Here is a 72089-nt window from a genome sequence, read left to right as displayed (position 1 = left end):
CAGTTATGATATTTAACCGTTCTGAGGCCCAGCTTCCCAGTCTGCAGAAAGGCCTCATTAAAACACTACCCCAACAGGGCACCATGCAAATTAAGTCAGGGAACACAAGCCAAGCCCTGGGAACACACACAGCCTGGAGAGTGCCCAGAACTCCACATATATTAGCCATTGTTCCTGAAGTGAGTGCAGGAGTCCGTTTTTCTGTCATTTCAGTGTGCTCATCTGAGCAGCCTATATTCCAAGACAGCAATTGCCCTGGGGAAAGGCTGGCTGAGGGCGGGGGTAGGGGTGGGGAGAAGCTCTCTAAACCCAGGTCAGTGTCAGGTCAGCGAAGACAGACCGCGTGGCGGGAAGTTCTGACTGGCTGGCAGAGAAACAAGTGGCGACTAGACTCTGGGGTCTCCCGGAGCAGAGGAGGGAGTTGAAGAACAGGATGGGGCAGGTCTGGGTAGGGAAGAAGGGGGCAGAGGACAAACGTGGGTGGGCCTTTGTCCCCTGAGGGGCCTGGTGGATGGTGAGAGGACAGAGCTCCATCAGAGAGGAAAGCAGGACTGAAGATGCTGGGAGAGGACCAGTCGGCCAGTGGGACAGAGACAGCCAGACAGAGGAATGCTCCAGAAGGGCAAAGGGGCTAGCAGGAGGGGACAGCAGGCTGGCCTCTGAAAGGGCACTTTCAGGGAGCAATGCAGGCAGGCAGCTGGCCTCCTCACCCAGCATGTGGAGCAGGTGAGGCAGGCATCAGGGGTAAGACGGCAAATGGAGGGCAAGCAGGGTCCACTGCTGTGGGGTCTCAGCGGCCGAGTTCACTGCTGCAAGAGGTTTACTGCCAGGAGAGCCCACAAGCCTATAGGAGAAAGAAAGGAGAAGGCAAGTTTCAGAACTTCCTGCATGTACGGCAACTCCCCAGTATCACCCGCCATCCTTCCTGGGCTAGAGGTGGGGGCCCCTGGGGGCAGGGTCCTCCCCCACCTACCCCCTCCTGACCATCCCAGGCTCCCTCTGACTCCCAGTCCTCACAGTTTTATTTCCCACCTGCAAGCTGATGATTTTCCTATCCCTATTTCCAGCATCTCAGCCCAGAAACCCAGGCTCATCCATTCAGCCGCCTTGCCCACTGGTCCCCAGTCTGCACAGCCGGGCACCTTGGTCCCAGCAACTTTCAGCTGCTTCTTTGCAAGTGGTAGTGAGGGGGCTGGTAGTGGGAGGGTTGGGGGGAGGTGGGCACTGGGCATTTCAAGGTTGCAGGCTCATCGGGCAGGTGATGGCCCCAGGGACAGGATACCAGAGAGGATGAGCTGAGAAGAGGAGAGGTGGGGTCAGAGAGGACACTTGAAGCAAGATTTTGCAAGTGATGGAGCTGTTGCTTAGTTGTGTCCGACTCCTTGAGACCCCATGGACTGTAGCCTGCCAGACACCTCTGTCACTGGGGATTCTCCAGGCAAGAATACTGGAGTGGGTTGCCATGCCCTCCTCCAGGGGATCTTCCCAATCCAGGGATCGAAACCAGGTCTCTCCCACTACAGGCAGATTCTTTACCAGCTAAGCTACCAGAGTAGCTACCAGGGAGGAAGGTGTAGGAGGGTGGTAATCTGCTCTAATGTGGGATGCCCTGAAGTGGGGAAGGCAGAGAAACTTTGGATGCTAAGTCATCAACCCTGTGTCCAAAATATGTCCCAAACCTCAGTGTTATCCTCCTGTCTTCACCACCATAGCGCAAGCTGCCACAACCTCTGACCTCCTACCTGGCCCCCTGCTTTCTCTTCTGCCCTTGCCCATATTGTATTCTTTGTACATTAGGCAGATTTATCTTTTAAACTATAAGCTAGATCCTATCGCCGCCCTGTTAAGAGCCCTCTGGGGCTCCATCACCTATAAAACAAGATCTCAACCTCTTACCCTTGTGACAACACTCTGTATTCTCAAGCCCATTTTGAGAATACTCCTATCACTGAAACGTTGCCTAAAGACCCCAAATTCCTCCACCCTGGGAAGCCCACCCCTACAAGTGTGATTGTGCTGCTCTCCCATGTGGCAGTGGAAACTGAAATCTGGCCAGGTCCCATGACAGTTAAGCTAAACGGGAGTGACAGGGGTCCTGGGGAAGAGCGTGCTAGCAGAGGGGCTGCAGATCTCCCTGACCTAAGGTGGGAACCGGAAGGCCTGTGTAAGTACAGGAAGCAATGGGAGAGGATGTTGGGATGGTGCTTCAGCCAGCTTCGCTGTGTAACAAATTGGCCTCCAGTCTTGTTGCTTAAAACCACAAAGGTCTAACTTTTCCTCCTGCTCCCGTGGGTTGGCTGGGCCATTCCTCTGCTGGTGTCACCTGCTAATGTCCCCATGGTCACCTTCTGCTGAAGAACTGGCTTGGCCAGACTCCAGAGGGGGTCACTCAGGCAGTCAGCACTGTGTCCACCAGGGCCTCATTTCTTTCTGCAAGGCTGAACCTCAGCACCAACAAACCTTGATTCACCTGCCACCTTCCCTTCACCTTCTCCTCGACCTGAAGTTGGTTCCAGGGGAGGCCTGAAGGAAACATATCATTGTTAGGGAATTTCAGGAATGCGGAGACAGCTGTACAAATGCAATCCCTCTGACCACTTGGTCCCTTTGGCTCACATCTGTGCCCCCCAGAACACAGCTCCACAAGTGTGACACCACAGCTAGGCTGTCACTGAGTCTTGACCCCAGAGGGCAGGAGGAGCTGAGAACTTCCTTTTCTGGAGCAGGATTGCTGACCAAAGGAAGAAGGTTCCGGAGGGCACCATGCATGGCAGCCCTCAGCCATCGTGGCCTTGAGCCTGGTGCTACTCACGGCAGTTTAGATGCCAGGAGACGGGCCCACAGTAAGCTATGGAGTAGCGTGGAAGTCGTGAAGGGGTGTGGGGTAACATGCACAACAGCACAAAAGTTTCCACTTAGCATCCGTCACGGGACCTCTCTGACCCTCAGGCTTCTCTTCTATGAAATGAGAGGATGAAGGAGGTGAGCACATTTGTACAGTGTTAAGCATCCTTCATGCTGGGCCTGGGAAGAGACGATTGTCCACAATACTTTGCTGATTGGGAAATCTTATGTCTATGGATACAGACACCACAGTCAGACCCATGTCACTCTGTGACATGAATACTTAAGTCAGAGCCACACGAGAAAGAAAAGTCACGAGTCTGAGAAACGAGAGTCCATAGCATCCCGTTCTGGACACTCAGGTGCTTGTGTTTTTAAGAAAAGAAACGGGAATCTCTCTTCTGCTCCTCCTTAGAGAAGCCCGCAGGGAAACCTCCCCAAGCCACCAGCTCTGGAATTTCATTGAGGCATTCAGCGGAACACTTGAGTTGCAAACTAACAACTTCCGTTGTTCCGAGTTGCCACGATTCCTCTTTTATGGATGTCATAAAGCAGGTATTTATGAGATGACGCTATTAAGATCAATAGAATAAATGGAACGCCTAATTCTGTCTTTTTCAGAAGGGCACAAAGCGATCTCCTGGCGCCATCCCAACGAATAAAGGGACCGGCGCGCTGTCACTGAGGCCTAATCCCAAAGCAAAGAGCTCACCCTTATTAATGGTGACTCACTTTTTAACATGCTTCTTCGAGTCAAAAATTCTCTTGGCTGTAAGTAGCCTTTATTGAAGAAGAAGAAGCGGGGGGTGGGGAATGAACAGTACAGATTGGAATCATTGTGTAACTGGATTTACCACATTTATGACCCGATTGGCCACACTGGTTTTCATTTCAATGGGAGCAGAAAAAAAAAAAAGTAACAGAGAAAGGAAAGAGCCTTCTGTTTTTAAAGTCATTTAGAGGCATGGAAATGGTTTACCTAATACCACGTTCAAGGAAAAATGGTCTAACGCAGGAAGAGTTTGATCCTATCTTGAACACTAGGGCTCAGGGAAACCATGCTCTCTGCTGAGACCCTCGGCCACTAAGAAGCTAAGGTTGACACACACCCCAGCTAAGGCCCTCTCCTTTCCCCCAGGGAAGGAAGAACCCAGTGCATTGTTGATATGTTTCTGCACCAGAATGAATGCTTCCGAGGGAAATTATCAAGTGTTTATATACAGATGAGCCCAGCCCATCCTGAGATAATGGCACAGACTCGTATTTACCAAGCATGTTTACCGAGGAAGAAAGCAATCCAGCAACGCATGCCTGGAATATTTGTTCAGATTAAAGCAACCAGGTCAATAGGAAGCAGAGTGACCGTGCTTCCTCTAGAGACTTCTGGAACTCAATCTGGTTCTGACCCACAGAGTGGTGACTCTGGTCAGGTACAGCCTGGAAGAACCAGGAACACAGCCCCAAGCCACCACCAGTGTATGCATTCCACAGCCGTGGTGGGAGCCCCTCTGGGGAGACCTGTCTTTGTTAGCTCCCGTGGCCTGCAAGACTATCCATGGTCAGGCTTACCTTTCCAGGCTTTTCTCCTGCTCTTGCTCCCCGAGTTTCTTACCAGAAGGTCAAAGTAATCAGCCCAGGATTTTCTTTTCATACTCGAAGTTTCCACCTTTTGGCCTTAACCATTTCCTTCCCCTTTCCTCCCCTACACACACACACACACACACACACACACACACACGTGCTGGTATACTGTCCCGGATTCACCGCACCAGTGAAGGGGTCAGCACAGAACATGACGCCAAGCTCTGCATGGGTTCTCCCAGGGCTCTGGGATCATAGCGGGGTGAAGGAATCTCCCCATGAGGCTCATGGACGGCCAAGGCCACTCAGATCCCAAGGTCTCCCTGAACACAAGAGGAGGACAGATGCAGGCAGATGGAGAGGACAGACAGCAGGAAATCACCAGGTGCGTGGGATTTCAGGACAAGAAGAGGACGTGTCCAGCTACCCAACCCTGCTGGGATTTCTACATCTGTGACCTCAGCAGCTTCCTCCACCAGGAAGGGAGGCAGAGGACACCAGTGCTCATCCTGCCTTGGAACTGAGGAAACTGAGGCTCAGTGACTGTCAATAAACCAAGAAAGTAGAAGAGGGTTTTGGGTTCTTGTTTTTCTGATCCTTGGTCCAGTACTCTTTTTACCACACCCTGGGAAGCCTATGGTGCACTTCGATGGACCAGTTTGGGAATCCATCTTGTTGTTGCTATTGTCTAGTCACTCAGTCAAGTCCACCTCTTTTGTGACCCCATGCACTGTAGCCCACCAGGCTCTTCTATCCATGGGACTTCCCAGGCAAGAATACTGGAGTGGGTTGCCATTTCCTTCTCCAGGGGATCTTCTGGACCCAGGGATCGAAGTTGCATCTCCTGCATTGGCAGAGCAGCCATCAGGAAAGTCCAGGGAATTCATCTACCAGGGTGCAAATCCCGAGTCATGAGACCTGGGGCAAGCATCTCATTCATCTCTCTATGCCTCCGTTTGCTCATCTGGCAAAGATGATAATAATGATCAAAAGGATTGTCTGAAGGCTAATATGAGATAATGCAGGGAAGCACTTAGCATGGGACTTAGACATATGGAACATCCAGTAAATGATAATTTACATTATTAGACTTCATTTTTCAAGTAAAAATTTTTTATCAATGAGAAAATGTGGCCCAGTGGGGTTTGGTGACTCAGCCAAGATCACACAGCAAGAGACAGTCAGGGTGGTGATCACAGACACTGATATGGGCAAAGACCTTTGAGAGTGACTGCTCCTGTCCTAATGTGATAAAGAAACTGATATCCAGGGCCCTGTACAGGAAGTTCATGAATGGTGGTCTGGGGTGAGCCTCTGGTCTGTCAATTGCTAGCACTTTGCTCTTTCTTCCCTCATCCATCAGTCCTAACTCCAAGGAGGGCAGGGCTCTCCTGAGTCATCAGGTGCGGTGGACCAGGCAGGGGAGCCCACATGGTGAAGTGTGGGCATCAGCCTCCCTGACAGCCCCTCTGGTTGGCCCAGGAATGGTGCCTGCTCATTTCCATCAAAAGGGCTCCCTGGCAGCACAACTGGGCCTTTAAAATCTTCCTTTCTAGGGAAGTATTAATTTTCAATGGGAGAGACCCCCTGCATCCTGACAGTAGGAGATTCGTCCTGTGCACAAGGCAGAAATGCCACTAGATCCCGTGTCCTAGAAGTGAGGCCCCCTTGGGAGTCAGAAACACAGGCTTTATACAGACATCAGGGATGTGAGCCCAGCAAGGGCATTTTAGGAGTAAAGGGCCCAACTGCCTGGAATGACGAGTTAGTTCCCATGGTGGGTGCTCTGAGTTCCTCTAGAAGCCAAGGATCAGAGGGCAAAGTTGTCCACAGCTGGGAGAAGCATGGGCAGCCACACCTTTGTACCTGCTTATTTTGCAAGTGGAAACACAGAGCCCAGAAGCGAAGCAACTCACTTCAACCTCAGGGCTAACTACCGCAGAGTTTGATTGTTCACCCAACTTTTATGGAGCACGTCCTTGCTGGATCCCCTTCCTAGACACTGAGGATTCACAGGTAAATAATAAGACTCAAGCCCAACCCCAAAGAACTCCCCATCCAGTGGATAAAAAATGGCCCCCAGGGGATGGGAATAATTGACCATCAAATACTGAAAGAGGTGGAAGAAGTGAGAGAAGCAGGCCTTTTGTATACCCTCTTGACATTGTATCAGTCAGGATAAGATAGGTTGTGCTGTGTAACAAACAGCCCAATGGCCGTATACTCTCACTACGTGCCTTCCTTATTTGCTCAGCTTTGGAGGGTGGCTCAGGCAGCCTCTGATGCCCCCACCTTGCAGCTGCACATTTTCAATCACTGTAGGTGGGGAAATGTGCTGGATCAGGGTGGGTCCAATGGATCCTATATAGAGCATACTTCACCTGCACTCACCGCCCTCACCAATTCATTAGCATCCCACCCACCAGCTCCTACTAAGAGTTTGGCCACACCTAACATAGCGGTTAGGCCACTGTAATCCTCCAGTGAGTCCAGAAGGAAAGGCAGAGAGTACAGATGAGCCCTAGAGCCCCCCACACACGGATCTACTTCACCCAGAAAATGCTCGGAGATATGTTTCCCTTCCCTCAAAAAAATGGGGTGGGGAGATTGTTCCTCTGTCTTTTTTAAAACACTGCTTTGTTAGCCTCTTATTTTCCCACTTTGGATAGAGACTTAAGCACAAGAAATCTTTATCCCCCTTAACTCTTCCATAAGTGGCAACCAGAATTCAGCCTCAGTGTGGCACTACAATAGGGATGAGTGGAGACTGGGGTCTAAAGGACACAGCTGCTTCCTCTCAGCCATATCAAAGCCAGGATGGACTGAATACAGCCCCAGTGGTGACAAGCCTTTGTATTTGGTTTCAGAGTAGACCCTCAAATCTGTTTTTGGTTTGTTTGTTTGTTTGTTTGTTTTTCCAGTAAAACCATCAATGTTTAAACAGCAATAATTCAACTTTCCTTTATAAACAGTGCTGACTACACAGGCCTACCTTGGAGATATGGCAGTTCAGTTATTTGTGGTTCAAAGCACCATAATAAAGGAAATCTTGCAATAAAGTGAGTCACACAAATTTTTCGGTTCCCTGCTGCATATCAAAGCTATGTTTACATTGTACTCTGGTCTACTGAGGGTGCAATAGCATTAAGTCTTTAAAATTGTACATTCTTTAAAAGTACTTTATTGCTAAAAAATGCTTACCATCATCTGTGCCTTCAGCAAATCATAATCTTATGGCTGGTAGGTTTGAAATATTGGGAGAATTACCCAAATATACACAGAGATACGAAGTGAACAGACACTGTTGGGGAAATGGCGCCGATGACTCGCTCCATGAAGGATTGTCACAAATCTACCTTTCATAAAAACACAATCTCTGTGAAGCACTTTGGTGGTGATGGTGGTTTGGTCTTTAAGTCATGCCTGGCTCTTGCAACCCCATGGACTGTAGCCCACCAGGCTCTTCTGTCCATGGGATTTCCCAGGCAAGAATACTGGAGTGGGTTGCCATTTCCTTCTCCAGGGGATCTCCCTGACTTAGAGATCAGACCTGCGTCTCCTGTGTCCCCCTGCATTGCTGGCAGATTCTTTACCACTGAGCCACCAAGGAAGCCGACACACAGCACAGTAAAGCCTGATAAAAGGAATCTGCCAGTACTGTGGACACAAGAAAAGAAGCTAGACCACTAGTTCAAGACCTCTGATCCCATCAACACTTCCCCTTCCCCTTCTTCTCAGAATGAAGAGCCAAGCTCCAAGAGAAGCAGGAACATGCCTGAGGTTGGCAGCACCAGGGGGACAGGGATGCACGCCATGAACGGGTCTTGCCTCCATCCAAGTCCCTGTGCGTGGCCTTCTTTGAGACCCTCCCATAAAAACCAGCCAAGACAGTTCAGCATGTTCCAGGCCTCTTTCTGGATCCAGTCTCTGCTCAGATTTGGGGATTTGGGGCTCAGCCAAATGACAATGCTAAGTGTCCAGCCCCACAAGCTGATCACATCTCCTCCAACAGTGCAGGCTGGCCCAGCATTCTGCAGAGGGCTGGCCAGCATCAGCTTCCCAAGGACCCTCACCCACCTCATCTGCAACAGACCGGTGGCAGAGCTGGGTCCTCCTAACCCTTAGCTAATGAATGGCCCTAGCTCTGGGAACCCTTATTAAGCGTGCGATGAACTTCCACCCACACTTGAACCCTCCATTCGAGTAACCTGTTCCCTTTCATGGAAGCATCTCCTGCAGCCTTGGGATTGAGAATAGTAACCTCTTAGCAACACAGTTCCAATACTTTGGGCACCCAATGTGAGGAGCTAACTCATTGGAAAAGACCCTGATGCTGGAAAAGATTGATGGCAAAAGGAGAAGAGGGTGGCAGGGGATGAGATGGTTAGATAGCATTGCTAAGTCAATTAACATGAATTTGAACAAACTCTGTGAACCGTGAACTTCCAGATGTTAAAGCTGGTTTTAGAAAAGGCAGAGGAACCAGAGATCAACTTGCTAACATCCGCTGGATCATTGAAAAAGCAAGAGAGTTCCAGAAAAACATCTATTTCTGCTTTATTGACTATGCCAAAGCCTTTGACTATGTGGATCACAGTAAACTGTGGAAAATTCTGAAAGAGATGGGAATACCAGACCATCTGATCTGCCTCTTGAGAAACCTATATGCAGGTCAGGAAGCAACAGTTAGAACTGGACATGGAACAACAGACTGGTTCCAAATAGGAAAAGGAGTACATCAAGGCTGTATATTGTCACCCTGCTTATTTAACTTCTATGCAGAGTACATCATGAGAAATGCTGGACTGGAATAAGCACAAGCTGGAATCAAAATTGCCGGGAGAAATATCAATAACCTCAGATATGCAGATGACACCACCCTTATGGCAGAAAGTGAAGAGGAACTAAAAAGCCTCTTGATGAAAGTGAAAGAGAAGAGTGAAAAAGTTGGCTTAAAGCCCAACATTCAGAAAACGAAGATCATGGCATCTGGTCCCATCACTTCATGGGAAATAGACGGGGGAAACAATGGAAACAGTGGCTGACTTTATTTTTATGGGCTCCCAAATCACTGCAGATGGTGATTGCAGCCATGAAATTAAAAGACGCTTACTCCTTGGAAGGAAAGTTATGACCAACCTAGATAGCACATTGAAAAACAGAGACATTACTTTGCCAACAAAGGTCTCTCTAGTCAAGGCTATGGTTTTTCCAGTGGTCATGCATGGATGTGAGAGTTGGACAGTGAAGAAAGCTGAGTGCCAAAGAATTGATGCTTTTGAACTGTGGTGTTGGAGAAGACTCTTGAGGGTACCTTGGACTGCAAGGAGATCCAACCAGTCCATTCTAAAGGAGATCAGTCCTTGGTGTTCTTTGGAAGGAATGATGCTAAAACTGAAACTCCAGTACTTTGGCCACCTCATGCGAAGAGTTGACTCATTGGAAAAGACTCTGATGCTGGGAGGGATTGGGGGCAGAAGGAGAAGGGGACGACAGAGGATGAGATTGCTAGATGGCATCACTGACTTGATGGACGTGAGTTTGAGTGAACTCCGGGAGTTGGTGATGGACAGGGAGGCCTGAAGTGCTGCAGTTCATGGGGTCGCAGAGAGTCGGACATGACTGAGTGACTGAACTGAACTGAGCAAACTCTGGGAGATAGTGAAGGACAAGGGAGCCTGGCGTGCTGCAGTCCATAGTGTCGCAAAGAGACACAACTTAACAAGTGAAAAGCAGCACAGGTGCTTCAGAGCTGGTCTCCACTGGACCTTGCAAAGTCCCAATATGTGAGGTCATCACCCAAGAGCCCTTGTTTGCCAGAAAGATCCAGATGGAAAAGACAGCATGACTGGTAAGCAGCAGAGCTTGCTGGGCATCCACTCTCTGACCTTGAATTCCAATATTCATCTGTTGTCCAAACTTCCAAAACAAAGTCATGAACAGAAAACGAGGATTCGTGTCAGCTGGAAAAGAAGAAGTGTGTAGTATCGTGACCCCTACCTTCATCTGTGCCCCTGAGAAAGAAAACTCCTGTGCTTAACACATGCCAGGCACTCTATATGTTTTACATGTAAACCAAAAAAAAAAAGCAAAGATTCTGAAGTGTTACAATTCCCAGTTTACAGAAGAGGAAGCAGAGGCTACAGGTGACTGTGTGTGGAAGCTGAGATCCACCCAGATGTCACACAGCACTTGATCCAGGCCCAGATCAACACTTGAAGTTTACCGACACCTCAAGTCCACAGGCAGGAAAAAGGAGTTGACAGCCGCTCTGCGGTCAGGTACACCAGGTACAATGCCAAGCGCTGATTCTTCTAAACAACTCCATTTAAATACCATAGAGTCCACACATGTAACATGTGCGATCCAACAATATTCAGTAAATTTTCATCGTGGCACAGCTGTCACCACCATCCAACTTTAGAACATGTGCATTACCCTGAAAAAATCCCTCAGGCCCATTTGTAATCACTGCTCCCTCCCCTTAGTGCCTGGTAACCATTAATCTACTTTCTCTCTAGATTTGCTGTTTCTGGATGTTTCATGAAAAGGGAATCCTACCATACGTGGTCTTCTGTGGTTGGCTTCTTTCAGTTAGCCTCATGTTTTTGAAGTCTGCTTTTCATGGCACATTTCAGTAATTCATTCTGTTTCGTTGCTAAATAATATTCCACTGGTGGGCACAACGTGTCTTGTTCATCAGTTTAACCAGTGGCTTAATCAGCTGGTGGACAGATTGTTCTCACTTTGGAGATACTATATATCACATTGCTATGAACATTTGTGCTTGCATCTTTGTGTAGATGTATGCTGTTTTATTTTTTTCTCCTGAATAGACATCAAGCAGTGAAATTGCTGGCTTATATGATACATTTATGTTTAAAAAAACACCAAGGTATTTTCCAAAATGCCTACATCATTTTATATTTCTACCAGTAATGGATGATGATTCAAGTTTCTCAGCACCTTTATGGATACTTAATGTTGCCCGTCATTTTTAATATAGCCACATGATTTGCTTTTATAAGTTAACTTGTGGAGTCTTGACAGATACCCCAGAGACAGGGGCTGGCATTATTCTTCCTTGACATTTGGGAAGAAAAAGTTGCTCAGGAAAAGTGAAGCAACTTGCCCAAGGTCACAAGGGTTGGGGAGCAGGGTTAGGGCTCGACTAAGATCTGCTTCTCACCAGGTCTGATCTGCCCCAGCCACTCCCCTGTCCTGCCTCCGAAGGTGCTGCACTGGCTTTTCCACACCATCCGTCCACTAACCCACACCTACAACGCTCAGCACAGACAGGGCATCTACAAGCTCACACCACTTCCACAACATCATGCTTTCACTCGCTTAAGCTCCAAGACTCTTTTTTTTTTTTTTTTTTTTTACTGAGAGAGCTGAGGTTCAGGAGAAGTGATCATATATTTGTCCAAAGGTCGGCAAATTGTTTCTGGAAAGGGTCAGATAGGAAATAGTTTAGGCTTTACAGGCCAGAGAGTCGCTGGCTCAAATGCTCAACTCTGCCATCATAGTGCATGCGGGCATGCTCAGTTGTGTCTGACTCTGACCCCATGGACTGCAGCCCACCAGGCTCCTCTGCCTATGGGATTTTCCAGCCAAAAATACTGGAGTGGGTTGCCATTTCCTTCTCCAGGGGATCTTCCCGGATCCAGAGATTGAACTCATGTCTCTTACACTACGGGCCGATTCTTCAGTGCAGAAACACCAAAGACGTGCAGAAGCCTGCCATCATAGTGCAGAAACACCAGAGATGATAGTTTCTGCACTCTCATGATAATGATAGTCACCTGGAATGGTCCAGATGATGATCCCACCTGTCAGGGCTTTGCAAGGGTCCAGTGGGGGGCTAACTCAAACCCCTGTGTGCTGGACAGACTCTGCACAAAAACAGCAGCTGGCCAGGGGTGGCCCACAGGCTGTAGATGGCCCTTCCCCAGTCTCGTCCATCGCGACGCAGCTAGTGGGCGACCGAGGACAAGCCAGAGGCCCGTCAGCCTGACATTCTGGAGGGAGTGCTCCCTCCCGCCTCCCACGCTCCTCACCGCCTGGTGCACATCTACCTCCCGTGTTGACTTCAGGACATACTTTCCATCAGGGCGTGTGACTCCCTGACTCCTTCTGCTCCGTCACTGCTCCTGATTCACCGAGGCCGTTCGGTCTTGTGTTTAGTATGCTCAACCACCAGCCAATTCTTCACGCCTCAGGCTCATACGTTACAAGCCCTGGGACCAAATATCGGCCTCCAGTTCCAGCTCTACCCTGACTGGCAGTGGACCTTCTCGCCTCGCTGTTCTCATCTGTAAAGTGGGGTGGTAGTCGTCCTGCATCCTAGGTGGGTATCGAGAACAGAGTTGATACAGGAATATCACTTTCAAATAGGGCCTAGTACAAAGCAGGCTCTCAGTTAATGACAGCTATTGCTAGGCAGCCCCCACTCACAAGGAAACGGAATCAGTTTCATTCCTATCTTCTGCACATGATTTAATATCTCACTGGAAAGAGTGTAGAATGCACAGCAGTTAAAAGTTCCTATATAATTATTGCTGGCTGCACAGGGTGGTGCCACATAGTTCTGCAGAAAGCAGAACAGCCCGGAGGACAAAACTGTAATGTGGTCATAGTAATAATAGTGATATAATAATAATAATAGTTCTCGTTTATTGGGCATTTAGGAAAGTAACACGCTAAGTGTCATCATAACAGTAGCATCTGGACAGTGCTCTTGAGCTGACGATGCATTTTCCCGAGTTGTATCTCACCTGTGCCTGCCATCGACCTGTGAGGGTGGCCCTCACATCCTCTCTAGTTTACGGATGTGGAAACCAAGGTGTCTTACCCACGTTGCCCTCTAGAAAGTGGCCAGGCTGGACTCTCACCCAGGACATCAAGTTCCAGCACTGGGTCCCTTCTTCCAACCACCGCCTGGCGCTCTGCCTGGCCCAGGACCGGGCTCCCTCCCAGTGTTTCCGTTAAGCCTCTGCCCTTGGCTGCACAGGCAGCACCTACTAGCATTGCTGCTATTAACCCTCGAGGCACTTATCTCTCCCAGAAATAGGTCTGCTTTAAAAGACCATAGGGAGAGTCTTCCCTGGAAGTCCAGTGGTTGACTAGATGCTCTCACTGCAGGGGACACGGGTTCAATCCCTGGAGGGGAACTAAGATCATTCATGCTTCATGGCGTAGCCAAAAAGAAAAAAAAGACCACCAGGATCATCAATGCTTAACCTGCAAGGATGCCCCCAGGATGTAGGTGCTCCTGTGTCTGGACCACAGTCAGGGAGCCCCTCTGGATGCTAGAGGACCCTCCCCGAGGCTCCAGTGTTCAGCCAGCCTGTGGCCATCAGCTCTGTAGGTCTCCGCATGGGGCAAGTGGAATCCAAGTGAGGAACTTTCAAGGGGGAGAAGCTGAGGAATCCCTCCAGGCAACCGCCCCACAGTGCTAGAATGTTCTCATCATGTTGCTGTCTGGGGAAACCCCATTAAGGACAGAAGACAATTTCTGACTCTCTGAGTAGCTCCTCCCTGGGTTGCAGACATCTGTCCTTGTATCGTCCCCTCAACTTGCCAAACCAGCCTGCTTTTCTCTGCCCCAGGAAGAGTAGTGGCCATCTCCACTGTCTCCCTCTCTGGGCATCTCTGCAGCCCCGAGTCCCCCAGCTGTCCCTGGTGTGTTTCCCGTGTCCTTCCCGAACTGTCTCAGTCTTCCCCACATATTGGTCTCTGGTTTTGAAGGATGAAGAGCATCTTCGGCCACTTGCAGTCTCTGAGGGATGACTCTCTCACTTATAAAATGGGATTAATGATACACTGTGGCTGTATCACTTAGAGGCAGTACATGCAAGTGGTGTCTAGACTGTGATGTGTCACTTGTCTAAGAGTGGAAGTTAAGGTTGGTTCAGTAGCAAAGCAGGGACCCATTAGACCAAGCACCATGGCCAGCGGCTGCGTTTTCCTCATCCTGCATCGGAGAGGCAAGCCTTGTCCATCGAATGACGCGGGTTTTGATTCAGTGAAATCACCGTGTTGGATTTAGAAGTGCAGCAAGCAATCTTCACGAGAAATACCATGACCTTCAGAATTGTGTTCAGTCTCCAGTTCCATCCTGGTCTCAGCTGTCAGGACTGGGCGGAAGTGGGTGTGTTCCCACAGGACAGAGGGCACGGGAGATGAACAAGGAGAACAGTACCCGAGGCCCACAGAGCCTCCTGTGACCTCCACCCAGGCCAATCATCCCCGACGAAACCCTCCTTTGGCCCCTGCCGCTCCCCCAGTCTGGAGGACTCTCTCCCATCTTTGTGTCCCAGAGCAGCAATTACGGCTTTTCTCTGCTGCTCTCCCTGGCTCTCCCAAGATCCCTCTGCACAGTGTTCCTACCCCTCCCGTGGTGCTTGCTGAACTGTGTCAGTCCGCATGCTTTCCCCTCCACTGGATTGTTATAATGCACACCAGACACTGTGCTGGATAATTTCTACACATCCTCTCTTGTCCTCCCTAAATCTTTGCAACCCGGCCTCTTGGTTTGATCTGCAAAGAAGGGAACAGTTTGGTGAGTAGGCACAGATCAGTCCAGTTGCTCAGTCGTGTCTGACTCTTTGCGACCCCATGGGCTGCAGCACGCCAGGTTTCCCTGTCCATCACCAACTCCCAGAGCTTGCTCAAACTCACATCCATAGAGTCAATGATGCCATCCAACCATCTCATCCTCTGTCGTCCCCTTTCTCTTCCTGCCTTCAATCTTTCCCAGAATCAGGGTCCTTTCAGTGAGTCAGTTCTTCACAGCAGGTGGCCAAAGTAGAGAAAAGCTGGGTCCCCAGGGACAGAGGGACTCCAGGAAGGCTTCTCAGAGGTGGTGTCCCTCCTCTTTGTCTTAATGGTCTGTAACTTTCTCAAAGTTACGCATAAGTTAGGGCACAGCTGGGCTTAACTCTGAGGCCCTCAGCTGCATCCATAGTCGGTCTCCCCTCCATCCCCAGCCCCTAGTGTGTCACCTGATACCCAGCCCAAGCCCAGCCTACCTTTGTGAATGAACAAGGGAGGGAGGAAGTGAATAAATGAATGAATGAAACTCTCCAAACCTGAGTTTATCCTATCTTGGTAGAGCATGGGCATGTGCTTCTAACCCAGAGAACCACAGCTATCTCAGGAGGATTGAGATTATCAGCTGTTGTTTCTTAATAATAGGGGCATCCCAGATACTCACTTATTAGCAGGTCAGATGGCAGCTGCAGCCAGCCACTCCTGGTTCACAGCACCAGAGACAGCGCCCTGCACCACCCCAGGGAAATGGTCTTACCTCCAATTGCATCATCTCACAGTCCATCAGGGGTGTCCTGGATCTCATGACCTCAGCAAAGAGAGAGACTTGGACCAACCCCAGCCTTTGGGCCTCCTCTCCCTCCTCCCTCCACCCATCTCTTGCTCCCATCTTTCCTTCGTTTCTTTCTTCCCCTTCCCTTTTTGCCTCCTCTCTCCCATTCTGGGACCCTTTCCTCCTCCTTCACTCATTAGCTCTCACCCACCCCCCAGGCAGCAGCTGCTCTGCTGTGGGCTTGGTCCAGGAGTCCATGGCCAGAATTGGAAATCCACCTCTACTCTCAGAGTACAAAAGAGCCAGGTGGGCAGGTGACAGCTACCATGTCACATGGGCTGAGAAAGGCTGCAGATGTGTGCACAGGGCTAGAGTAGGCACAAAGGGGAGAAGAACTGGGTCCCCTTGGGGACAGAGGGACTCCAGGAAGGCTTCTCAGAGGAGGTGTCCCTGCTTTTGGTCCTAAGGGCCTGCATTCAGAAGGGCTAACCAGACAAAAAAGACAGAAGCTTGTTCTCACAGCTCCTTGCCCAGAGGTCCTCACACCCCTCCCCACACCTGAATCTGTGTTGCTGCCACCAGGGTTCATCCTGGACGTCTTGACTCGGAAGGCCAAGGTCAGCATGGACCCAGCCCCCTGCTGTGCCCCAGTGACCTGTCAGGCATCTTCTCCATTGCATCTTGCTTGCTTAGGTCTGTCCCTTGGGCCTCGGCTCCTCTTCTTAGGGCCAGAACCCCATGATGCCCTGCCCAGCACCATCAAGGTGCCCGCCTCTGGCTTCCCATGCCCTCCTCATCAAGCCCACCCTCCAGGACACACAGTGGTGGTGTGTCTCCCCAGCGCTCCTGGGCTCTGGGCATCCCTAGACCCAGCCGAGGCAGACTCCCTCCCTTGGCCGAGCGGAGCTGCAACCCCAGACCCGGATGTGATCACACACCCAGATCATGTACACAGGCCTCCATCCCTGTCCCCCCACACAGAGCATCCTCCAAACGGTCCTGGGTGGCTGCACCTCTGCACCTTTCCTGACACCGCGCTTCCTCCCTGAAGGGCATGGCAGCCACAGTGGTAACAACAGCAGCAGAGAAGCAGCCAGGCACCTTGCATGGGTCCCTCCATCCGACCCCTAAAATCACCCATCTGGAAAGCCATCATTTGACCTTTGCTACAGGGAGGGAAACTGAGGCCCAGAGTCACTCACTGGTAAAAGGGAGGTTCACGGCACGAGTTCAGGGCTTTGTCTCCAAAGCCCAAGCTGAACCACCCACATACCCATTCTCAGCCCCGTGGCCATCTGCCTGACTATTTTCAATCCTTGAAGAATTAGTCACCTCCTCCTGGAAGCCTTCCCCGACTCCTAGGCTGGAATGTATGCTCTGCCTTGCACAGACAGAGGAACTAGCATTCCCAAGAGTCAGCCCTCACCAAGTCAGCCCCTCCACACCCTCCAAGACTACGCATCCCTGCACTCACCACCACCAGTATGTTGCAGTTGCAGGAAATCCCACGGACCAAAGAAAAGGATAGAAGTGCCGACGGGCCGAGCAGAAGGTGAAGTCTGATGCAAGAGACTCACGAGAGTTTTGTGGAAGCCCCCTTTGAGCAGGGCTTCCTAAGTTTAGAAAGATTCAAAGAGGACTTAAACAAGGACACCCAGCAGACAGACCTGCCTGATCAGTGGGGGTGCCTGCAGCGTGTCCCCTTTCAGCCTGGCTTAGTTCCCTCAATCCTAAACCCAGAGGTCAGAGACCAAAACCTCAGTTTTATTTGACTAGCACAGCACTTTCAGAAAAATTTTAATCCATTGCCAACATTTAGTCACTGTGAATTCTTTCGCAAAAAACTAAAATATTTGGCCACACTGGACTCCCTGCCTGGTCACAGTCAGCTGATGCTCTGGACTGTTCAGCTGCTGTCCCTGTGGGCGTGATTTCTCCACTTCGCACAGTCCATGGCCTCTTTAATGGTCACTCTCGCCAAGGGGACCCTCCTTCACCATGATGATTGCATTGGCAATGCCATCGTTGAATTGCCCAGCACCATCAGTGACACCTGTCAGGCTCTGAAAGCATTTGGATTCACCCAGCCCCAAACTCTACCTCTGATGGGAATCCTCTATTGGCCACAGTTGGACTTCCTGCTGCCATGGAGGGTTTAACCTCAAATATGTTATATCTTTGTACACTCTTACCTCCTTTCTCCCCAGACACAGCCGCACTCACCTTCTCTTGGAGGCAGACAGATCCACATTTGAACCCTAACATGTACAGGATGAGATGGCTAGATAGCATCACCAACTCAATGGACGTGAGTCTCAGCAAACTCCAGAAGATAGTGAAGGGCAGAGAAACCTGGCATGCTGCAGTCCATGGGGTTGCAAAGAGCTGGACAAGACTTAGCGACTGAACAACAACAAAAAAGCTGTCTCACAGTTAACAGCCCACCTCTGACATGAGTTTGCTGCAGGCAGAGCTTATGACTCTCTTATCAGATCCACCTAGCAGGGCCACAGTCCTCAGGGGTGTTTTGCCTTTCAGTTCTCAGTCTCTTCTTTCTTCCCCAACCCCACCCATACCCACCCGGCTTTACTTCTCCCTCTCCGCCTCTCTCTCACTCACTCTCATATGACTCCCAAACTCAGAAATATTTGATGGCATTGAAACTTGGCACCAGAGTCCTAAGCCTTAAGGCAAACATTTGTCCTAGAATTTGCTGGAAATCAACTGGCTTCTTCTCTTAGCTGGACAATGGCAAAAAACCGAACGGCAGCTTTCTTCCCTGCACCCTGCCACCACCCCACGCCCACTGTGCAGTTTGGCTCATTGGAGGCTCTTGGAATTTCCCTGGGCTACACACCGGAGCCTCTCCAGTCACGAAACTCAGCAAACTCCTGGAAAGCTCCAGGGTCGGTGAGTCATTGGCCAAGGCTGTGGCCAGGCCGGCCTGTGGACAAGGGTGCCCGCTCTTGTTATTCATCGCTTGGCTGGGCCACTGCTTGTCTGCAAAGCTTCCTTGAGTTTCTGGTGGATTTTGCCTGCCGTCGTTACAAAGTTTTTCCATGATCAGTGCACATTGACCAAGCCTGCTTCCAGAGGACCCTGACATGTGGCTGAGAAACTAATTAAAGAGACAAATCTTCTATTCACTGGTGCACTCATCGATCCATTCATTTAGTTCTTCTATTTCAGCTTCAATTATTTTACTTGTTTTCTCCACCCGCTCATTCACTTCGACTTATTCTGCAAGCGTTAGTCACTCAGTCATGTCCGACTCTTTGTGAACCTGTGGACTCTAGCCCACCAGGCTCTTCCGTCCATGGAATTCTCCAGGCAAGAGCACTGTTTCCTTCTCCAGGGGCTCTTCCCGACCCAGGGATTGGACTTGGGTCTCCCACATTGCAGGCAGACTCTACTGATTTAGCCACTAAGGAAGACCTTATATTATACTAATTTACCTAGAAGTCTAGATACAGATGAGGATCTAGACTCCCTTGTTTTCTTATTTATTAATTCATCCACCATCCCCTCATCTGCTCATCTATTTTTCCACTCATTTATCATTTAATTTCCCCATTTGGTTATACGCGGGCTCATGTTATTAGTGCATTTACTAATTCTTTCATCCACTCATCTATCTATTCACTTAATCACTTCATTTATTCATTAACTCACACATACATTCACTCATGAACAGCTCCCTTCTTATTGTACAAGGCTTCGTAGGGTAGGCTAAAACTAAGCATCTTAATAAAAGAAAACCATAAAAATAGTAGTCTCAGTAAGACATGGGACCCACCTTCTCACAATCCTGTCTCACGGGGGAAAAGATCCATGAACTCCAGGAAACAAAGTAGGAGGGAGCAAGGGAGCCCAGCACAAGGGAGAAAGGTGAGGTGAGCTTCTCTAGGGCACTGAGCCAGAGGTCAGTCTGTGCTGGGTACCCGGTGCCCTCTCCCTGAGTGGCTGTGTCTTGCAGGAGGGGGCAACCTCACAAGGCAGGGACAGGGTGGGGAGACAGTCACTCAACGTGCAGGTGGGCACCTGGGCCAGGGAGCAGAGTCCCCACCTCGGGGGGAAGTTGCCCAATTCACAAATAAAGGTGGAGGAGGCTGGGAGTCCTGACTAAGGTCAGGGGATCTGGAGCTACAAGACCCCAGACTCAGCTCTAGACCTGCCTCTCAGGAGTGCTGGGAGCTTGACTTACCTGAATAGATGAACCTCTCATACACATAGGGACAGGACCCCCTGAAGAGCCATTCAGGGGACTCCCCTGGGGCTTTGCAGAGTTGGTGTGTGGAGCTTTGTATGCATCCCAGCCCCACAGGTCAGGAAGTCCGCTCGAGGGACAGGACACAGAACTGGGCTGACCTGGTTCCCTGCCGTCCATCTGGAGCCCAGAACAGGGCTAGTGCCTCATGAACACTCATAAGCATTGGCTGAATGATTGAATGAACAAGCTTAAAAGGGCCCTTGGAAATTATCCGGTCCAGCCACTTTCAAACTTTGCTACTTTGAACATGGTACCAGGGCCACCAAAGATGTAGGGTGATATCCCACTTGGCCCTCTGTTTTTAACTGTTTACACATTGGGCTTGTCTTTCAAAGTTTCATTTGACAAGTGGGTTCCCCACCCTCCTCCAAAAAAACTTCTTGAAAAACGATGATTAAATTCTTTTAAAGATTAAAAAATAAATAAATAAAACTAAAACCCAGGGAGAGGAAATAAGGGCCCAAGATCACCCACCAAGTTGATGATGGGGCCAGAGGAGATTCCAGACCTCCAGACGCCCCGTCCAGAAGGCCCACACACCATCACAGCACAGGGTTCCCCCTGAACACCCTCCAGGCCCTCCAGGGCCACCTGCCACCGTGTCCCCTCCTCCAGGACTCTGAGATTCCAAATGGAAGTGGCAAGAGCAGTGAAAAGAAAGGAACTGAGCCAAATCCAGGGTGGGGAGGGCTCCCCAGGTATGTAGCGTGTCCTCAGGTGGAGAATCCAGCTGGAAATTCCAAGAGAGAAGAGCTAACACCGTATGGCCAGGGTGCTGGGTTTTGAAACCTATCCATTTTTTTAAATCTATAATTATGTGGCACACACCTAATTAAAATGGACTATAATTGTTGAAATATTTTATTGAAGTCTTTTTTTATTTTTTTCCAAACGACAGGTTTAACAGATGATAAAACTTGTCTTGTGGTTAACTTGGGCTGCCAAGAACCCCGGGCAGAGTACGGGGTGGGGCTGGCGGACCGCGGACAGTCAACCCCTTCTGAATGCCAGCATTCTTTGCTAAAGGCTCCTCTTGGGCTCCTCGCCAAGTGCTCAGGACGGAGACAAATAGCCTGGGTGGGTGTTTTGTGCACAAAGATGACTGAGGTTTGCTTTAGCTCAGTGGAGAAATCCTTTGAAATCGGGCTCCCCGGGAGTGAGAGCAGCTAAGAGCAGCGGGAACTGCTGATTCCAGGGCAGTAGGAGAGGAGATTGATCCTTAAGCAACTCACAAGCAGCACCCTCCTCCAAAATCCCAAATGACCACAGAGAAACAGACCCGGGCAGTGCAGGAGCCCCCAGGCAGTGCAGGGGGGCTGGGTCCTCATTTTCTCATGGAATACAGTAGATGTATTTCTAATTATGCCTCCAACCACAGCTGCAAGTTAAGGTCTCTCAGGCACTCGGTGTTTTCTATGCTCTATTTCTAACCTTTCCTGACCACTTTAGAGCTGAGGAAACTGAGTCATAAACTAAGTAAGTGGTTCAGGTTTCCCAGCGTGTAAACTGGCCAGGATCTTCACCCCAGTTCTCACTCGGAAAGCAGTGCTTCTCCACTCCTGTTCTGACTCAGACCCTGACTCAAAGCGAGCATCTTCATTATTAAAAAACTGAATCAGTCTGCAGGAGGGAAGGGCAAGAAAACACGCTGCAGGATCTGAGAGTTCCTTCCCTCTTGGTGGTTCGGTGTGTCTGTCTGCCCAGCCACCCCCAGGAAGATCTCCTCCACCCACATGGAGGCCAGGTGTGATCCGAGATGGAGCAGAACAAGGGTTGGGCTGGGTGACAGGGAGAAATTCATTTTGCTTCCTGGACAACAAGCGGGGTGGCCATCAGACCCCAGTTTGGATCTCAGAACGAGTGAGCAGAGCCAAGTGGGCCCCAGTGGTGAGCCTGATGTTGCTATTCTCTGGAGATGATCTGCTTTAGCTGGTGTTATTGTCCCAGTCTAGCCAGGAGATGGCTATTGTAACCCCCAGGTTACAGGTGAAGGTGACAAAGAGGTGGATCTCAGGAGGTTAATCAGGTCTGATATGACGTGGTTCAAAGTTGCAAAGTCATGGGAGAAAAGTATGCTCTCAGAGTTTCTTCATTTTTTGTGTTTTTTTTTTAACGTTTTCCTTCTTATTCCTCTTACGACTTTTGTCTGGTTCCCCGCAATTTCATGCCTCATCTTTTTGCATCTCATTTTCATTGAGCACCTCCTATGTAGGAGCCCCTAAGCCAGGAGGGGGCCTTTCATCCAGAACAGAAGCCATGGAAGGACCAGGAATGGAGACTTCAAGGTCAGCTCAGTCCCAGGCAGCCATGGGATTTGAGACATCTCTGCTCCCTGGGTTCAGTTTCTGCCTCTGCCTAAGGGGTTAAAAGCACCCATCTCAGGAGTGCAGCCTGCAAGCGGGGACCAGGTCTGTGTGGGGCCTGGCCCCGGGCCTGGAAGCCGGCCCCCACCAGTCACCCTTCCGCCAGTCCCTCTCTGGGCGGTTCCTGCAGGACTCAGGCTGACAGCTGTCCGGGAAGGGGGGTTATTTGTACAAAGCAGCCTGACTGTGTCTAAATCCCTCCCTGGGGCACTGGTTCCAAATGAAAATGTGGCAAGCTTGATCCCTGCCACCCCTCACCCACCCTGGCCATCAGGACTCTCCCTCCCCTCCCCTCCACCCTCCTCCCCCCATGCTGTCCTGCCCACCGGGAGCACCTCCACCTCACCCTCCTCCATCTGCAGCTCCCGCCCTTCCTCCTCCTCTTCTTCCTCCCCACCCTCCTCGATCCCACTCCACCTGTTGGATCCGTCCTTTGGGTGTGGGGAGGAGAGGGCGGGTGCCCTGAGGCCCTCAAGCCCAGGAGGGCAGCAAGGGGACAATCACATAGGGAGCCATACCAGTCTGGTGTCTCGTCTCATCACCCCTGAGAGGTTGATGTCTCAGGATGCTCATTGAAGAGATGAGGAAATGGCAGGTCGGGTCCAGGAGGTCACAGCTCCAGGTGACACAAGGCTCAGCTAGGGCTGGGATGGAATTCACTCTCGGAGCCTCTCGTCTTATTCTCACTGAGAAGAGCTGCCATTTGCAATGTGTTTCCTGGCCTGTGAACACTGTATTGAAGTGTCAAAATCAGAGTGCGTGGTAGCCACCACTGGCCCACCTTATACATGGGAGCCTGATGTTAGGAGGTGGGGAAATGGGCTGGAGCCCCTGGCAAGGCACTGGGCTGTGAGACGAAGCTGGTGGTTTTGCGACCCCTCACCCCCCGTCCCCCCCCAGCCTTTGGAGAGCAGGTGAGGAGGAAAACTAGGCGGCCTTTGCTTTGTCAGGATGGGCTGCCCCATGCACTCTGGGGTGTTTAGCAGCATCCCCAGCCGATACTCACTAAGTGAAGGAGCTGAACCCTCTACCTCCTGACCAAAACTGTCTGTGTATGTGTCCTGCTGGGGGCAAGATCACCACCCCCAGGTGAGGACCACTGACTTTCAGTTTTCTGTGTTCCTCAAACAAAGGCTGTGCTGTTTGTCTGCAGGGCATTTAGACATTCAAAATAGATAATGTCCCCAAAGTAAGCAGCAGAGAGGAGGTACAACAAACGCAGGCCAGCTGTGATGGCATTATCGTCATTATCGCTGCTGCTGCTGCTGCTGTTGCCAGTGCCTTGCCTGTCATAGGTGAGAATAAGCCACTGCGAGCTGGTGATGGAGCCCTAGATGGCGGGCACTGAGACCTCACAGCTGAGTCCTGTGGTGGACTCACAGGACACTTTGAACACGTCTGACTGCCCTTCAGGAACTCAGTGTTCCCATCTCTATAATGGGAAGTCTGAAGGGTGTGACCTTCAAGGTTCGTTTTAAATCTAGTGTTTCCGGATTTTCCAGATTCTGCCTCTGGTTCTGGAACCAGTGTTGTCACAGATTCTGCCTCTTGGAACCAGTATTGTCACATGGTACTGACGTGCATGAGCTCTGGGCTCTAATCATCTGGATTCAGGCCATAGTCTGAGCACTTAGCAGCTGGGTGACCTTAAGCAGGACCCTGAATCTTGCCCTGTGTCTGTCTCTTCATCTGTAGAATTCCGGGGCCACATCTGCTCCTTATGATTGTCACAGCATGAAATGAGGTGATCCAAATAGTAGAACAGTGAAGGCACTGATAACAGTCCCATAAGAACTAATTATTATCATAGGAAACACTCTGGCTGTATTCAAAAACATACGATTCTCATTTCTGATCTCAGGCCCACTGAGTCAGATCTTCTGAGGTGAAACTATGTAAGTGTATCTTTTTAAATCTCTCCCAAATGATGCAGAAGTAGTGGGTCCTTGACCTGGCATAAGTTGTGTGAAATTCTCTGACATTAGAAATATTTCTGTAATGTTGAAAGTGTTGCTGTGTGAGATGCCCTGTGTGGCTTGATGTTGCAAAAGATACTCTGGCCTCAAGGAGCCACCATCTCACTGGACAAAGCCAACTCATAAGCCAACTACATAGTTCCAAGTGGGCCTCTGTGGCCAGGACCACAGAAAGTTTGGAACATGTGCTCAGACATGACAGAGGAAAGAAGGTGATCTTCAGGGTTGCCAAGTAAGGTTGTGCAGGTTGTTGACTGAACTAAAGAGTCCAAGAAAGGTGATTTTTTTTCTAATTCACATAAAAGCCTTGTAGGACAAGTGAAGGCCTGGAAGTTGAAATTCATCCAACGGTGAGAGCTCTGCTGCTCTCTTCTCTGGGAAGCTTTCTCCAAGACCCCACAAAAGGAATTAACCATTGTACCATGTTCTGTTAGAGTTTTGCCTTTCCCAGGTTTGGATTGCATGTTTGGCTCCACGCCTCCTCCAAGAGTCTATGAACCCTTTGAGGACATGAACTACGTCTTTTTGTTGTTCAGTCACTCAGCCATGTCCAACTCTTTGCCACCCCATGGACTGCAGCACGTCAGGCTTTCCTATCCTTCACCATCTCCTGGAGATTCTTAAACTCATGTCCATTGAGTCAGTACTGCTATCCAACCATCTCATCCTCTGTCACCCCCTTCTCCTCCTACCTTCAGTCTTTCCCAGCATCAGGGTCTTTGCTAAAAAATTGGCTCTTCACATCAGGTAACCAAAGTATTGGAACTTCAGCTTCAGCATCAGTCCTCTAATGAAGGATTGATTTCCTTTAGGATTGATTGGTTTGACCTTGCAGTCCAAGGTACTCTCCACCACCATAGCTCAAAAACATCAAAATTAGGTCTTTATCATAGTTTTTTTCTTTAATTGGATATTTCTAGCATCAGCATCAAATACAAGATCTGGTACAGAGTAGATGCTGAGCAGGCACTCGTTGGATGAATGAATAATTATATTTAAAAAAAAAAAAGAATTCCAACTAACTAAAAGGGTGTTGGACTGTGAAGAAAGCTGAGTGCCGAAGAATTGATGCTTTTGAACTGTGGTGCTGGAGAAGACTCTTGCGAGTCCCTTGGACTGCAAGGAGATTAAACCGTCCATCCTAAAGACCAGTCCTGGGCGTTCATTGGAAGGACTGATGCTGAGGCTGAAACTCCAATACTTTGGCCACCTCATGCGAAGAGTTGACTCACTGGAAAAGATCCTGATGCTGGGAGGAGAAGGGGATGACAGAGGATGAGATGGCTGGATGGCATTACCAGCTCAATGGACATGAGTTTGAGTGAACTCTGGGAGTTGGTGATGGACAGGGAGGCCTGGTGTGCTGCGATTCATGGGGTCACAAAGAGTCGGACACAGCTGAGCAACTGAACTGAACTGAACTGAAAAGGGTGTTAGTGACCATCATTGGAAAGAAACCATTTCCCCCATCAAGAGAGTTGGGTGCCAGCTGTAATGACTTCTTGGGGGAAGGTAAAATGAGTTTTGGATGTTGGACGTGATTTTGTTGGGTGGAGATGCAGTGCAGAGGAAGCAAAGGGAGCATTCTCCAGCAATCTCACGCACAGAAAATGGGATTAAAAAGTGGAAGACACAAGGCCTCACTAATGAGGGCTTCAAGGAAAGCGTGGTTTGATGGTTCCCGTGGCAGGGTGCTCTTCGTTTGGTACGGAATCACAAAGTAAATCTTTTCATAGAATAGACAGGAAAATAAGAAGTCACATATGACTGCATCTGGGAAAGTCTTTGCACTCTGGGGGGCCCCCATCATTGTGCCCACAGCTCCTCCTCAGAGTTGAGACATACCAGAGAGACAAGTGCCTGAGAGACAGGGGAGCCTGGGTGCCAAAGGAGCCCCAAAATGTACTGTCGAGTGTGTGACACCGATGGTGTCCCTCCCCACACTGACAGACTAGACTCAGCCCACTCCTGGCTGTGCAGCCCTGGAAACGCTGGGTTTGCCTCTGGGCCTCAGCTTCCTCATCCATATAATGGGAATACACAGGCCTACCTCTCAGGGCCAACAGTCAAACTAAACGCAATACAACACCGATCTTGTGGGCAGTTAACCTGTGCTGGTTCTCTTTTCTCAAGAGGTTTGGCTCGGCTGAATTGGAATCAGTCCCCAGACCTCAGAGATGTATCTTTAAAACTGATGGAATTTCCTTTGAACTAGTAAGTCCGTCAAGGGACACTGACTTTTGATGATCCCAAAGGCGAAGATTTATGCCACACAATTCCCAGTGCAGTGCTGTTTATTAGGAAAATATAAACTGTGTCAGCCGTGGTGGGGTGCCGAAGAACACAGAGAAGCCTCCCTCATGTAGACCATTCTGCAGGACGGAAACCTCTGAGAGGAGGCAAAAGGGTTTTACTAAATAGGGAAGTGATACTGTAGATGTAACTGGGAAGCTTCAAACACAGTTCATAATCAGTTTTGTCTTTGGGGTTATTTTCTTTACTATGAAGATATTTGTTTTGTTCTGTCTTAAGAGCATCAAAATAGAACACCTTGGGACAAATTGCTCCATCAACCCCAGAGCAGACCCAGCTTCCAAGTGCCCTGTGAACACACTGCCAAGATAGAAGTCCTGGCAGGAGCCCCCATATGCTGCCCCTGACTGAAGCAGGCTACAGGGCACAGCATCCAGCGCCGGGTCCATGGACCTGGCAACCCTAAACAATTTCACACCCAAACTCGTGCAAGGAGCGACAGGGAAGCGGAGCCCACAGCTCTGCAGGAACTCCCACTGCAGTGAGAAAACAGGCCATCACATGTGGAAGCCACCCGTTCTCACATGGAGCACGTCTCTGCGTCTTGTACCTCCCCTGCCTGTTTCTTAGTGTCATCCTGTATTCTCAGGCTAAAGGCAGCTCAAAGGTTAAAAGCACGGATGCTGTAGCCAGGCCACCTAAGAGTGAAGCCTCACTCTGCCAGGGCCTGCTGTGCGAGCCTGGGCAAGTGACACAACCTCTCTTTGCCTCGGTTTCCCCATGGAGAAAGGTCATAGGGTGACACTTCATAGGCAGTGTGGTGTGCCTGGGTGGGTAAAGCTCTTAGATCTGGGCATGACCCTTGGCAGTGCTCTATGAGGACTTTCTAGTAACACGAGTTCAGACAAAGCTGAGATAAATACTATAGGACTGCAAATTACACCGTCTTTCCACTCAACCCCCCTTCCAGATGTCCACAAATAACCTGGAAATGAGACCCTCGGAAGGGGTGAAATAGAGAGTTGATCAGGACACAGAGATGCCCAGTCCCTGGTTGGGGCAGTGGGGAGATGAGGGAGAGGCAGGGGTGCTAGAATTTGACATCTGTGGATTCAAATTCCACCTCCACCACCCACTGACAATCTACCCCCCTGTTCGATTCCTCTGCAGCTCTGCACCTCAGTCTCTCTGCCTGAAAGATGGGGCTAGCACCCATCCATTCCAGGAGAAGTTTCTATCAGCAGCAAGCATGCAGCCGATGAAGCTCACGAACTGTGTTCTTACCCCAGCACCGAGCAGCCAGGAAGGGTGGTGGGGAAGGTCATGTAAGAAAATATCCATATGGCTCCTGCCTTGCCCGGTGGGCACAGGCTGAGTCTCTTGCCTGTGAAGGACTCCAGGAGGAACAGGTTAAGACAGCTCCCAGGGGGTGGGGGGTGGCAGGGGGTTTAGAGGGCATTGGGAGAGGACAGGGCTTCAGACAGGCAGGGGAGGGGGCCATGGGGCCCTTCCAAGCAGAAGGAGCAGCTTGGGCAATGACCCAGCATCTCAGAGCATCATCAAATGGACAAGGACGACCAGAACACCTCAGACAGGTCTGGGGTGTAGCAGGTGGTAGGAGAAAAAAAAATAAAAGAGGGGGAGGGGGGAAGGAAAAGGGAAAGGAAGGAGTGATGGAGAAAAGGAAGGAGGGAGCAAGCCAGGGAGGATGAGTATGTCAACACTTGAGCCCAGCTCTTGCCCCAAAGCCCCATCTGTGGCCAGCCATGGAGAGGCCAACACCACCCGCCTCCCTCACCCTTCAGCGCTTGACCCCACACAGAAGACCCTTGTTCCGCAGCCGGCCGGCACGGTCTCTGGGGATCATGATCACAAACCTCGACACTCCCATTCCGCCCTCTCAAAGGGCACTCTACCCACTCAGGCATCTGCCTCCCTCGCCCCCCCAACCCTCCAGAGACATAATGGGCCCTGCTTGCCCCTGGGAGATTTAGTGTCCCCCCACCACCCTCGAAAAGAAAAATGTAGCTTGAGATTTTGATTCCTATTCATGTTATTTTACAATAGCTTCATTCATTCCTACTGGCAGTATGACTCTTTTTTTTTCTTTTCTAATTTATGGAGTACACGTGTGATGTATGAATTAGAGAAAGGAAATGTTATTAGAAAGGTCCCAGGGAGCGAGCTGTTTCTTGTCAGAGGGCTAAAAAGTAAGGGAAAAGGAAAGAAGGGTGAAGCGCGGGGTGGACAGAGCTGCCTTCTGGCCAGAACTGGCTTCTGCAGTGCTGTGTGACTGTGGACGAGGAACTCAATGTCTCTGAGCCATGTCATCTCTTTCTCAGGGGTGGCATCCCACTCTCATCAAATAGTGTCTCCATTAGCTGTTACAGCAGCCCCATCAGCTAGGAGTGGTCATTGTCATGATTAGTATGGAGAAGCCCCCTTTAGGGGCCCCAAGCCCAGGCCCCAGTTCATCTCATGGGCTCAAGCTGGGAACAGAATAAATCTGAGCCCCACCCCCACCCCACCCCCACCAGCGTGTGGTCCAGTGTCAGCTGCCAGGGTCTCTCACAGCCAGAAGCAGAAGCAAAGAAATCCTGTAAGCCTGGGGAGGCCAACGTGCTGGCCTCCTAAAGCCCTTTTCCTAAACAGCTGGTCACAGCTGCCCAGAGTGAAGTCTTGCGGTAAACTGGCCCAGAGCCCTGAAAACTGAGGGGCTGGGGCATGGGGTTGCCGGGGTGTGCGTGGGAAGGAACAAGAAATGCAAGAGATGCTCCTGGGAGGCTGAAAAGAGCCGGCTCATCCCACCGCCCACTGGCTGTGGGCACAAAACTCCCTCCCCATCACCATAGAGTGATGGCACTGTGCTTGTCAACCAAGGTCAAGGTCTTGTGCAGAGTGGGTCCCCTCCATAGGCCCTCCCCGAATGCCCTTCCCAGCCTCTGCTGTGACCCCGCACCCCACCTCCCCCATGCCAGGCCCCTGGAACGTGCACACCTTTCCCGTCCTCCCGGGACCAGGGATCAAATACCAAATGCCGGTGCCTCTGCAGGGGCTGTGTCTGACCAAAAGCCAGGCTACTGCCAGCTCAGTCAATGTCCCCTGAGACGGCCACTCAGGGAGGGTGGGCAGGGCCGCTTTTCCTGATCCGCTGCAGGTGGGTTTTATTTTTATGTCATTTACCAAAACAGCCCCAAGAGGCTGCAGCAGCAGAAAAAGAACGAGGTGGCCTGTTTCCACATGCTCGAGGGTCAAGTCCTGGTGCAGAGGGGACTGGTAGCCCTTGAGCAGCCTTCCTGCCGACCACAGAAAACTGCCCCTTCCTGATGACTCGGGGTCATCTCATCTAAACCGGCTCCTCTGGATAAGTCCCCAGTCTGATCAGAGATTTCCCCCTTTCCTTCTCTCCAGGAAAGGTGTGAGGAGTTACGAGGTAGAAGAGCAGATCTTTCAGGCTCCAGGGAAGAAACGACCCCATCTACAACCATCCTGGGCACCCTCTGGCCTCCGTTAGATTCCATCTCTGCTCTTGCCGCCGAGTTTCTGAGGGTGATGGCTGCCTTGGTCCCGGGCTCTCTTTCACAAGGTCCTCCTGTCCTAAGTCCAGGCTCCCATGGGTCCCAAGGCCCTCGGTCAGCAGCCCCCCCACCTGTCAGGATCTCTAGTCCTGCCAGAAGCTTCCTGGACAGATGTCACTGTGCAGGCGTGAGGGGCAGTGAGATGGGGAGACCCCTGGCTCAGCTGCCCTTGCTGCCATCAGCATGACCTTGTGCTCACCCTTCCCGTTGTCCCAGGATTGCTCTAGATGCTCCCACATTAAGCAGATCGGGGAAGCCCAGGGGGATCCTCTGGGTAGGCATCTACCCAGCTAAAAAGCGGTTTGATAACACTAAGGAAGAAGGAAGAAAAGTGTGTCTGTCTTGGTGGCGTCAGAAGGGAGATGGTTTCTCCTGACTCCATTTCTCTAGAAGACAATCAAGACCCTGCCTGGGGAGACAGCTAATCCAGGCACATATCATCAAGAAGTGGGGGAGTCAGTGAAAGTGAAAGTTGTTCAGTAGCATCCGACTCTTTGCGATCCCATCAACATTAGCCCACCAGGCTCCTCTGTCCATGGGATTCTCCAGGCAAGAATACTGGAGTGGGTTGCCATGCCCTTCTCCAGGGGATCTTCCCAACCCAGGGATCAAACCGTCATTTCTTATGTCTCCTGCATTGGCAGGCAGGTTCTTTACCATCTGAGCCACTAGGGAAGCCAGGCATCCCCTCAAATTCTGTACTTCCTGCAATGGCACATGTCATTGCACCCCCATCCTTATGTCCCCAACACACCCCAAACCATCCCTGTGTATTGGGTGGTGCCCCTGCACTACCAGGGCTTCCCAGGTGGTCCAAAGATAAAGAATCCACTTGTCAGTGCAGGAGATGCAGAATGGATCCCTGGGTTGGGAAGATCCCCTGGAAGAGGAAATGGCAACCCTCTCCAGTATTCTGGCCTGGAGAATTCCACGGACCAAGGAGCCTGGCAGGCTACAGTCCGCAAAGAGTCAGACACAGCTGAGCACCACACAGACTGACAGACCTCCTCTGCCAACGCAGGCCCCTGAGAACCCCCTATCACATCAGGGTTGGGGAAAAGTGACCCCCACATGGAACCGCAAACACCCTATGGGCAGAAAATGAGATGCAAAATCCTCTTGGTCCTTCCGACAGTTAAAGTAAAATTTTATGTGAGCAATATACTCTTGCTCTGATTACCATGCAGTATAATTTTATTCTGGTTTTTCTGGGCCCACTGAACCCCCAGCTCTTTTAAGTGTTCAAATGCTCTGCTTGCCAAGATAAATGATTATAATTGACAGGGCATTGTCAATCTATCGCAAAGCTGATTTCATTAAGCATGCCAAGGGCCAGCTCTGGGGGCAGGTAGCCGAGCGGAGAGGGGTTTTGATCTCACTGTCTCCCTCTGGTACAGTCCACACTGGCACCCGAGGCTGGAGGGCAAGAGAACAAAGAGAGCGTTACGTCTCTGAATTCAAATCTTTCCCTTTGAAATAGGCATCCGGAATGGCCAATAAAACTGTGGAAATGGATTTCTGGCTGCATTTGATGTTAAGCCTTTAGTGTCAAGCGCCAGTCTATCGGTTCTGTGTTCATGCCCCCATCCTTTCTTTCTTCCCTCTGCTCCCCTTGTTTCTAGCCCCCCTTCTCTGCATGGTCTTGTGGGGAATTTGTCCTTTCATTAATAATTTCTGAAAGTTGCCGGATAGGCCGTTGCATCCCCTTGCTGCTTTGACGTGAGAAGAGCAAATTAAGTCTTAACAGCATGGCGACTTGCTCTGTGTCAGTAACAGAATTGGTCTCCTGTAGATTGATGAAGACCCAAATTCTCCTGCCTCAGTCTGAAATCCTCCGTGTATTAAGGCGTCTCTGTGTACAGAGTTGCCATCCTTTTGCACTGAGTCATCATAATCCCCAGGACCATCCCTTTTCACCTAGAGAAGACACTTGCAGAGAAAGCCCGAGGTCTAAAGCCTCCTTCTAGTCATCTGTAACTGGATATCTGTGACGAGGAGCCAAGCTTTCGTCTCCAGCAGTGAGCCGTGAGCCCAGGCCTTGATTGAGAGGGAAGGATGTAGCCCATCCGTGGCACCATGCCTGCTGTCATCCTGAGCTGTTCTCAGGCCGGGGGAGGTGATGCAAAACAGACCTTTGAGTATTCAAACTAGGGTCCGTTTCTGGAATCCCAGAGCGTGACCCCACCCATCCCACTTACATCCTTCAGTGGGACCAAACTAATCGATCCCGTTGACATAGCGGTTTGTAGTTTCTGGTGAGGAAGGACCTGCTAAGAGTGAAAAGAAAAGCAAATGGAATTCAAAAAACCAGTTTCCAACTCTAATGCTGCACCTAACTGGGTGATCTTGGGTTACTTACTTCTCCTCCTGTGGCTCAGACATCTGGCTGTAAAAATGAGGGCAATAATTCTCCCCCTATTCTGAGTTCTAAGTGACACTGGATGTAAAGGAGTTGTTTAAACTCCAAACCATCATACAAGTGCATCTGTGCTCAGTCCTGTCTGACTCTTTGCGATCCCACGGACTGTAGCCCACCTCTACACCATTGCACCACTGTCCGTGGGATTCTCCAGGCAAGAACTGGAATGGGTTGCCATTCCCTTCTCCAGGGGATCTTCCTGACCCAGAGCTGGCATTGTTGCCAGAATATCATCTCTGTTAGCATCTTTCAACTTCATGATAGGTTAGAATGGACAGAACGGCTTGTAGCAGTCAGAGAGCCAGCCAGTGGTAGAGTTCCATGCCAGTAATAGAGCCAGCCAGGTAGGCTGGAAACAATGAAGAACTCTAGGTCAAATGTACACAACATCTTAAATGTCTTAAACATCCAGTGAGATAATAAGAAATTAGGTCAAACTGTAAGTAGGACTTAGAGAAAGAAGACCTGTTGCCTTGAGGACATCTGGTAAACCTGGCAAAACAACTGGATCTTGGTCTTTCAGAGCCTTGGAAGAGATACAGAGAGCATGGGATAAAAGAAATCCAGAGCCTACTCAGGATATGGAGTCCAAGAGAAGACTTTCCTTATGAAAAAAAAGCCAGAGTCTCAGGGGGTACAAGCGTGAACTAGATGGAGACAGACACATGCACAGCATAGCTTCTTCCCCGCCACCACCAGCACACACACTCAATGTAGTCCTGGTGCTGAGCAGAGAAGCCTTTGGACTGTCAATGGGAGACTTTTAACACAGCCCCAACCTCTTTCTCAAGCCTCAGCTTCCCTTACTTTCTGCTTAACCATCGTCCCCAAGCTGCTATGATACACTTCCTCATCTCTGCTGGCCATTTCCTACACTTCCCCTGCTATACCTTCCATAGGCTTAATGTTCTCTGCCTAAAACTTATGCTGGACACCCCTCTCTGAGATTGCTAAAATGAAGGTAAAGTTCTTTTTAAAAATACCATAAACCCACAAGACCTGGGGGTAAAGCATCAGCAGAGAGAGAAGCCAACAAACTTCTATAAGATGGAAGGAGAAAGAGAACTGACAAAGACTCAGAAGAGAAGAAATCACACTCCAGAACACTCGTGGAAGGGCCTTTGGCAAAGGAGAGAGAAGATGAACTTAGGAGCTTCAAGATGGGCTCAGGATCAGAAACATCATGTAAGAAAAAGCAGGAGTGAGAAGCAGAGTTGAAAACAGAAGATGAATTAAACTCTGCATTTGCCCATCTGCACACACAGAGAAACAAGTGGTTGACAACCACTCTCATTTTTTTTTTTTTAAACCAGATACATTTCTCTTTAAAGAAATTAAGTGGGAAGAACTAGGACTGGTAAGCACCAATGCTAAAGAGCAAAGACCTCTAGACTGGAGAATGGGAACCCCCTCCATTAATATTCAGCACTCTGACCTCTCACCCCAGATGAAAGCCTATCAGCCAGTTTTGTCCAAATACACTGAGTCCCCAGTTGGTTTTCCAGTATTTCTTTTTCTAAACTTATGTGATTAATCAAAGATCATGAGACATTTTAGGGAAATCAAACAAAAAAGAGAGACTGAAATTTTTTAAAAAAGGAAAAGCTGATTTTGGAGGAAACAAAGATAATTTAGAAAAAATAAACTTGTCTTCTCTGAGATATGCAAAAACATATTCCATCCACAAGAAAAGAACAAGATGCTATGTAAGAGGAACAATCATAGAGCAAGAAAGAGTTCTGAGAAATTAAATATGTGATATAAAAAAAAAAAGAAAATTCAACAAAAATGTTGGGAGGTAGCATTAAGGAAATCTAGAATGCAGAACAGAAAAAGCAATGAAATGGAAATATGAAAGCAAAGTGGAGGAGAGTCATGTGTGTTATGTGCTAAGTCACTTCAATTGTTGAAATTCCTCAAAAGAGTTAGTTGCTAGTCACGTCTAACTCTTTCTGACTGCTTAGATGGTAGTCCATGGCCTGTTCATGGGATTTTCCAAGTAAGTATATTGTAGTGGGTTATCATTTGCCTTTTCCAGGGGAATCTTCCTGACTCAGGGAATCGAACCTGGGTCTCCAGCCTTGCAGGCAAATTCTCTATATGCAAGAAAACAAAGGACCCCATTAGAAACTTAAAAAAAAAAAAGAAAAGAAGCAGTAATCACAGTCATAACCCTAGTTCTCTCAGCTGTGAGGTCCCAGTAAAGTAAACGTGACTTGCTTCACGGATGTTCCACTTCTGGAATCAACCTAGAGACGAAGTTTGGTAGACTGTAAAACAAAACAAAAAATAAATGTTATCCATCTGAACACTTAAAAGTGAAAGTAAGGTTGCTAAAAATGAGAAGCAGAAGAGGGGAAGTGGGAGAGGAGGTGATAAGAAGGGTTGGAGTGTCATACACTCATCTCATAAGACTTGAGTCAAAGGTTACTGTTCACCACTGATGGAATACAAAATGTGTACATGTATGATTTAAACTAATAAAGAGACAAAAAGGTTGTGTGTGTGTGTGTGTGTGTGTAAAATGAACTGGGGGCAGAGATGTGGGTATGGTCCAAATGAACCAATTCATTTGTTACGGGAAGGCCCTGATATTCAAATATCTAAACTTGATCAAAAATAACATTATTAACATGTTTAGCACATATGTATATATTATATAGACACAGGAAACAAGCAGAAACAGTTAACAGAATTAAAAGTGATTTACTCAGGAGAAAAGCATTACAGTAACAGAAGAAAGACTAGAACTTTTCATTAGAAATACATCTCTAGAAATTACAGTGACAGAAGAAAGACTAGAACTTTTCATTAGAAATACATCTCTAGAAACTTCCCTGCTGGTCCAGTGGTTAAGATTCCATGATGTCAGTGCTGAGGGCATGGGTTCCATCCCTAATCGGGGAGTTAAGATCCCACATGCTGCACGATACGGCCAGAAGATAAAAGAATAAAATAAAGGTCTGTGAGGTTTTCTTTTAAAAATGTTAGAAAGGAAATATATCTCTACTGTATTATTTTAAGTAGCAATTTGATAAATATCTTCAGGTTTTTTCTCTAATTTTGACTTTAATGTGAGACAGGGATGTACCAATCACATGCACAGTTCTTGAGATGCTGTAAGCTTGTTGTTGCTGCTAATGGCTCTATCATTTCCACCTAGAAATTACTTTAAAATCCACACTGTCTTACTTATTCACAGATCAAACCTAGAAAGCAAGTTTTACATGAACGAAGATGCTAAGGATTCATTCATCCATCATTTATTGGTTTATTGTGTGCCTGTGAGAACAATGCTATTTTCAACTCTGCAAAGGCTGCCAAACTCCATTTATATCCTTAAGGTAACATATGGAATATTTTTCCCCAAAAGAAGGCCACAAAGGAAAGTTGCAGAGTCCAGGTGGCTTTCCACACACCTCACCCACACCACACAGCCTCACCCAAACCATAAATAGTGGTTTTAACCTGCTCTTTCAAAGGAACGGACTAAAGTCAGGATGTTGAGAATTTTAGACCCAGATGTTTCATCTTCCCTACTTGTATCACTGAAGCAAGTCACCTCTCCAAGTGGGACCTCTTTCAAATATGAAATAACAAGGTTTGGAATGATTGGACTCTGAAACATCAGACCCTGTTGCCCTGAGCTAACTGGTCAACTCCAACAGCAGGGGACTAGGGAGGGGGAGGGCTGTCCGACTCTGGCATCATTAAAAAGGACTGTTTAGGCACCAAAGCACAGCCCGCAGGACGCACCTGAAGAGTCAGGTGGCAGCCTGTGAAGCAATCCCATTTGGTGGAAAGATGGAAGGCCTGGGGGTCTAGAGACCCAGGCGTTCGTTCCAGCTCTGCCAAAACGTTGCTATATGATCCTGAACAAGTCACTACAGCTCTGTGGCCCTGAATGTCCTCACCTGGAAGATTAAAGGGTTCAAGGAGACAATCTCCAAAGTCCCTTCCAGCTCTGACATGCTCGTTCCATGATTGCGTGACCATCAAATTAAATTAAAACCAGACCTTTTGCATCACCCCGTGTGTTGGCGAAGACAGGTAACACGCCCATGTGTACATGAAAAAGCCTCCGACAGTGGGTCGCTCAGCTTCTTGTTGTTGTTGGGATTTTTTTTTTTTAATCCTTTCCTGAGCTTATCAGCCCATGATCAAGGGCTCCTTCTCCAATGCAGGTGCTTATCTGCCCGCTGAGGCCAAGGGCACATCTTAGTAACTTGCAGCTTGTGAAGCAACGCGGGCGTTTCTGCCACTGTTAAGCCACCACCTCTGGCTACAATAAGGCGTTGCCTGATAAACAGACTTGCTCCATACTCGTCTGCCTGGGAAGGAGAGAACTCGCCTGCCAATCCACTCCTGCCAAGGTCTGCACCCAGCCGTGTGCACGTAGAGTCTGATATTGGGGTCATCTAACATGCTATTCAGCTTGGGGGAAAGATGGATGAAAGATATGGCTCTGCTGTGGTAGGCTTCCTAGGCACCTAGACCCAGGGCCTGAAGGGTCCTTGGAGGAATGCCGGAGGTCAGAATAGAGACCTGCAAGCTGGGAGGGGCAGGGGGTCTCCTGGAAAACCAAGACTGGGCTTGGTATCGATGTGTCAGAGAGAAATGGCCTCCAGATCTGGCTATTTCTAAAGCCAGGGATGACTCATTCTTTCAAGGAAAATTTCCTAAGATCTGATATCTACTGGGCAAGGAAGAAACACAGAGATGAATGAACACATAGGTCCTTCCCATCAAAGAGTTCCCAGTCTGGTTATGAGAGGAAATAGGCAAATAATTGCAGTGTCTTTAACACCTAACACCATTCTCAGTACCAGAGAAATTTAAGTGAAATATGTCTGATCCCACAAAGCTTAAATCACAAATTTCCTTCTGAAAATCTTCCTGGGGTAAATACCATAGTCTGCAGAGTGCTTCCTAAGGACCTGGCTTCCTTGGTGGCTCAGACAGTAAAGAATCTGCCTACAATGCAGGAGACCCAGGTTCAATCCCTGGATCAGGAAGATTCCCTAGAGAAAGGAATGGCTACCCACTCCGGTATAATCACCTAGAGAATTCCACGAACAGAGGAGCCTGGTGGGCTACAGTCTGTGTGGTTGCAAAGAGTCAGACAAGACTGAATGACTAACACTTTCAACTTGCCTATGGACTAGGCTCCATCCTGGGTGCTCTGCATGTTTTAGCTGGAGTCATTCTAATGGGTCAGTGAGGTGGTGATCACAACTCCTATTTCACATATGAGGAAACCAATGTCAGAAAGCCTGGGAGATTTTGCCTGCAACCTCTCAGATGGCAGGTGCCTGGGACAACACTGAACCCACATCTGTGAGTCCCCAGAGCCCGACTTCCTTTTACCATAACGTTCTGCCATACCTCAGTCCTTCCCAAATCCAGAAATGTCATCTTCCCCACCCTTCCTCTCAGCCTGCTCCTTTACTCAAGGAAGGGCGTCACCTTTTCAGTTAGTATAGGATATGTTGTGCTGCAGTAACAACTCTAAATATCCATGATGTCAAGCAAGGATTCACACCTCACTTATGCTCCATGGCAACATAAGTAGGCAGGTAGCTCTGCCTGTTATCGTCACTCAGGTATCCAAATTAATGGAGTTTGCACTCAAGGTGTTTCCCAGGTCACCAGTGCAGAAGTGTCGAGCTGGAGAGTGTCCTGCTATTTAAATACTCCAGCCCAGGAGTGACATATGTCAGATTCGCTCACAACTCATTGGCCAGAACTAGTCACATGGCCACAATTAACCACAGGAAAGAAGACTGGATATTGATAAGCAATGGGGATATCTGCCAATATCATTGTTCATCCAGGTCCCCTGGTATGAAACCCCAGTCTTCAGGACTGCTGAATTGTTTCCTCCCTTAACCACGAAGTAGAGGAAACAGATCTTACTCTGGAATCCCTCGGACTTTCAGAACTTCTGGGAACTTGGCACTTACTTGTGTAGTCTCTGTTGTCTTAACTGTAAAACAGGGGCAATAAGACCTTATCACAGGGCTATGATGAAAACTTACAAGATAGTGCATGTAAAACATGCTCAGTAGCCTTTAGGTTTCCCTTCCTACCCAACCTTTCCATCGTGTTCCCATTTAAATGTTCCATCCTCTATTCTCAGGCCCACATGACTGGCATCTTTCACCAGCACCATTGCAACATTCACTGGCCCCTCTGTCTTGAATTGCATTCCATCCTCCCCCTGTGACCTTCCTGAGGGGGGGAAAAAAAAACCTTACTTTGTACTTTGCCTGCTCCTGATTCTGTTATGCTTCCCTGCAGCACTCAGGACATAGTCACGCCCAAGCCATCTTTCTAGTCTCCCCATGTCCTTCCCATCTTTCATACACACGGGACCACTTTCCACCCCTTGGTGGTCACTGCATGTACTCAGTCGTGTCCAGCTCTTTGTGATCCCAGGGACTGTAGCCTGTCAGGCTCCTCTGTCCATGGAATTTTCCAGGCAATTTCATGGAATGGGAGAGGGCTGCCGTTTCCTTCTCCAGTGAATCTTCTTGACCCAGGAATCAAACCCACGTCTGCTGTGGATTCCTTACCACTCTGCCACCTGGGAAGCTCTCCCATGCCCTGAACCTTCCCCAGCTGACCACAGACTCCTGCCTGGAATGGCTTTTACCCTATCTCATCTGGCAAACTCCTATTCATACTTCAAAACTCAACTCACATGTTACCACCCACATGAACGTTTTCACAGATACTCCCACAGAGTTCATTTTCTTTCACCTGCTGTTAGCCTGAAATTGCACCATCAGCATTCCGCCGAGTCAAGCCTCAAGCCAAAGTTTCTTCACTCAGCTCTCTTTCATAATGGCACAGACAGCAGACCAAGCCCTGACTTTGACTTCAGGGCTTTTCTCAAGCTTTCTTTGTAATCTTAGAAAAGTCAGCTCTCACTTGCAGCTTTCCCCTTGTGGAGGGATTCACGATTTGGTGAGCTGCTATAGAAATATCTCAACCTCTTTATGGCCACTATCTACCTTGGGCCCTTTCCATCTGAAGATCCACCTGTTCCCAAGAAAACAGAGGGAATGACCTCATCCTTCAGGGGGGACCCCCCAGCCCACTCCTTGGGTAACTTTCCCATTATAGATCCACTGTGTCCTGAGACATGTCCTATACAGTCCATGGAATTCTGCAGGCCAGAATACTGGAGTGGGAAGCTGTTCCCTTCTCCAGGAGATCTTCCCAACCCAGGTCTCCTGCATTGCAGGTGGATTCTTTTACCAACTGAGCTACCAGGGAAGCCCCTCCTGAGATGTTACAGAAAGCATTCCTGTGACAACAACTTACACACACAAAGAGCAGTACAAGAAGAGATGGAGGGAAGCTATTCCATCCCAAGCAAGCTTCATGATGGACACAAGAGCTTTCATCCTTATACCCTTGGGTGTGTGGACAGCCAAGGCTATGGTAGGATTTCACATTTATCCACACAATTCTTTGGCAAGTTGTCTACAACAGATAAAGTATGTGAGGTATATAGAATCGTAACTTGACTCACACAGGGTCCTCCTGTATTTTCAAGACATGGGCAGAAACAAGCCACAGGAATCCTTCTGGTTTTCAGTTCATTGCTCAGAAATTCATGGAAAAGCAAGCCATGGAGCTTGGTCACAAACCATGAGTGTGTGGACAACTGAGAAGTGACAGGAGAGTGTGAAGCAGTCTGCTCATCCAGGAGGAAAATGAACCTGATCAACGTCAATCAAGATGAACAGATTCCCAAAACACATCAGGAGGGGAAATGAAAATGGGTTCCTGATGGTCTTGTACAATACGATACATGATGAAAAGTGAAAGTGAAGTCGTGTCTGACTCTTTGCAACTCCATGGACTGTAGCCTGCCAGGCTCCTCTGTCCATGTGATTCTCCAGGTGAGAATACTGGAGTGAGTTGCCATTTCCTTCTCCAGTGGATCTCCTGACCCAGGGATCAACCTTCTTGCATTGCAGGCAGATTCTTTACCATCTGAGCTACCAGGAAAGCCCATGTATCATGATACTATTATGTAAATATGTAAAAGCTTGATCACAAAAACAATTTGAAATATTGTGTGTGTGTGTATGTGTGTGTATAATCTTTGTGGCTTGACAGGAAGGACATCAAACTTATAATAATAGCTACTTCTGTGGAAAAGGAAATGGACCTGAATAGGAATGATGGTCATGGGAGACAACTAGAGATTTATCTAATCAGTTCTAAAAGTTTTAAAGTGCACTAGTGCACTCATATATTACTGGTAGACTCATTCAACTGTACACATAGAAAAATAAATAAATATGAAAAAAAGCAAACAGTTAATTTGGGGTGTAGGAATATAAAGGACTTCCCCGGCGGCTCAGTGGTAAAGAATCCACGTGCAATGCAGGAGCAACAGGAGACACAGTTTCAATCCATGCATCCAGAAGATCCCCTGGAGGAGGGCATGGCATCCCACTCCAGTATCCTTGCCTGGAGAATCCCATGGACAGAGGAGCCTGGCGGCCTATGGTCCATAGGGTTCCAAAGAGTTGGACATGGCTCAAATGACTTAGAACACAGGTATATAAAGTGGAATTTAAAAAATATATACTCTGAAAGAACTCTGAGTTCAGATCCCATGTCTACTGCCAACAAGCTATGAGACTGTCAGTGGTCTCCTTACCCTCTGTGTGCCTCAGTTTCCTCACTGATGCCCACAGGGGATGGGACCAGTCACAAAGGTGTCTCCCCGGCCTCGGCCCTCTGAGCTCTGCACACATATGGGCCATGTTCCTTTCCAGTCAGATTGAAGCTAAACCAAGTTTTATTTCAGTTTTTGGTGATTTTTCACATAGGAAAGATATAAATTGTGCACAGACTAAAAGGCGAGAAAGAAAGAAAGGAAAGAGATGGGGAAGAAAGACCAGTTCCATGGGGTCCTGCCAACACAAGACCAGACTCCACTTCTCTTCTGCTTGTGTGACCATTTGCACACACACACACCCCACATGGCAGGGCTACAGAAGTGACCGCCAGCGAGTTCTGTGTGTCTCCACCCAGAGGCCAGTTCAGCTCACCCACCTCCCCCTAGAGCCCATACAGCCCCAGGACCTCCAGCTCCTCTCTTCCAGGGTCAAGTGCAGAAAGGGTCACATCGCCTTCCACTGAAGTCTCCACAGTGCAGCCACTCCAGACTACCTATTCCCATGCCACCTCTCCGCATGGTTGGACTAAATGCCCTCACTTGCATGAAACACTCTGAAACAGCTGTGGTCTGCTTGGATCCCAGTGGCCACCAGCCAAGGAGGAAGACCAAGGCTGGACTCCTACTCCTGGTTCTAATGAAAAGCAGAACTCTGCCCTGCATGGCTGGCGTGGGGCTGAGCACACCACGTGTCTTTGCTCACTAGTCTCCCATCAGCCCAACATCACAGGCAGAAAAACCACAGCTCAGAGTGGTCTGCCCAGTGCACACCCTGCCAGGCCAGCAACCCGGCTCAAGTTCAAAGCCCTTTGCCCTGGACAATGTCCTCACACATCTGCAGTACAGCAAGTTTGGAAGCCACATGAAGCCGGGCTCCAAGTCCTTTTGGTTGCATTCACACCATTTCCATTCACAATGGTCTCAGCTCCCTGAGGCAATGGGCAGCGACCATTCACCCATCAAGATGTTTGTAGGAGGAAGAAAGGCCACCTTGGAGTCATCAGCAGAGCTTTGCAACTCTTGTCTTCTTTTTCAGTTGGCACAAGGATGCCTACCTGGGGGTGTTCCAGGGATGCTCAAGCAAGAGGACAAGTAGGAGGATGCTCAGTAAATTCCCCCCGCTTTGAGCCAGCCTGGTAACAGTCACAGCGGCCCTGACCTGTCCTCTCCTGGTGGCTAAGACAGACCGTGTGTTCCAGTGAGAAGCAACTTGACGACGTGCCCCCAGCTGCCTCGGGTCTAGCTGTGCCTGCAAAGCTGCAGGATGTGGTCAGCTCGACAGCGAGGCACACAGAAAAGAGTTTCCCAGAGGCCTTTGCAGCAAAGCCGCAAGTTGGAGAAATAATTTGTTGCCTTTGCTGTCTTTTCATAAGGCGGCCTCTTAAAGCTACCAAAAAGAAAAAAAAAAAGTCATTTTCTTCCAAAATGGAATTCCTTCTCATGAAAGGGTAAGCATGGAAATTATTAAGCCTCAGAGACAATCTCCTTTGCCAACTACAAAATCTCACCAGGACATTGGACAGTCTGCACAGAGAGAAGAATCTGAACTCCTTTATGAGAGCACCAGGCAGTCCTTTCATTATTAATGAAACATACCTCATCTGGTCAAGGAGCAAAACCAAGACAGTTTAGAAGGGCTGCTTGGACATCAAATCCATCTAACAAAATGGTGCTTTGATGAGTTCCATGTAAATGAATCTAAAACATGTGATTTAAAGGTCCTCAAAACAGGAGGCTTGGAAAAAGGGCAGCAGCAGACAGTCCTTTAGAAAACCCTGCTAGGGGCTGAACCAAAGCCAAATGCTTCACAGATTTTTAACTGTGGTCTGGCGGCCCAGCCATTAATTCTGCAGCTCAGAGTGGACTCTGGGTGCCAATAGAAGACAATGAAACCCATGGACGAAGCCCTCCTGGCATGACTCACCCATCAACCCAGGTGTCTGGAAAGGGAAGTGACACCAACACCAACTCTCACACCTTTCTTCTGCTTTCTTGTCATTCCCAAAGCAGTGTGGCTTTGGTGCAAAGGATTCCTAAGTGACAGGAAGGGCAGTCTCCATGATGTCTTCACCAAGCCTCTTCCTTGCATCACCAAGGTCATGTCTCCTCTTGTCTCCTGTCCTTCCTGAAAGTTGTTGTTGCTCAGTCACTCAATCCTGTCCAACTCTTTGCAGCCCCATGGACTGCAGCACACCAGGCCTCCCTGTCCTTCACTATCTCCTGGAGCTTGCTGAAACTCATGTCCATTGAGTTGGTGATGCCATCCAACCATCTCATCCTCTGTCATCCCCTTTTCCTCCCACCTTCAGTCTTTCCCAGCATCAGGATCTTTTCCAATGAGTCAGTTCTTTGCATCAGGTGGCCAAACTGATTGGAGTTTCAGCTTCAGCATCAGTCCTTCCAATGAATATTCAGGGTTGATTTCCTTTAGGATTGACCGGTTTGATTTCCTTGCTGTCTAAGGGACTCTCAAGAGTACTTCTCCAGCACCACAGTTAAACAGCATCAATTCTTACAAGACCAGGACTCATTCTGCAGCTGCTCAGGAAGGAGAGGCTGGAGCCTTGGTATTTTGAAAAGTAGCCAAGATAGGTGGTGGGAATGGGCCCAGAAAGAGAGGGGACAGGAGACAAGCACAGAGTCACAGTGTCATTATCAAGGAGTCAGGACGGCGAGCAGTGCCCTTTTGGGGAGTAGAGACCTTGTATCTGGAGACTACGCAGAGAGAAAAGGAGGGAACACAAGCCCAGATCTTGATGTACACATGGTCTGGTTCCCTGGAGAACAGACATTGAGACTCTGAGAGTCGTATCCGGGGGTGCTCTTGGGAACACCAGGTCGGGAGGGGTAGAAAAGAAGTTCAGGAAAGCAAGACTGGACAGAGGGAAAATTGAACCAGAAGGCAGTTATAAGGAAAGCAGCTGCTGACACCATAGGAAGCTCTGGGGCTAAGATGGACCTTCAGAGATGGTCTAAATGCAGGCGAAGGGGCTGGACTTTTATGGCTTGACATTATCCAGACACCTACCAGGTTGAGGGTGTTTAAGCTTGGCCAAGGAAGCTTCCTGAGGCTGAGGGTAATGTCCAGAATGGAATGGCATAGCCAACACGCCAGGCATCTGGGAAGTTGAGAGCCCCTGTCCTGAAGCAGGATCTCGGCAGCTCGCCACAGCATCCATGACAGTCCGCCTGCTGGAGCCCTGGACGCGCTAGTTTCATGCACTAAGTTCACACCATCTGGGAACAGCTGGTTGGTCTCCTTCTCCTGAGAAAAAATGACAAGGGGAAGGGAGGTTAATGGGACAAACGACAGCTGCTGCTACTGCCCTGGTGTCGTGGCTGTGTCTCACCTTCCTCACGCCATTCGCTGCTACGGGTCCTGTATGCTGTTCTTACTGACGGTTGTCTCTCTGGGTCCAGGTGACTGACCTAAGATGAACCACTTCACTTCACCAGCAGTAAAAACTAATCTAAGGAAGCAAGGGAGGTGGGGCTGGACAGAGGGAGATGCTGAACTCTGAGGAGTCCTGTGTGTGCGTACCCTTTGCCAGTTACCACCAGGCTGTAGCCTGGTGAACTGTAGCCCACCAGGCTCCTCGGTCCATGGGACTCTCCAGGCAAGAATACTGGAGTAGGTTGTCATTTCTTCCTCCAAGGGATCTTCCCAACCCAGGGATCGAACCCAAGTCTCCAGCATCTCTTGCATTGGCAGGCAGATGCTTTGCCACACTGCACCACCTGGGTTGCCCTGAGGAGTCCCATCCATCCTAATTAGGGATCTGACCCTGGCATAGTGGATGTGAAGGTTTTGAGGATTCAACTTCTTCTGGAACACTCTGCTGCTCTTATAATGAAGACCTAGGCCTGATCCTCAACTTGTCTACCCTCCAGGAGGATAAGTCTCTTTACAGGTTGCCCTCTGGCGTTCACACCTAGCCTTTAATTGATGCTTAGTCACCCTTAGCCATGCATCGTCTTTCTGTAACTTATTGCCTGCTCCCAGGGACAAGCATCCCATTCCACAATACTTTTAACCACTACCCTTCCCTTCTCACCTGCCAGTGCTTCCTTTTCTCCAATACTCCATCCCATTTCAGCAGCAGCAAAAGGTTTGATCCTCAGAGCCTGGGAATCTATTCCCTTGAATGGCAAAAGTGACTTTGCTGATGTGATTAAGGACACTGAGATGGGGAGGTGATCCTGCGTGACTTGGGTCCGGTGTCATCACAGAGGTCCTCATGAGACAGGCAGGAAGGTCAGAATCGGAGATTCAAAGCTGCTGGCTTTGAAGATGGGGAGATTCCATACCCCAAGAACCAGCAGCTCCCAGAAAGTGAAAAAGTGAAGGAGATGTTTTCTCCCCTAGAGCCTCCAAAAGGAGTGAAGCCCTGTGACACCCTGTTTTGGCTCAGTGGGACCCGTTTCAGGCCTGTGACTGCTGAGAGAGATGAGGGGTTGCTGGGGAAAGAAAGGGAGCAGGAGATGTGAGAGGCAGCCATGGACTTGGGGCCACCAGTGACCGTGGCGGGTAAGAGTGGGCACTAGCATCACCCGTCAACTAGCACTAGCTGGTCGACGCTCATGCAGAGAGGTGAGGAAAGAAGGAAGAAACAGGAACTGGAGGAGAGGGTGATGTCTGAGGTCAGTGACACTTCCTTTGAGGTCGATGATCCTTAGATCACCTCTGGGATGCTCTGGAGGTCGAATGAGGGAGGGAGGGGAAAAGGAAGGCCACATGCTATGATTCAGCCTCCTGAAGGTACCAGCATTGGAAAGGCTGGGAGGCAAGGAGACCCGTTTAAGCCTGTGACACCAGCCCTCTGCCCAGTGTCCCCTTGGACGGGGGTCTCCTGTCTGAGCATCTGCAGAATCAGGGAACCAAGTCCCTCAAACAAGGGTGGGTGAGTTGGCTCAGCTGCTCTCAAAGCTCCTCTTTAAGAGGGTAGCATGAATGGAGAGAGTAACATGGAAACTTACATTACCATACGTAAAGTAGATCGCCAATGGGAATTTGCTGTATGACTCAGGGAACTCAAACAGGGGTTCTATATCAACCTAGAGAGGTGGGATGAGAAGGGAGATGGGAGGGAGATTTCAAGAGGGAGGGGACATATATATATATATACACACCTATCGATTCATGTTGATACATGGCAGAAAACAACAAAATTCTGTAAAGCAGTTATCTTTTAATTAAAAAATAAAATCAGATTCAAAATCTGACCTTAGTCTCCGCCAAAGTCAGCTTCCTACTGGTGTGTGTCCTGTTTTGCTCTCCCAAGCTCCCCCCCACCCCACCATGGCCTCTTTTCTCAGGCAGCGCCCCCTCTCCCTCCTCGGAAAAGTGTGGTCAGGATCCTGCACTGCTCCCAGTGAAACGTGCACACCCCCCTTCATTCAATCCTTCCATCCTTCCCCTCTTGTACAGGTGACACGATGTCAGCTTCCCCCTCTGAGACTTCCCACTGATGGCTTTACTATAACTATCCTCCAATTTGCCTTTTTTTTTTTTTTAACTACACCCACTCCCCGCTCGGAAGTGATCTAACACCCGAGGCGCAAGGGAACAAAGCAGAAAAGCCTAGAGCTCCCATCTCCCTCACTCAAAACTCTGAAGCCTTGTAACGCAGTCTCAGATTCCATTAGCTTTTTATGAACTGTCATGTCATCCCGCAGACCTGTATTGAATAAGGTCCCCAAGGCACTTCCCTCACGTGTTTCTACAAAGCCGAGTCGCCCCATCCTGACCTTGCGCTTTGGTTGTTTGAGCTGATGCATGAGAGATCGCATTTATCGAGGTTCCGAGGCACAGAGGGTTTTGTGATCATGGTTCTGTCTTCCCCACTGGGTGCAGGTTCCTGCAAAACCTTGGCCCTGTCCTGTGCACTTGGGAAACGCTAGGACCTGCCATAAAAAGTCAAGGACAATGGGAAGGGGGCTGGGGGAGCGACGGAAGGAATGATGGGAAGGGCAGCAAAAGCAAAAAAGGCAGGAAGGTTATGGGAAGAGCAGAGAGGGGATGGAGGGAACGTGCTGCACCTGAGGGGAGTCAGGTAGGCCTGAGGCATGATGGGAAGTGACCGAGGTGACCAGTGTGGCTGAGAGCGGTAGGCAGGCTCAGGAACTCGGGAGCCCAGCGTGGGTCAGGGAGGCCATCACTTGGAGGTTCTGGATGGCAGAACCTAGGCATGGGAGGGGACAGAGACCAGATGACGTGGAGGCAGGCAGCATGTGGTCCAAGGCCGTGCCAGCTGGTCTGTTCAGCCTCCTGGGAAGAAGATACCCTGCCTGCTCTCTGATGCAGTGGACATCAGGTCTCTAGACTACAAAAATCTAACACCAGCCCATCAGAAAGTGAGGTCAAGGTGAGGACTGTCATGAGGCCTGGAGTGAGGCTGGGCTGGATCCTCCCATGGGAGTCATACAAGAGGCTGTAGGGAGCCCAGGAGCTGGGAAACCTGAGAGAGCATGTGGAAGAGAAGACAAGGGATGGGAATTAAATGAAATGATCTAGGAAAAGCCCTCCACACTGTGCTCAGCACTTAGTAAATATTCATTTCATGGTGACAGTGATGGTGGTAGGGGTTGAAATGAGGGAAATCAGGAAGAAAAAGAGCAAATTAAAGAAAGAGGAGCAGAAAGGAAATAACCTGATATTTACCAAGGGTCTATTATATGCTCTTGGCACCTGCTAGCTGCCTTTGTCTTTTCTAGTTCCATTAATCCTGCTAAGCAGTTTGATGAGATGGGTGAACTTACTCCATTTTACTAATGGGGAAACCAAAGCTCTAAGGCTGCAGGCAACTGCCCAGCTGGAAATTACCAAGGCAGGATTCAAGGTCTGTGCAATTGGAAAGCTCCTGCCTTCTAGTGAGGAGGAGATACAGAAGGTGCTGATGACCAGCTCCAGAGAACCAGCTGGCTAGACACAGAAAATTCAATATGGGTTCTGACCCTGGAGATCTCCAAGAGGTCAGGGAAGAGGCTCTACACAATGGAGGTGGTCTGAACAATGATCCCATCAAATGCAGACCGTGCAGCAATAGAGGATACACAGCATCCTTGGAGCACAGAGGAGGCAGAGATGGAAGACTTCCTGGAGGAGGTGACATTTGAACTGAGCCGCATCATGACCATTTTTCCGGAAGATGGAGGCACATTTGGTTTCAGTTTAGTTCAGTCGCTCAGTCACGTCCAACTCTTTGCGACCCCATTAATTACAGCACGCCAGGCCTCCCTGTCCATCACCAACTCCCAGAGTTCACTCAGACTCACGTCTGTCAAGTCGGTGATGCCATCCAGACATCTCATCCTCTGTCGTCTCCTTCTCCTCCTGCCCCCAATCCCTCCCATCATCAGAGTCTTTTCCAATGAGTCAACTCTTCGCATGAGGTGGCCAAAGTACTGGAGTTTCAGCTTTAGCATCAGTCCTTCCAAAGAACACCCAGGGCTGATCTCCTTTAGCATGGACTGGTTGGATCTCCTTGCAGTCCAAGGGACTCTCAAGAGTCTTCTCCAACACCACAGTTCAAAAGCATCAATTCTTCGGCGCTTAGCTTTCTTCACAGTCCAACTCCCACATCCATACATGACTACTGGAAAAACCATAGCCTTGACTAGACAGATCTTTGTTGGCAAAGTAATGTCTCTGCTTTTGAATATACTATCTAGGTTGGTCATAACTTTTCTTTGATTGTTTTAATTTCATGGCTTCAATCACCATCTGCAGTGATTTTGGAGCCCAAAAAAATACAGTCTGACACTGTTTCCACTGTTTCCCCATCTATTTGCCATGAAGTTATGGAAACAGATGCCATGATCTTCGTTTTCTGAATGTTGAGCTTTAAGCCAACTTTTTCACTCTCCTTTCACCTTCATCAAGAGGCTTTTTAGTTCCTCTTCACTTTCTGCCATAAGGCTGGTGTCATCTGCATATCTGAGGTTATTGATATTTCTCCCGGCAATCTTGATTCCAGCTTGTGCTTCTTCCAGCCCGGCATTTCTCATGATGTACTCTGCATATAAGTTAAATAAGCAGGGTGACAATATACAGCCTTGACGTACTTCTTTTCCTATTTGGAACCAATCTGTTGTTCCATGTCCAGTTCTAACTGTTGCTTCCTGACCTGCATATAGGTTTCTCAAGAGGCAGGTCAGGTGGTCTGGTATGCCTATCTCTTTTAAGGCAGTGCTTAGAAATGGGCAGCTCTCTAATAATCTGTCCTGCCTTCTGCCCCATCCCTAGTTCACCCACCTTCCACAACAGTCCAGATCAATGATGTGTGTGTGTTTGTGCTCAGTCGCTTAGTCATGTCCAACTCTTTGCAGCCCCATGGACTGTAGCCCGCGAGGCTCCTCTGTCCATGGGATTTCCCAGGCAAGAATACTGGAGTGGGTTAGGGTTAGGGTTCAATCCCTTCTCCAGGGGATCTTCCCAACCCAGGGATTGAACCCACGTCACTTTCATCTCCTGCCTCGTCAGGCAGATTCTTTACAACCTTAGAAGCCCAAATCAATGATGACTGCTCCAAACGTCACTACTAACATCTTCCTGGTCTTTGTTCCTCTTTCTCTCCAAGAAACTTTCAGATTCCATCATTCCTCTCATAGTACACCCAGCCTCTGGCTAGAAAAAGAGCTTTTTTTGGCCGAGCCAGCTACTGCAATGGGTCTCCATCAGAGGAGAAAGAAGATTCCTAGGTTTGGGGCAAGGGTATAAATCAATTCACAGAGTACAAGAGGAATAAAATAAATAGTATCTCACCCAAATCAGTTATGTAATATTTAAAAGGCAGCTCTCAATTGGAAGAACATTTATCTATTATGAACATTTTCCATTTTTAGTGGTAATTGAAGTTTTTCATCCACAGCTCATGCTAAAAGCACCAACTTATTGTGATGGTCGCCGCCCATCGAATGTAATTAGAGAATTTAATCAAACGCCACTGCAAGTGCAGTGGCAGCCAGGCTATTTTTGAATTTTTCAATCTAGCATCATTTGGGGACTTTTTAATTGTTAGTTGGGTTTATTTATTGAACTCAGGCTTAAAAGAAAAATAAACAGCAAGGAGGCAAGAAGTGGCTGGAAAGGCAAGAAGAATCCAATCCATGGGGTTTAATAAAGTCTGCACTTGTTAGTGCCAGCCGTGCAGAAATTCCAATGAATTCAAATTTCAACTGGGTCTCTAAACATCACATTATTTACATCTTTCATCTATTATGATATTTCAAATAAGATTGTTATAAAATTGCCCCAACTTTGGGCAACCGTAGATCATAAAATAGGACCATTATTGCATTAAAAGAGAGGAACTGTATCTCATTTAAAACCCATAAGCACATAATTTCATAGATGTATATCTGTAGCTGGATATCTATCTACGAACAATGAAATTGCCCCAAAATTAAAAGCCTTCTGGCTATATATTTGTAAACACAATCAGATCACAATCCAATAAAGGGGCCCTTTTGAATTAATGCGCATCACATGACCTTCCTATCATTACATTTATAACTTTCCTTTTGAACAGCTCACTGCCTCCTCTTTGTCTCTGTAAAAATGCAGGGGTTTTTGTGTGTGTTTTCTTGTTTCCTTTGGCTAATGGTATACAGAACCACGCTTGTTTTTAAGGCAAGAGAATTGGATCATAGGTGTGGAAAATACCAAAAGAAAGAGAGTCACTCTTTTATACCTGCATATATGGAGAGTCTCCATCTAATTTCTCATCCCTTCTGACATAAAACACTTTGCATTTTAAAAAGAACCTGTCACCTCACTCATTTTTATGGTTCTGATAATGAGAATGGGACTTACATTGTTAACCAGGAAAGCGCAGTGATTTTATATGCACATTAAAAGGGAAAGACCGTTCCTTTAATTTAGATCATTTAAAACAAAACTTTTCAAGTGCAACCTTTTTGTTGTAATTCATTCATCTCTTGCTGTTCAGTGCTCATGGGAAAGACTTTCCTGAGATACAAGATTCAAATAAGTGAATAAGGCATCTTCTTCCACAAAGTCACATCCTGAGGAGGCTGAAATATTATGTGAGTTTACTGCAGGGAATCCCAAAGAGTCCGGGGGAAGGAGTCCTCACTGGCAGTTAACAGAGCTAGTTACTACCTGTGCTCTGCCTCACATGAGGTTTCCAAATACACAAGAGCCACTTAGCCCCAAGTGACCGAAAACCAATTCAGTAAAGCAAAACTGAACTCATTGTCCTATGTATCTCCAAAGTATATGGTGGATAGAGTCAGGAACAGCTGGATCCAGGAGCTTCCACAATGCACTGGGAATCTAGTCTAGCCCCACCTCTTGGCTCTGTTTTCCTTCGTGTTGGCTTTATTCTTGGGATCTACGTGGTTGCCCTTAGTAGGTAGAGGCTTGCATTATCCTTGCTGCTATTTTGCTCTCAGAAAGTAGGATTCCTACTCACTGGTCACACCAGTAAAAATCCTAGTGTTCACTCCCGTGGACCACCTGGAGTCATTGCCCACCTCTGAACTTAGCTTGGTGCCAGGGCAATGCCACACACTGTGAGCCCTTGTCCAGTGGTATCACATAGCCTTAGTGTATTGGAGTTTCATAAGGTGATGAACTACTGGCTTAGGAAATAAATTCTAAAGTCCAATCACTAATGTGCTGCATCCCACGCATTCATCTACAATCAAGATCTTGGTTCTTACTTGGAAGTTAGACTCCTGTGGGAGTTATTCAAACCTCTGTTTTCTAGTCTACAAATTGGTTATGACACTGCCTCTCCCATAGATTGTAAGTGAGATTACATATGTGAAAGTATTTAGCAGAGTGCAAATAAGGAGCATTATATAATACTAGACCTTAACAGCACATTATTGTTACGAGATCTTATGCAAAGTAAATCAACAGATGACAACTATCAGTATCCAAATGAGTCACAACAGGTAACCTTAGTCATACCTGCCCCTGTGTCTGACAATTCTCAAGGCAAGAAGCATTGGGGTCTGTAATACCATCTCATCATAGTGAAATAAAATGTTCTTTATAATCAGCTTCAATGTGTACAACCTTGTCCTTGACCCAATGTTTGGCTCCACTTCTTTCAGACTTAACCCGAGTTATAAGGCATTTCAGCTATTCTTGGGAAAGATGTTAGAAACAGGAAAGGTCAGCTTATAGTCATTACTAGAATTCAAGTCCGGAGAACGGCAGCTCTCATCTTAAAATGGGGACGAAGAAAGAAATTAGCTTTGCCTCTTTTATCCATTGTGATTGCTTCTTTATTTTAGAATTTTGACTTAATTTATTTAGTAAGTATAATACATGATCATTGTGAAAATTTTCCAGCAACACAAAAGAAGTACAAAAGGGCTAGTTAAAAAATTCTGTAAAATTCCACCTTTCAGAAACAATGGTCATCAATATTTAGTAAACATTACTCCAGCCTTTATTCTGTTTAAAGGTAGATAAAAGGACAGAGACATGATAAAGTGAAAGAACGATATGGGGACAAAAACAGGAATATATCATGTACATTATTTTTAATATTTAAAAGTACTAAATTCTCTTTAAGTTTTAGTTGAATGGAGGAAAAAAGAAGCCAAAGTAAAATTGAAAAACTTATTTTAAATCCATTTTCTTCACTACAAGGAATATGATTTCTTTCCTAAAAGCTTCCTCTAAACTAAGAAAAGAGATTTTAATACACATTGAAGTCATCTTTAAATTATATTTTAGTTTTACACTATATTTCTCACTCCCTACCTTTCAACATACATCAGTTATGTTACTAGTATTCAGCTTTACAATATTTATGGCTTGTTCCTTGAAGAAAATTTCACTGGATCAGTCTCAGCCTTATATTTAATGACTATGATATTCACTGTCTAACCATGATGTCACAATCCCTGGATTTTTTACTTTAGTTCATCTTTTAGTTGTCTAGATTTAAACTACAAAATAAATTAGGATGTTTAATTGGAGAAATACACTGTGCTTATTTTCCCTGAAAGATTCCTAGGTTGATACAATTGGCAAGTCTGTGCATGTTTGTCAATACTTCTAAAACTTTTATATCTGAATTTTAAAACAGTGCAATTTGGCTTAAAATTTGTTTTGTTCTGGGACTTCCCTGATGGTCCAGTGGTTAAGGCTCTGCCCTTCCATTACAGAGGGAATGGGTTCAATCCCTGGTCAGGGACCCAAGATCCTGTATGATGCAAGATGCAAGCCAAAAAATTAAATTAAATTTTAAAATTCTGCCTTCTTCTGATTGAAATAAAGAGATTTTTGTTTCAGGTTGGTTCATTTCAGGTCAGTCGCTCAGTCATGTCCAATTCTTTGTGACCCCATGGACTGCAGCAAGCCAGGCCTCCCTGCCCATCACCAACTCCGGGAGCTTGCTCAAACTCACGTCCATCAGGTCAGTGATGCCATCCAACCATCTCATCCTTTGTTATCCCCTTCTCCTGCTGCCTTAAATCTTTCCCAGCATCATGGTCTTTTCCAAAGAGTCCATTCTTCTCATCAGGTGGCCAAAGTATTGGAGCTTCAGCATCAGTCCTTCCAATGAGTATTCAGGACTGATTTCCTTGAGGATTGACCGTTTTGAACTCCTTGCAGTCCAAGGGACTCTCAAGAGTCTTCTCCAACACCACAGTTCAAAAGCATCACTTCTTCAGTACTCAGCTTTCTTATGGTCCAACTCACACATCCATACATACTGCTAGAAAAACCATAGCTTTTACTAGATGGATCTTTGCTGGCAAGGTAATGTCTCTGCTTTTTAATATGTTGTCTAGGTTGGTCATAGCTTTTTTCCCAAGAAGCAAGTGCATTTTAATTTCATGGCTTCAATCACTATCTGCAGTGATTTTTCAAGCCCAAGAAAATAAAGTCTGACACTCTTTCCATTGTTTCCCCATCTATTTGCCATGAAGTGATGGAACTGGAAGCCATGATCTTCGTTTTTTCAATGTTGAGTTTTAAGCCAGCTTTTTCACTCTCCTCTTTCACTTTCATCAAGAGGCTCTTTAGTTCCTCTTCTCTTTCTGCCATAAGGGTGGTGTCATCTGTATATCTAAGGTTATTGATATTTCTCCTGGCAATCTTGATTGTAGCTTGTGCTTCATCCAGCGTGGCATTTCACATGATGTACTCTGCAGATAAGTTAAATAAGCAGGGTGACAATATACAGCCTTGATGTACTCCTTTCCTAATTTAGACCCAGTCCATTGTCGCATGTCCAGTTCTAACTGCTGCCTCTTGACTCACATACAGGTTTCTCAGGAGGCAGGTCAGGTGGTCTGGTATTCCCATCTGTTTCAGAAATTTCCACAGTTTGTTGTGATCCACATAGTCAAAGGCTTTGGCGTAGTCAATAAAGCAGAAGTAGATGTTAAAACTGGCTTAAAATTCTTGAAGCCCACCTTTTATTCCTATCTTTACCATTTGGTAGACATTAGACTTCTGGCTTGGATTATAGTTGTGGAAAATTCTAGGATAACCCTCTTTTTCTCCTTTACATCTTAAAACTTGCACTTTTCTCATAGAAGCCAATAGAATTCTAGCCTTCTTGAAGTTCAGTTTTTTTGCAGTGGTGTACATTATTGTGACTCACTCATTCTATATCATGCTTTCCTGGGACACTATGTACTTTCTAATCAGCCTTTTATTTATCTAAGTAAAGTTTTCTTCCATTATATCATTTAATATGTTTCTGTATAATTTGTTCTGGTCTCTTCCCAAAGATACACAAATTTGTACATTTGTCATATTTCTCTTATCTACCTATTATAAACGTACATCATCTTTTATATCATTTTCATATCCTTATACTTTGAAAGTGGGAAGGTATTTTTGGTTGACACAGTAACTAGGGCAGGGATGGACATAACTGGCATTTGGGGGATGAGGGTTCAGAATCCTAAACGTCCTTAAACAATATGAATCTAGCCCTATGATGCTAGATGTTCAAAATGCCAATGGGACCTGCAGAGCTAGCCAGGCCATCACATCTTTGATGACGCTTTCTGTCACATTAACTCTAATTTTTAAAAACTCTAACAGGGCTTTAATTTATGTAACATTTGTCTTTTACACATTGGTTGTTTTTTTTTCTTGAGTTCTGCCAGTTCACTTTGTGTTGTTTTATAATTTCTTCTTGTGCTCTATCTTCAAAGGATTATACTTTCAATAATGTTTTCAATATTATAGAGAAGCATTTGTCTACACTTTTTCACTATTTTCTTGGGCAATTTATGTTATATATTCCTTTGATGTGCCTCTTGCTGGACAGCTTTTTCCCTCCATGTTAGTTATTTCATTTTTACTGTATAGTAGGTAGGTCCCCGGAGAAGGTAATGGCACTCCACTCCAGTACTCTTGCCTGGAAAATCCCATGCACGGAGGAGCCTGGTAGGCTGCAGTCCATGGGGTTGCAAAGAGTCAGACACGACTGAGCGACTTCACTTTCACTTTTCACTTTCATGCATTGGAGAAGGAAATGGCAACCCACTCCAGTGTTCTTGCCTGGAGAATCCCAGGGACGGGGGAGCCTGGTAGGCTGCAGTCCATGGGGTCGAGAAGAGTCGGACACGACTGAAGTGACTTGGCAGCAGCAGCAGCAGCAGGTAGGTCCCAGCCAAGTTCCTCTGAGTAACCACCCATGTGTTGACTTGGAGCAGAGGGTAAAGATAATTAACTGTAGACATCACCTGTGGTCTGGAGTCTCTCGGTTGCTACATGTGATTTTTTTTTTCTTTCTTTTTTTTTTTTGCCCTGAGTGATGTCTCTATCCTGCTTGACTTTCAAGAGGGAACTTCCCTTCACCACTGGAGGTCTCTGCATTTGGTCCGGCATTTCTCACTTTCCTGTCCTCCTCCAAGTTGCTTTATACCCAGCACTTCCCTCAAACCAGGAACCTTAGATCAGGGTATCAGAAGCGGCATGTTGGCTTAGAGTACCCTGTCCCTTCACCATTCCATCACCGAGTGATGTCAAGTGGAGTCTACCTGTATCCTAGATGACGTTGTCATGATCAGTGGGTCATTGGCTGTGCTTTTTAACCCTGGGTCACTTATTCTTGGGGAAATGAGTGTCCTACTCAGGGTTCAAGGAGATGGGTTCCAGCTCTGGGCACTCTCCAACAATTAACATTTCACAGGTTTTGGAAGGCATGCTTTACATACTATGGTTTGGGACTCTGCCTTATTCTGATTTTTAGGAAAGTAAAAAGTTATTTTCATTTCTTTGTTGGCTAGGAAACATTTTGAAAAATAGTAATACAGAAAAATATCCTAATAAGAAGCTTGACTTGAGTCTTATATAGAAAAAAAGAATTTTCAATTTCAAAGGGTCTTCATGCAACTCAGATCAAGCTGCATAACCTCAATCCTCAGTTTTTTAACTCTGTCTCAACTTCCTCATCTACTTCCTCATCTAAGTGAGCATAATAATCAGCCCCAATCTCCATAGATTTGTCTTGAGAATCAAACAGATGCATGAAAAAACCTCAACACAGCCCACGGCACCAAAGAAGTACTCAGTAAATACCTCCTATTATTATTATTATTATTCTCATAACAATTCCATGAAGAAGATATCACCATCCTCATGTTACAGAGGCTAAATGGCTTTCCCAAGCTTTCATAGTAAATCAGTACAAAACAAGCTTTCACAACCCAAACCGATGTTCTACCGTGTACCCAATGCTGGAAACATATTCTGCAAAGAGCTTCTCATCAAACAGTTTCAGATTCAGTAGAATTTTGAATCAAAATGTACCCATTTTACAGACGAAAGACACCAAAAGCTGAGTCCTGTAAGGCCAAAGAGCTAATAAGTCACAGAGTCAGGACTGGAACATAGACCTCTAGCAATCCAGTATATCTGGAAAGATGCGAACAGGCCAGTGAATTTATGTCCCAATGGTATCTGTACCTGAAGATAGGTATGGAGAAAGAGAAGGCAGGGAGGTGACAGGAAGGCAGGTGGCTCCTACGTTTACCCTAAGAACTGTAGACTAGTCATTCCATGTCCCCAAGCCTCCCATGGAAAGTCGGCATCAGAAGCGCATCGTCAATGTCAAGTGAACAAAAAACCCTGCAAAACAGAATCTGCTCTCTTCCCTCAGTTCTGTTTTTAAAACTGTCTATCCATCCGTGTGTGTGCCTCTGTAAGGTCGTCTCTCTTTCTCAGATCTAACTGCTTATCTGTCTAAACATCGGGAGAGCGTAAACAAAACGTACTTGTGTGTCTTTTTCTGGGTGGCAAGGACACAGGTGATTTTAATTTTCTTGGTACATTTCTCCACTTTCAAACTTTCCTGTAAAGAAAAGAACATGTGTTATTTATATTACCAAAGGAAAACACGGGTCTTACAAAAATATTGACCTTGTGGTGCTGTTGCAGCGTACCTGAGACAGCAAGGGGGCTGCAGACGCTTGAGTTCACTTCCCTGGGCCCTGGCCTCTGATCCCCGGTGCGTTTCCTGCCATCGCTGGACCCCCACCTCCTCCTAAGTTGAGGGGGGGACGACACTGACTCCTGGGTCGGGAGGACGGCTTACGGGGATTACCTATTTAAATGTCTCCCAAGGAGGCAGGGCACACAGTAGTCACTCTCCCAGGTCAGTTCCTTTGCCTTTGCTGAAAATTCCAGCTGGATCGTCTGCAAGCCTTTGAGACATACCGGCCAGAACTGCAGCCAAGGAGAACTCCTGAACAACACTGTTTATTTATACAGCGGGAAGATTGAAATCATTACGCTTTGACTGGCAGGAGCTATTTATAGGCCTCGTTCCCAGCGAGCTGTTGGGAGCAGGGCTCTCCCCAGCGAATTTACCACCTCCCTCCCGAGCTTGGCCGTAAACCCCGTGGATGTCTGTGTGGGCCTCTGCTTCCCAACCACATGAAAGCGGAATCCCTTCCCCGTTCTATTAAGAGAAAATCCTTGACTGCACTCAACAAGACAGGAGAGGGAAGGGGCCAGAGAAAACCCTCCCAAAACAATGAAGCGGAGCTTAGCGGCCAGCGCCAACGTCAGCAGCCCTTTGCACAGCTCAGCGTGCTGAGTCTGAAAAGGGCCGGTTATGGGTTTCATCACAGGTCCTGGCTCTGCCGCAGCCCCATCTCACTGGGAGTCCTTGGACATCCCTCCAAGTGTTGATGGAGCACAGATTCTGGGCTGTGTATTGTCGGCGTGAATGGACAAGATTCGGATAAAGCCTGGGACAGGAGCATGCCAGGTAGAGGAAACAGCGCGGGCAAAGGCGGAGAGGCGGGGACACTGAGCGGCTCCACTGCACGCAGCATGGGATAAGAAAGAACCGGCACAAGGAGTTCAGATAAAACCCACCAAGAATGCTGGCACCTGGGAGATGCCCCGTGCTTGCTCACTGGCCGGATATTCATATACCTCAGGCAAAATCAGGATGGATGGGAGGATGCCGAAGCTCTAGTTTTTCCCCAAATCTTCAGCCTTTCCCTAAGCTCAGAGCTGCAGAAAACCAACCTGGGTTCAGTGCTCGTGGGACTTGGGGGGCCCACAAAAGTCCCTTCTGCCTCCTGGCCAACTGGAGACATTTCCAGAGAGCCCACGTACTCTGCAAATACTTCAAGCCAAGTTTTCAAAGTCAGGGCATTGAGTAAAACCCAGACTGTTTCTCTGCATTTCTTTTCCTAAACTTTCCTTTAAGTTCAACATGCATTTGAATTCAGGGGAAACACGGAGCACATGTTTCTAATCCATCGACACTTAAATCATCAAAATGCTGGAGGCTGATTCTTTGGAAGCCAACAGGAACACCAGAGCCTTTTAAAGACTTTCTCCTCCTTCTCCAGCAATCAGGAAGTAGCCTTTTTCCAAGAGGAAACCGAATTTTGACTCCAAAGGGGCTGCTGCATTCAGTGCCAAACTTGGCACGCTCCGAGGCCGAGGTGGATCCAGACCTACTGCAGTGGCAGGGGAGAACGGGTTTGCAGGCTGAGAGGCCCCCTCTTCTCGCCCATCCCATGCCACCAAAGATGGAGAAAGGGGGTGGGGTGGGGAAAGGAGAGAGAGAGAGCAGGAATGGGCTTGAAGGGACAGGCCCAGTGAGTGGTGGAACCCAAGCCAACAGAGAGGCAAATGTGGATCCTGGCTCCACACACATGTCCTGCATGGACCACAGGCTGCTTCATCTCTGCTTCTACTTGGGAGAACAGAAATCAACCCTCCCTGCTTGGGGCTGTTCCAGAAGAGGACAAGAAAGTGAAATAAGATGAAATGATGTGCTAAGTAACTTTAGTCATGTCCGATTCTTTGCGACCTTGTGGACTATAGCCCACCAGGCTCCTCTGTCCATGGGATTCTCCAGGTAAGAATACTGGAGTGGGTTGCCATGCTCTCCTCCAGGGGATCTTCCCGACCCAGAGATCAAACCCAGGTCTCCTGTGGCTCCTGCATTACAGGTGGATTCTTTACCGCTGAGCCACCTGATGAAATGGAGTATATGCAGGTAAATAACAGGAAACCAGCCTGGCCAGACAGAACTCCATTCGCTTTGTCTACACTCGGGAACAAACCCTGCCTCTGATCATCATGACATCTCCCATCCCATGAGCTGTCCCATCCTGTCCCTGGCTAACTGGCTGGAACAATGTGTTAGCAAGGATCACCAAAGGGTGAATCGATAAAGGTCGGAAGCACCCCCTGACCTCCCATGGAGCCAGGACCACACAGAGTATACTGCGTAGTGACCAGAAGGACCTTCTGGTATCAACCACGTGAGAACCTCACTGAGAAATGGTCCAGCAGCAGCAGCAGCTATAACTGATAACTGTCTGTCCCTGTCCACCTAAGATTTATTCTGTGGCCCTCTTCCTGTGTGCCCCAGGCTGTCACTTCCCTAGGACAAGGGTCTGCTTGTATGTGTTGGTGACACAGCCTCCCACGACCATCCCTGGCCTGAGGGAGAGCACTGCAGCTCAGGCTCTCATGCATGGAAGCATGCTCAAGAGAGCGGTGTTCATAGCAGTGTTAGAGCTGCAGTCTGGATGTGCAGCCCTCCCCAGGCCCCGCTCCCAGTCAATATCTCTGTCCCCAGTACCTACCACAGTCTGGGGGAACCTCTCCCTATTAAGTAATTTGCAATCTGAAGAAATGGATAGTAGCATGGACCCTGGAGTCAGACTATTAAATTTTGATTTCTGGCTCCATCACCTCTGAGCTGTGTGACCCTAATCAAGTTATTAAACATCTCGGTGCTCCAAAGCCCTCTCCTGTAAAATCGGATAGTAAGAGGTTCCACTTCAGAATATTCCTATGAAAATTAAATTAGTAAGTACATGCAAGTTCAGTTCAGTCACTCAGTCGTGTCCAACTCTTTGTGACCCCACGGACTATAGCATGCCAGGCTTACCTCTCCATCACCAACTCCCGGAGTTTACTCAAACTCATGTCCACTGAGTCAGTGATGCCATCCAACCATTTCATCCTCTGTCATCCCCTTTTCCTCCTGCCTTCAATCTTTCCCAGCATCAGGGTCTTTTCCAATGAGTCAGTTCTTCACATGAGGTAGCCAAAGTATTGGAGTTTCAGCTTCAGCATCAGTCCTTCCAATGAATATTCAGGACTGATCTCCTTTAGGATGGACTGGTTTGATCTCCTTGCAGTCCAAGGGATTCTCAAGAGTCTTCTCCAACACCACAGTTCAAAAGCATCAATTCTTCGGCGCTCAGCTTTCCTTATCGTCAAACTCTCACATCCGTACATGACCACTGGGAAAACCATAGCTTTGACCAGACGGACCTCTGTTGGCCCATGCAAAGCACTGGGAATAATTTCCAGCACATAGCACCCCTGTATGCGCTTGCTGCCCACATCATTGTTATTATTGGCCCAGAGTGACAAAATCTGTGGGCAGGAATAAAGCGCATAGCACTGAGGACGGTCTCAGCAAACATCAGGGGTCTTTCTTCCTCTCTGCTGTGTTGCTCCGATCCACCAAGAGCAAACCCTGATGACCTGGGAAGACCGAGGTCATGGGATCTGGAGGCTGGAGAGTGAGGTCAGATCATCTTGTCTACATACTGCCTTTGGGATATTTTGTCTCTCTTTTTTTTTTTCCCCCTTTTAATTTACCATGGCAGTTGAGTCTCTGATGTTTTGAACTCTCCTGGGAAGACGTTCCCACATATGTCAGCAGCCCATCTCCCTAGAGCTGGAGATGCAGAGAGCAAATGCTCTCAACCGTCTAGACCACCCACAACAGAGCCCTTGACCAAGCGGCCCCACCCATCTGCTAATTGAGGCTTGGAGAGCAGGCCAGGGGAAGGTGGGCGGGGTAGGTGAGGAAGAAAGGGAAGGAGATGAGCAGATAAAAGGGGAGTTGGTCCAGGAGGAACTGCAAATCTTAATCTTTTCGTTCTGCCGTCCCATCCAGAAATGAATCATAGCTATTTGGTTAAAAGTTGTTTTTAGAACCTCAGAGAAAGGTTATGTTAAAAAACAACAGGTCTGGCAGCCAGACAGAGGATGAGCAGGCCCCTGTCTTGGGGAGGAGAATTAAACATCAGAGTCAACCAAAGACATCTCAGAGAAACTGAGCATTTCCTGGCATTCAAAATCTTAAAAAAAAAAAATTTTGAAAAGTGTTGCAATGGCCATTGTGTCAGGGAGCAATATGTCACTCTGACAGTCGGGAACAGCTCTGACCCATGAACAAGATGTGAAGCCAATTACAGAGGATCCCGTCTTTCCTGTTGCTACGGCAGAGGGTAGGGATGGATACAAGTGTGGACTGGCCGGCTCACTCGTATGGAGATGAACCGTCACCCTGGGCCTCCTCCTCTCACCCCCGCCTCCTGCAACCACGGCGGGCAGGTCTCAACCTCAGGCCGAAGAGCTGACGCTGAGGGAGGGGTAGCCAGATGCCAGCGGTCAGCCAGAAGAGGTAGATGCAACACCAGCCGAACTCGGGTCCAACCTGCCGCGTCTAAAGTGACTGGGGTGATGGAAGGGAGGAGTGGGGTGAGGGGCGGAACCGCAGGCGCAGGCGCACACCGCCAGCCTTGGGAGCACCGGCGCTGCCGTCGACCCGGAGCTTTGGGAGCCCCCAAGTGCTCCTGGAGCAGACGAGGAGCCCCGGTGCTGGTGGTCGGCAGCAATGGTGAGGCTTCCCCGCACCAGGTGCCGGAACAAGCATCCGTTCAGACGCAATCTGAGCAGCGTCCTCCTCAGCATTGCAAGGCCCTGTTTCCCCAAGAGTCGATGGTCTCTGGTGATTTGCAAGAGAGAACGGGACAGACGGACCCAGACATCCAGAGGGAGATGTAGAGAGGAGAGAGCAAAAGGAAAAGGAAAGACGGGAAAGGGAAGAGAAGAGAAAGCAAAACAGAAAGACAAGAGGAGACTTTCCACGGTCAGAAACTTGGGGAACTGGAGAGAGAAACTTAACTCCGAAAAAGATGGAGCATCTTTTCCAGGTCCTTAAAGTGCCGATGTGCCTTGTAAATCCCCGAGGAGGTAGCATCTGCCTCGACCCTGCTTCCTTGACCCTCTCCCCCACACGCCGTCCTTCAGGGGACACACACAGTAGGTGAGACACGCCATGGGCTGGGGGAAAGCTGAGAGGAACCTGCTCCTGGAGGAGTTGTGGTCAAGCGGATCACATTGAGCTGGACCATGCTGAACATCTGGGCTTCATGATTGCAAACCAGATGCCTAACTTCTCTCTGTGCCTCAGTTTACCGATCTGAAAAGATGGAATAAGAAAACCAAGCCCCTCGGTTCACTAGGTTCGATCCCTGGGTTGGGAAGATCCCCTGGAGAAGGGAATGGCAACCCACTCCAGTATTCTTGCCGGGAGAATCCCATGGACAGAGGAGCCTGGCAGGCAACAGTCCATGGGGTCGCAAAGAGTCGGACATGACTGAGCAACTAACACACACAGATGTGAAGAGCTAAGTGTGGACTCACCACCCGAAGGGTAGCTCACTCTTGTCACACTCAGGCCATCATGCGCTCTGGCCTCCCACAGAAGGGCACTGGAGGTGATTAACAGGAAGCCATTCACTAGGACCCTTACCTCATTTTTTCCAGAAAGACCAAAGCAGGTCTGGATCAACCAGAACCTGGTCTCTCATCATGGTATGAAAAAGCCACTTTGCTACTTTAAATCTGGGTTTCCTCATCTGTTGAATGGGTCTACGAGTCCCACCTCCAGGACTGGAGCTGATAAAGGACAAGGAATGAGGCACGGTTTGTCAGCCTCAGAGAACCAAGTGGCCCAAAGGGAAATGGATGCTTTCTGGCGGCGGGGGGCGGGGGGGGGGGTGCGGGGCGGTGCTGCGTGGGGTCTGGGGAGCCTTGCAGGCATCTCACATCACACCCGCGTGCAAGGCGCCCAGAAACCTTCTGAGCGGTCATTCTGAGGTCAGGCCTGTGAGGCGACTCAAGAACAGAGTCGGTCACAGGCGAGAAGATAAATGAGAAGGGAAGCTGTTTGTCTCACAGACAGGAGCGCATGATCAGTCAGTCCATCCAGAAGCAAGGCCAGGATTTATGACCAAGTCCTTTCTCCCCACCCAGAAAGTCCTTCATATTTTATAACCTGGCACGTCCTTGAAGGCCTTCAGACGGAACCAGAAACAAGTTCAGTCCTGAGCAGAATGGCCATGGTGTAAATGAAATAAGATCCACCTTCCTAAGACCATTTCACTCCTGGGACAGCACCCTCACCCCACCCCCGAGCTCAGTAGATGACGTGAGTGAGGCCCCCAAAGGGCAATAGAAAAGAAGAGTAAGTTCAAAGTCAGAAAGAGCTGGCTTTAGCTCCAAGCCCCACTGCTTAGAACGGAATGTCCTTCGCTCACCTTTCCAAAGGGATCTTCGAGTTGACGTGTGGTCAATGTGGGAGCACAGAGCCGGGGTCACTTCCACAGTCTCCACCCCCAGCGGGGAAGCCAGAGGCTCAAATCTGGGTGCTGAGCCTCCCAGGAGCTCCACGGGCCTGGTTGAAGGGCTTGGCAAACAACTTAGGCGTTTCCAGGAAAAAACAGAGCCCAGCTTGGGGCCATGGAAAGCGCGGTCCCCAAAGTTGAGTCAGCCTTGAGTCATGAGCTAAAAGCATGCTTTTGCCAATTACAGCTCTCAGCAGCTGTAATTAATGCAGGGCTGATGAAAACTGCATTTTTCACTCAACAGAGGAGGGTATTTCAGGTAATTAGACATAACCTCATGTACTGGTAACTCGCCTTTACACATGAGCTCTAGCCGCCTTGTCCAGGCCCTACCTCCAAAAATAACTTACACCAACATTAACCAACAAGTTGGGTCTGATTTCAAAAGATTACCCTTTCTCCATAAGTATTTTGAATGCAAAACGCTAAACACACAAAGGCCCTTAATGGGTTTGTTCTAATCCACCGACCTGAGCCTCTGAGAGATCGCCTCTGCATCTGGGCCAGGTGGCCACCCTGTCTTTAAAGACGACCCTCCTCTGAGCTGACCCCCGTGCCAAGCATTCTGTGGGCTGGAAAGAAGCAGGGGAGGTGTGCTTTGATCCATAGGCCCTTAATCATTAATTCATTGGCTCATATCAGTGCTACTGGGGCACACCGTGCTCCATTCTCTGGGCGGAATAAGGAACCAAGAGCCCAATGTGGTGGTACTGGTTGAGTCACCAAGTCATGCCCGACTCTTGCAACCCTATGGACTGTAGCCTGGCAGGCTCCTCTGTCCATGGAATTCTCCAGGCAAGAATACTGGAGTGTTGCCATTTCCTTCTCCAAAGAGCCCAATATAGAGGAATTTAAGCTTGATGTGGGTATTAGAGGACGAGGTGCATCGCCTCCTTTATAGACAGGAACCCTGAGGTCCAGACTTGCCCAGGATCATCCAGCAAGTGGATGGTGGAGAGAGGAGGAAGAGCTGGGTGTCCACCTCCTGGCAAGCCCAGAGGCCTCAGGAGTCCCACCTGCAGCAGCCCCCCTCCTGCCAAGCCCGGGCGGCCCTTCCAGCCTCTCCTGGGCACACAGAGATTGCCAGGTGTGTCCCCAGGCAGGCCAGGAACTCTCCTGCCAGGTGGTTACTTGCAGAGCAAGGTCCTTCCTGCCAGGCCTCTGACTAAGCCCCGATCTCACCGTCCAGACCCGGCCCGCCTGCAGGACGCTCCCGGAGAGCTTCCCGTGTTCCCATGACTCAGGTGGCCCTCCCAGGACCGCATTCTCCTTCACTCCGGGCTGAGGTCACCACACCCGGCCAGATGAGGCAACAGGGACTCTTGGTGTCAGCCAGCACTTCCAGAAAAGCCCAGGGAAAACTACAGAAACCTGGAATCCCTCAGGGCTGACCCCCAGCTCCCCTGGACCCCACCCGACTGTCTTCAGCATCCAAACCCCCTTTCCTGTTCTGTTAACTCTCACAGCCTCTACAGAGAGACAGAAATAAAAACAGCAGTTCAGGCTGGCTGAGCGGGACATGTTTTGGCTCCAAGGATCAGAGACGTAAGGGATTTCCAAAGTCACCCAAGGAGTGCCAACAGATCCGAGTCTGGAAACAAAGGTCTGTCCAATCATGATGATAATAATACCAGCTAATGATGGGAGCTGTCTGCTCAGCCCTTGGTGGGTGTTACTCCTTTAACCTTCATGGGCCCCAGGGGAGTCACACCCAGGCCCTGCATGTCTCCAGCATACTCGCCTGCCTGCTGGGCAGCTCCTCCTGCAGGTCCTGAGTCCCTTGTGCCTATGGTCTGGTCACTTGCCCTCTCTGGTCTTCAAGTTTCCTTCTGTGAAATGGGACCACGATGCCTCCCTCACTATAAAGGAGACAAGGGGACTCAGGAAGCACTCGGTTCTCTTCTCTTTTTATCCCCACCTACCATCCCATATCTTGCCCAAAGCCCATGTGGTTTCAAAGCCTGGATGTCCTGGAGACCCCCTGAAGAGCAGCTATTTTGTGAAAGTACAGTCTGAAAGCAGCTGGGACGAGCCCAGGTTTGGCACTGACTGCTAGGCGCCCTCAGCATGTCCCTTCCCCAGGCTGGACCCACTGTTCTTATCTGTGACATGAGGGCCCTGAAGCAAAAGAATAATTCATGTCCCTTCCAACCTTACCATGTGATGGCTCTAGAATTCAGAAGTTATTTTCAAGTTCAGTTCAGTTCAGTTCACTCGCTCAGTCGTGTCCAGCTCTTTGCGACCCCATGAATCGCAGCACGCCAGGCCTACCTGTCCATCACCAACTCCCGGAATTCACTCAAACTCATGTCCATTGAGTCAGTGATGCCATCCAGCCATCTCATCCTCTGTTGTCCCCTTCTCCTCCTGTCCCCAATCCCTCCCAGCATCAGAATCTTTTCCAATGAGTCAACTCTTTGCATGAGGTGGCCAAAGTACTGGAGTTTCAGCCTCAGCATCAGTCCTTCCAATGAACACCCAGGACTGGTCTCCTTTAGGATGGACTGGTTGGATCTCCTTGCAGTCCAAGGGACTCTCAAGAGTCTTCTCCAACATCACAGTTCAAAAGCATCAATTCTTCAGCACTCAGCTTTCTTCACAGTCCAACTCTCACATCTATACATGACCACAGGAAAAACCATAGCATTGACTAGACGGACCTTTATTGGCCAAGTAATGTCTCTGCTTTTCAATATGCTATCTAGGTTGGTCATAATTTTCAAGTTACTTAGGTCCTAATTCAATTGACCAGGGGTCTAACTGTGTTCATTTCCTTCTCTCAACAGAAGGCAGCCGAAAATCTTTTCCCGAGCACCTCTGATACCCTGAAGAATGCTCAATAATTCTTGAGTGAGTAAATGCACTTAGCTGATTTGTGCATTCCCTCACAAATAAGTGAATGGATGGATGGATGGATGGATGGGTGAAAGGATGAATGGATGGATAAAAGGATGAGGATGGATGGATGAATGGATGGATGGATGGATACCCTTTCTAAGCCCAGAGCTTGTTCTCTAGCAGATGTGGGCACTGAGTCAGCCGCATGGATGCTCTATGGTGACCCACAGTTAAGGAGGCACCACCGCCAACTCGATCACACTTGAGCAAATCTATGGGAAGCTATGAACCTTCATCTTCTTTTTTGTAAAATGGAGCTGGAGCTGTTGGTGTCTATTTTAACTAGGTAGCTGTATGGATTCAATGAGATGCCTTGGTTGTTGGTAAAAGTGCCTGATGCCTGAATGCATCTGCCACGCAATAACGACTGCCTTTATTCTTTATTTTACCATAAATCACTAGAATTTAAGGCAGAGAAGTGAGCACTTGTTAGAGAGGTCAACATCCCCTTTCTTTCAGCGACACATGGCATTGACCAGAGCTGCCTTCGGGAGGGACTTAGGTGTGGCACAGGAGAGGGTATTCTGGGTGGGGGTTGGCAGGGGGCGCAGAGTGAGGAACCATGGGTCAAGACAGCAGCTGTGTCACTCACTCATGCCATCGTGGGCGTGGTGGTCCGGGGGATCGTGGAAGGCCCAGGCCACCTTCTGCAACTAGGGGTAAGTTGAATTGAAGAGGGAGAGGTTCACACTTCCAGAAGGAGGTTGACAGCTCAGTCGTAGAGAACCATGACTCCCACAATAAGGAATTGAAGTTCTCTTGTTAGCAAAGGGAGCCATGAAGGATTTTTGGCCAGAAAACTGTACTAATAAAAACCAGCTTTAGAAAGATACACTTCACAGTGGTTTGAGCAAAAGATTTTACCTAGGAGAGACCTGGAGAGACGAGAGGGGGAGAGTCACCCGGGATTCCAGGTAAGAGATGAAAACAGCACAGAAGTCATGGATGGAAAAGTGACTGTGGACATGAATCCAACTGGACAGAGTGCGGGGCCAGGGGGAAGGTACCAAGGAGGCCAGGCCAGGGCACAAGAGCCAACAGGGTCTACAGAGGAGTCACCAGCTGGGGAGCCCAGGTCAGGGCATTGGGAGCCATGTCTGGGCCACCCCAGAGCAGGGTTCTCACCAGCAGTGGAAGTTCAGGACAATGGTCCCCAGTGGAGATCAAGGCTGGAGGTAGTAGGGTGCTACCTATGACCCAGAGTGGGGAGGTGACATCATCAGCTCCCCCAGGGGAAGAGTCAGGACAGCTCAGGGTTGACGGGGAGAGAGCCTGCAGGGAGCCACCAGGCCACACTTAATCCCAAGTTCCTTCAGCCTCTGAAAAAAAGATCTTTGTTGTTGTTGTAAGTCTGTAAATCCTATCGAACTCTTTGCAACTCTGTGGACTGCAGCATGCCAGGCTTCTCTGGCCTCCACTATCTCCTTGAGTTTGCTCAAATTCATGTCCACTGAGTCAGTGGACTTGACCATCTCATCCTTTATCTTACTCAAATATGGCTTGTGTGTGTATATGTGTGTGTGTTTTATTTCTGAGACCCACTATAGCTCCAATACTTCAGCCACCTGATGCAAAGAGGTGACTCATTGGAAAAGACCCTGATGTTGGGAAAGATGGAAGGCAGGAGGAGAAGGGTTGGAGGATGAAGTGGTTGGATGGCATCATCAACTCAATGGACGTGAGTTTGAGTGAACTCTGGGAGATGGTGAAGAACAGGGAAGACTGACCTACTGCAGTCTGTGGGGTCGCAAAGAGTTAGACATAACTTAGTGACTGAACAACTAGAGACCTTGTGGTCTGATTAGAAACAGAAAGGGAAATCTTTGGTTTCCCTCTTCTCAGAGCTTCTCAACCTCGGCAGTATTGATGGTTTGAACCAGATCTTTGTTTGGGGGTTGGGAGTACACTTAGACAATGTTAAGCAGCCTCCTTGCTTCTACCTACTAGGTGCCAGGATGGCCCACTCCCCACGATGGTGACAACAAAAATGCCTCCAGACAGTGCCAAATGTCCCCTGGGGACATTTGGGGAGCAACTCCACCCCCAGCTGAAAACCACTGTCCTCTGTAAAGGGAAGCTATCAAATTCAAGCCCTCACCTTTCTCATCTAATACTCATAAGAATTTTAAGAAGTAATAGTAACAACAAGGAGGGCTTTGCAGTCAGACCCCAGGGCAAAGCTGTCCCCCGCCCCCGCCAGCTCTCCGCCCATGAGGCCATAGGTAAGTGGCTACAGCTGTGGCCAGCCTCGGGGTGTTGGTGTCCGTAGAATGGAAGGGGGAGTGAGCAGAAGACCCCCTGAGACAGGGCTCCCACACACAGCTAGCCAGGAAGCTACAAGGCCTTCCCCAGGTGAGTCAGGGCCACTGCACCACTATCATTTTCTGGCCGGAGTCCCTGTGACTCAGCTGGAAGGGTTGCTGCTGTTTACAAAGGAGGGTGGACCCAGTGAAGGGAGAGCTCGGACCTGCCCAAGATGCTGAGAGCAGCCCTGAGCCCTGCCTGGCTGATGGAGCTCTCACTTTCTAGAAATCTCTGCCTCCCCAGCCATGACTGCATCGGGAGGCTTCAGAGGACTCAGGGCCCTTGGTATTTCCTGGTTGTGCTTGACTAGAGGCTGAGGGCATGGAGTGAGCTTCCTGGCCACTGCATGGAGCTCAGATGGCTCATGAGACCTCAGGAGGGTGGCCGCTCCAGTCCTTCCTGGGAAACTGCTTGCCCGAGTCCCTCTCGTCCACCATGGGCAGATACTTATCAGCTGGGCGGGAGTGGGTGTGGGCAGGACGGATCCAGCCCGTCATAGGATTACAACACTGGGAGGCGCCTGAGAAATCACCGTCCACTATGCCCAGGCCCCAGCCCAGCCGAGATCAGGAGCCACGTGGACAGCTCTTGCCTGCCGGCTGACAGAGACCAAGAGCAAGCAGAGCCTGGAGAGGCAGCATCAGTCCCCTGAGAGCGCCGCCAGTAAGGGGTTGCACTGAGCTCCTCCCAACTTCAAAGCAGAAGCCAGCACACCCTTCCAGCTGACTTTACCAGGGGCTTGGTTGGGAGCCATCCCCCTGAGCTCGCTCAGAACCCTTGGTGAAAGCCTTTTTAACTAAGAGCCCAACCATGTAATCCCACCTGGCATCCAAACCTACGTCACTGGGCAACGCACGTGGGAAACAGGCCATCATGTAGCCCAGCCAATGGGTCCTTCAAGACAGGAGAATGCATTACAGTCATTAAAAATCATTAGGGCTCTGAGGTCAGATCAGCAGGATAAACACACTCGGAGGAGCTGATTCTGCCTTTTCTTGCAGCTGCTCTCACTCATCCAACTGCAGCACCCAGACAATCAGACTCCCCCAAGAACCTGCCGCAGGGATCCCGGTGGCTGCCTGCCCTGCCACGGCGCTTTCTTGAAAAGCACGTCAAGGATTCAGTTAGTTTTCAGAGATCTTTTACAAATGGGCAAGGTGAAAAGACTCCCTCCAAGGAAAATAAAATAAAGTGTTATTTTCTTGGGCTCCAAAATCACTGCAGATGGTAATTACAGCCACGAAATGAAAAGACGTTAGCTCCTTGGAAGAAAAGTTATGACAAACCTAGACAGCGTATTCAAAAGCAGAGACATCACTTTGCCAACAAAGGTGCTTAGAGTCAAAGCTATAGATTTTCCAGTAGTCGTGTAAGGGATGTGAGAGTTGGACCATAAAGAAGGCTCAGCACCAAAGAAATGGTGCTTTCAAACTGTGGTGCAAGAAAAAATTCTTGAGAATCCCTTGGACAGCAAGGAGATCAAACCAGTCAATCCTAAAGGAAATCAACCCTAAATATTCATTGGAAGGACTGATGCTGAAGCTGAAGCTCCCATACTTTGGCTACATGATGTGAAGAGCCAACTCATTGGAAAAGACCCTGGTGCTGGGAGAGACTGAAGGCAGGAGAAGGGGATGACAGAAGATGGGGATAGACAACATCACTGACTCAATGAACATGAATTTCAGCAAACTCCAGGAGATAGTGAAAGACAGGGAAGCCTGGCGTGCTGCAGTCCATGGGGTCACAAAGAGTCAGACACAACTCAGAAAGTAAACAACAACCCCCAAAGAAATGTCCTTAGATCAGTTTCCTCCATCCCACCCATCCGTTCTGGCTCAGCTGGTAAAGAATCTGCCTGCAGTGCGGGAGACCAGGGTTCGATCCCTGGGTTAGGAAGATCCCCTGGAGAAGGGAAAGGCTACCCACTCCTGTATTCTGGCCTGGAGAATTCCATGGACTGTATAGTCCATGGGGTCGCAAAGAGTCAGACACAACTGAGTGCCCTTCACTTCACCTCACCCATTATACCCAGAGGCAGAAAGAGAGATGCATTTTTACACAGGATAAATCATTCTGGACTGTATCTTCTAATCCACTGTCCCCACAAGAGACCAGCAGTCTCTGTAGGGCAGGGACCACATCTCAGTACTAAATGAAAGTCGCTCAGTCGTGTCTGCCAGTGGTTCCATGCACCAAGTATTCTACACGCATTATCTGTGATCCTCACAAATAACCCCGGAAGGGGAACATTATTACCCTGATTATCCAGATGAGGACCCCGAGGTCACAGAGTTGAAATGTCTCACCTGAGGTCACGGTTAGTAGATTGCAAGGACGGATCATATTGGAGTTCGCCCTTTCCCACAGCCCCACCCCCTCCCCACTCTTTTCAGCGTCCCTGGGGAGCAGCAGCGACCTCACCCATAGTAGGTACTGGCCACTTGTTTGCAGAAGAAGTGAATGAGTGAGTCAACAAAATAAATTTGAAAACTTCAGTTACTTAATTTGCATTTTCCAAGCTGAGTACATCAGTGTGGCTGCGAGGAAGAAAACAGACTGTTGATTAAATAGTCTCCTGGATTTTTGAACTCAGTGAAAACAGTCTCTAAATAATTTTGTGACTTGTGGCCTCTTCTTAGCACAACAAAAA

General features: G+C 48.5%; 1 long non-coding RNA gene across 1 annotated transcript; it reads right to left on the bottom strand.

The window, feature by feature from the left end:
- Nucleotides 1-41413: 41413 nt before the first annotated feature.
- On the bottom strand, nt 41414-64315 carry LOC147349023 (uncharacterized). The gene is made up of 3 exons (XR_015150300.1): nt 64148-64315; nt 57542-57618; nt 41414-44579 (listed from the first exon to the last, which is right to left on the bottom strand). It is a non-coding gene; the product is annotated as an uncharacterized LOC147349023 (long non-coding RNA).
- Between the last annotated feature and the right edge of the window lie 7774 nt (nt 64316-72089).

This window comes from Bos grunniens, chromosome 21 (genome assembly GCF_055505025.1).
Source record: "Bos grunniens cultivar Pamir isolate PY7600 chromosome 21, Bosgru_T2T1.0, whole genome shotgun sequence".
Lineage (NCBI taxonomy): Eukaryota > Metazoa > Chordata > Mammalia > Artiodactyla > Bovidae > Bos > Bos grunniens.
This window is presented reverse-complemented; position numbering and strand designations above follow the sequence as displayed.